Source organism: Silene latifolia, chromosome 2, assembly GCF_048544455.1.
Source record: "Silene latifolia isolate original U9 population chromosome 2, ASM4854445v1, whole genome shotgun sequence".
In the NCBI taxonomy this organism is placed as follows: Eukaryota; Viridiplantae; Streptophyta; class Magnoliopsida; order Caryophyllales; family Caryophyllaceae; genus Silene; species Silene latifolia.
Window position 1 is genome coordinate 187,320,908 of NC_133527.1, and position 56,845 is coordinate 187,377,752.

Sequence of the window (56,845 nt, forward strand, 5' to 3'; positions counted from 1 at the left end):
TAATTATTTAATTAATTGAGATCGGTGAAGCGGTCCTCATTTTCATTGAATTCTTTACGTTTGTTTTATACTTGTTTATCGATGTTCATTTCTTTTGTTCATATCTTTAGTTACATATTACAAAAAATTATAAAATTTGATATTCATATTGCCTGGCTCGGGTCCTAAAATGCCAGCCCTTGGCTCGCCATTTTAGCAAAAATAAATAAATAATTGGCAAGGCCTAGTCTGGCCCGAGTCTGACCAAGAGGGCATGGCCCGTCCCTGGCGAGCCTGGCCCATCCCTAGCCCGACCCGAGTACAGATCTATCGGCAATTACAAAAAATATAATGACACATGCATGGTATATATAGACTATTGTATAAATAAGATTAATTAAAAACAAAACTCAGTGAGGCAATCTAACTAGAGTTGAAAAGAGGAAGATGAAATTTAGGGTAATATCCTAACATTAATCATCTAACACTCCAAGAAATATACTATTAAAAACATTATGAAAGAATATCTTTATTGTTATTTAAAATGAAATAAAGTACATTGTTAAGAAACATTTCGTAGAATGACAATGTTCATCAACACAAACCATTAAGTTTACAAGACCAAAAATTGAATGTAACTTAGATTAGTTACACTTTCGTAATCTTTGGATAAAGCTTTCTAACCGTAATTAACTTGCGGTTTACTCGATTAAGAGAGTTTTGCGGCGGTGGGTTAACCGGTTTCCCCAAACATGCACTACCTTTACAAGGTGGGTGGTCGCCTTCTCCTATTGCACCATATGAAATACTTTTAGCTTCACTTACATTAACAAAGGTAAACACTAACATAATGGAAAAAATTATAGCAAGCAATTGTTTTGAAATGGCCATGGTTTAGGTTTTGTATATTATGTGATAAATGTAAAGAGATACAACCTAATATATTTATACAATAATTAGAGAAACTAACTAGGTTAAGGCTCCTAATATTCTTCCTAAAAAATAGATATATTATACTAATTACAAGTATATATTGTGGAGCTTAAAGAGGAAGATAATAAGAAAAGATTACAATGAATATAATTAGGTACACCCCCTGTAAGACGGACGGTTGGGATGAAAGACCGATCTTGAACATTAACATGGTGAACCGAGGCCTGGGAAGAGGTTTTGTGAGAGCGTCAACGAGTTGGTCATCATTAGCGATAGGAACCACACGCAAGAATCCGGATTGAACCTTTTTGTAACATCCCCTTCTTACCCGGCCAAGATAATTGGGAGATGTTAACATCTCGATTTTCCGAGACGATAAATCAGAGATACAATCAAGAAACGTTTATTATAAATAACAAGTTTAGTGCTTACAAAACATGAATGAATAAATAAAGGAATACAACTTATGACTACTATCTATGTTATCTATCAACAATTCAAGTACTCGACTCCAAGTCCAAGCGCGGCCCAAATCTCGATCACGTCAACAAGCAAAACATGTACTTAACCTGCTCCCCATATGATCGGAAATATCATATGGATCGACACATGCCACCCCGGAAATAGGTGACAATTATAAAGACACAACAAACTCCAGTTTCAATAAATAAAGTGTGACACGACTCGAGTGTGTGAACATGCAACATGACTATGATATGAATGACATGCTATCAAACAACCACCACCACGGTACCGGGATACGCCCAGACATATCGACAACCACACTGGTATTGGGGCACACCCAGACATACCAACAACCACAAACAGGTACCGGGACACGCCCAGACGTACTGTGTTCGGAAGCCAACCGGATCCTCTGCTAGACGTCGTGTCTCAACCACACGAGTCCCTCCGTAACTCAAGCCATTAATGTGCACATCCCACTTGAAGTGGGAAGCTCCAAGAGGCGACTTAAGCGTAAGACGGTCTCCCAACCCTCTTACGTCTCCTCAATAACCAAGTAACGCCACCAAACAATCACAATCGTCTTATTCTCCGATATACATGACAAATACAATAATGCAAGATACCATACAATATGCCAATTACCGACTCATCAATTCATCTTAACCAATATCATGTTATAATGCAATCCAACCAACATACTTATCTCTTTAATGATACTATTAACCACTAAACATGTTATAATGCAATTACTCTAATTATGTGACACTAATTACAACATTAACCACAACATAAGTAGTGACCACATTATTGAAACCGAGTAGGATTAACCTACCTTTTAGCATATTCCATAAGCAATCCGAAACCACCAAGCATCCATATCATAAAAATGTCTCATCCTACATAATTCTATAATAACTATCACAACACGTTCTGAAACAACTAATACTACTAATTAATCCTTCCTTATTACCCATTAATTACTCCTAATATTAATTAAAATACTAATTAACAGTACCCATGAAAATCCCCCAAATTCTAGGGGTTAGTCTTAAAATGAATTATCCAAATTAAAGGGGAAAAGCTAGTATAATACTCACCAACTAATAAGGAACAAGAATATGTGAATGAATCTTTCAAATTCTTCACCCATAGTTGTAGATATAGGATTTAGAGAAGGAGGGATTGTAGAGAGAGGTAGGAGGGTTTAGAGAGAAGGAATTAGTGCTTGGAAATGGGAAAAATCAGAAAATAGGGTATATATATGTCTAGGCCCGTCAATAGAAAAGCCCACACGAGAAAACTCAGCGGTTTCCGGAGCACTCGGTTGAGTGTTCGGTTCACTCAGTCGAGTAAGGCTCACCACTCAATCGAGTGAACCATCAGCTCGGTCGAGTGACACACATTCAGGAACTCTGGGTTGCTGCCTAGAGGGCACTCAGTCGAGTGAAGTGCTACTCGGTCGAGTGAAGTGCAAATCGGTCGAGTGCTAGTGGCACTCGGTCGAGTGCCAACTCCACTTGGTCGAGTGCCACCTTTATTTGGTGGAGTGTCGCTGCACTTCGTGTAGTGCCAGCTGCACTTGGTCTCCTGCCAATTGCACTTGATCTAGTGCCAGCTGCACTTGGTCTAGTGTACGGTCATACTTTACTTCCGAGTACACGTGGGTCCCCTCACGTGTCCCGGGGTCCTATGTGGGTCCCAAAATATATGGGTATTACACTTTTCCCGTATGAAGTGGTAGTTGAGGGCAACGTGCTTTATTCGAGAATGAAAAACAGGATTGGCATTAAGGTTGGTAGCACCAATATTGTCACAATAAACGGTTGGGGCAGCTGGAACTCTGGAAGCACAATACGAAGCTCATGAAGTAAATGACCAAGCTAAGTAAGCTCTTCACTAGCATTAGTAATGAACTTGAACTCAGCTTCAGTGGAGGAACGAGCAACAGTTTGTTGCTTCTTAGAGCTCCAGGAGATAGGAGTACAGCCAAGATAGACAATGTAAGCTCCACTTGAAGTGAGGTGATCTTGGTTACCGCCCCAATCGGAGTCGGAGTAGGCATGAAGCTGAGGTGGGAAGTCTCGAAATATTTCAATGCCATGAGACGTGGTGCCTGCTAGGTAGTGTAGAAGATGCTTTAAAGCAGCCCAGTGACATGTGGTTTGTTGATGCATGTATTGAGACTATTTGTTCACGGCATAGGCAATATCGGGGCGAGTCAATGATAAATACTAAAGGCCACCTACAATAGGATGAGACTCTGTAGGATTGTCATGGGGAGCACTATCACGAAGGCTCAATTTGGTGACAGAATCCATAGGAGTAGATGCGGCTTTGGCGTCAGCCATATTAGCCTGAGAAATCAGATCAGTGGTGTATCTCTGTTGGTTTAGGAAGAGACCAACTGAGCATGATTGCACTTTGACACCAAAGAAATACGATAGGTGACCCAAATCTTTCAGGGAAAAGCGGCTGGCGAGAGAGGAAATGAACGAGCTTACCTGATTTGCACAAGACCCTGTAACGATAATGTCATCAACATACACAAGAATAAATAAAGTGTAAGTGTCATGATAATTAAATAGCGAGGTATTAGAGACAGGGTTTGTGAAACCAGCATTGATGAGAAACGACTGAAGCTTACTATACCATGCTCGCGGGGCTTGCTTTAAGCCATAGATAGCCTTGCGGAGACGGCATACATGAGACGGTTTGGCCGAGTCAATGAAACCAGGGGTTGGGCCATGTAAACAGTATCAGTAAGTGTTCCTTGAAGGAATGCATCATTTTTGTCAAGTTGACGAATGGGGCCAGTTATTTGTGACGGCAAGACTAAGCAACAATCAGACTGTGGCAGGTTTGATTACAAGGCTGAATGTTTCATTGTAGTCAAGGCCGGGACGTTGGTGGAATCTCCTAGCAACAAGACGGGCTTTGTGTTTATGGATGGAGCCATCGAGGTTGTATTTGGTGGAGAAACCCATTTAAAACCCACAATATTTTTGGCATCAGTAGGAGAGACAAGCTCCCATATTCCATTTGCTTAAAGAGCTGTAAATTGTTCTTCCATAGTAGCTCTCCAAGTCGGATTAAAGAGAGCTTTCTTGGTGGTTTTGGACTCGGTGGGTTGGAGTTGGGCATGGAGATTTAGCTTGTCAATTAGTTTGTAAATGTTATGAGAGGCACGATCGCCATGGGTATGAGTGGGAGGGGGAGGCGGGAGAGGGGCTGGCAGGGGAGGTATTGTTTCGCGAAGGGGAGGAGAGAGGAGTGGTGTAGGGGGTAGTGGACAGTGTGGTTTCAGGCAAGGATTGGGGTGACGTAGGGAGTGGTTGGGCAGGTGTAATTAGGGGCAAAGAGAGTTGACACCATTCGTCAGACGAAAGTAGGGAGGATGACGGGTTGTGCAGCGGAGGTGTAGCAAAAGGATAAGTGGTGTCCACAAAGCGAAAATGTCGTGAACTGTAGACCCGATTGGTTGTGGGGTCGAGCCACAAGTAGGAATGTTGAGTCGAGGCATAGCCTATAAAAATGCAAGCGATGGACGAGGGATCCAACTTATGCTCTGTATAAGGTCGAAGCCAAGGAAAGCATAAGCTACCGAAATTATGAAATTTGGTATATTTGGTATATTTGGGTTGAGACGCTCCATTTTTATAAAAAAAAAAAAATTGTTCATTTAGTACTTATAAATGAATTGTCTTTTTTATATTAAGGGATCATCTCACACAAAAATTACTGTAGAAATTGTATTAAAAAATTCACTAAGTCTTGCTTGTGACGGGTCGGATCTTGCGACGGGTATTTTGTGAGTGGAAATGGGTAGAGGGGACAAGGTGGGCACCCACCCCATGTGCTCCTTCTCTCACCCCTTATGGGTTTTTTGTGAGACAATATGGTACCCGTCTCTTGTTTGTGACGGATACCCTCCGTCACAAATAAGAATTTGTGTAAAAAATTTACATAATTTTATGAATAAGTTTTTAAAAAGTAAAGTAAAGAATTGAATAGATTGGAGTAAGCACGCAGGTGTGAGTGCTGAGACTGGTGACTACTCCATCAGACTAAACTACTTGTAAAAATGCCTAATTCGTCATCTCGGTGATCGTCAACTAGAGCGTCCGCCATTAACACACCTCCAAAAAGCTTCAGCACTACCTTCTGGAATCTGGAAATTTGATTGCTTCTATATTTATTTCACACATTTGTATGCATTTCTTCTCTTCGTTCTTCTCTCTTATTATTATCTATTGTTTTTGATTATTTCTGCTCGATTATTCGTTAAATTATGAAGCTATCTCCAAATAGAATAAGGATTTTAGATTATCATTGCGGAATTATGAATTTATCATTGTTTTTTGTGCGAAATTCTGGATTTAGTAGGTCAATTTGCTTAGGGTTTAGCTGCCTGTGTTGTGTTATTGAATAATGGTGATTATAAGTTTTCATTATGATCTTAGTTTGTGAAATCAGTGAATGATTCATTCAAGTTATGTAGAAAGATACCTAATTTTGCCTAGTGTGTTAGGTTTGATTTTAAGTGTTGGCGAAATAGAGGAACTGTTTGAAATGATGGAAAATTGTTAGAAACACTTTGAATGTTTTGAAACCGCGATCACATTTTAAGGTGATCGCAGTGGCTGATCTCTGTGATTAAGTTGAGACAATTGATTCCGAGATCAAGTGTTGAAATTAGAATTAATAGCATGACTAAATCATCCAAAGTGAATAAATACTCTCTTTAAGGTATATTCAGCTTTTTGGATGGCTTAAATGGAATTTTCGTCATGTTTAGGAGAACTTAATATGTGGATGATCTGACAATGTCCGTGTACAAGTGTCAGAATCGGTTTTGCTTTAAAGAAAATTCCTTGTGTTTTCTGTCTTTAACATGAGTGTCCATCTGTCATACCCATGCTGACATGTCGAGTGTAGTATGTCGGACACTGGTACATTAAGTGATATTGAGAGTCGGAGATTCGCAGTAATATAGCTTTGAGGCCATGATCTGAGGATTGTAGACAGCAAACTCATTTAGTATAATAAGTGGAAATTTGTGGTGAATGTAGTATTCTTGGCACAGCTACATTACCTGCATGACTATAAACAGAATTGAGTCAGTAGTATTCTTGCATTTATCACATTAATGTGTACAAACTCCAAATTATTTTCTCAAATTTTAAGAAACTGCGGTCTGACCACAGAAGTTCTATCACTATAGGCACATGTGTTATGTGTAATGAGTGATGCAAAACACTTTATCAAGCCCTGATTACATTCCACTTTGGGTGTATAAAAAGGATCTTGACTCACCTTGTTAAACTTAATTTGAGGTGTATGAAACGAAATTTACAACTTTCACGCATGCAGACAGGAAAGCATTTGCACGTCCTTTATTTCCATCGTGCATCATACAGAGTAGATCTCCATTATTAGGCAATAAGTAGATACTGGATCACGTATGCTGATGATTTCCATATCTTAATGTAATTAGTTACATCTGAGGCTATTCTGCCCAGTTACTTCAAGCCTGATCACCTATTTTGTTTTTTCCATTTAGTTAATTATTATGTGGCCTTTAAATCAATCATCATCTCATTTTTCAGCCAAATGTCAGTAGCATCTTTGCTGGATCTAGGCTATGAGAAGAACTTTATGTCCCAGGAGGAGAGGCACATGTTGGTAATCTATGATTACCCATCAGATCAAAGATCGCAGTCCCCTGATGATACAAGCAGTGCTGATGAATCACCTCATGAGACTGGAGTATCATTAGAGCATACAAATGGTGATGCCCCATACATTGGGCAAAGATTTTCTACTCATGATGTTGCTTATGAATTTTATAGTGAGTTCGCTAAGAGATGCGGCTTCTCAATCAGACGTCACCGAACAGAAGGAAAGGACGGTGTTGGAAAAGGGCTGACAAGACGTTACTTTGTTTGCCATCGTGCTGGAAATACCCCAGTCAAAGTCGCGAATGAGAACAAGCCTCAAAGAAATCGAAAATCATCTCGATGTGGGTGCCAGGCATACTTGAGAATAAGCAAGGCAATTGATGGATGTCTATCTGAATGGCGTGTTACTGGTTTTGTGAATCACCACAACCATGAATTGTTGGAGCCTAACCAGGTTCGTTTCCTGCCCGCTTACCGGACTATATCGGATATCGACAAGAGCCGGATCTTCATGTATGCCAAGACAGGAATCTCAGTGCAGCAAATGATGAGGCTACTGGAACTAGAGAAATGTGTAGAACCCGGATACCTTCCATTCACGGAGAAGGATGTTAGGAACCTAATTCAGTCATTTAAAAAAGTAGATGCACATGAGGACACTATCGACCTCTTGAAAATGTGCAGGAACATAAAGGAGAAAGACCAGAACTTTAGATTCGAGTACACGTTGGACTCAGAGAATAAACTAGAGAACATTACATGGTCCTATGCTTCATCGATTCAAGCATATGAGATGTTTGGCGATGCTGTGGTGTTTGACACTACTCATCGCTTGACAGCTTTTGATATGCCTCTTGGAATTTGGGTAGGAATAAACAATTACGGCATGCCCTGCTTCTTTGGCTGTGTTCTTTTACGCGTGGAGAATTTTCAGTCACTGTCGTGGGCTTTGAAGGTAATGCCTATGCCATTTAGGTCTTGTACATTTCTTTCTAATGGCTTTCTTGTTTACATTTTCCTGTATGTATCTGATAGTGTTGCTTTTATGGTAAGAGTGAGATAAATTCAGGAAACTTCAGAATAATGCAGGCGTAGTTCATAACATAAATGTGTAGGTACCTGGTGACGGATGTCTTGATCATTATATATATTTGTGTGTTAAGATTATAAGAACACTTCATTACATTTGAACTTTGAACATGCAAAGAGAAGAAAGTATCTCCTTTCAACTTTAAACCCGCTCTCTTTCTTTAAAAAAGCAGTGATCTTGTGATACGAATATGGGCTCGAGTATTATTATTGGAAGACAAGTTAGCTCGTGTCCAAGTTCGTTAGTTTGCTCTCACATTTGGAGGAAGTCGGATCATTCTTTTCAAGTGTCTTTATTTCTCTTTTAATATTTAGACAAAGTTGTAAATGTAGAATAAGAGTCTAAGAGTTTAGCTTTTATTCCTCCTAAATAGGTGCTCTTATTAGAGACCTTTCGTTTGTACTCAGGATTGCTAGTCTCGGCTATTTAAGCTAGCAATTTGGTTGAATAAAATAGACATGAAAAAGAGAGATTTGAGATGAAAATAAAAAAGATCGATGAGTTCGATTAAAAAAAATGTTAGAGTTTGACGCGATCATGCTTTAGCCTGAGAAATATTCAATAGGTCTTGAGTATTCTCACCATTACTCGTGTTATAGGTCTAGCACCGAGTAAATATCCCATTGACTTGAATTCTACCCATGAATTCAAGGCAAATATCCCTTTTATTTTATTTTTATGTCTTATTCCGCTGCCATTTCGCATCATATGGTATCAGAGCTTCGGCTCTTGATTTCCCTAAATCTAGACGGTCCTAGGCGTATCAAAACCAAGTTGTTAGTTGAATTTCTGATTGCGATTGGAGTTCAAGGGTTAAACTCAAGCGGGTAGTTTGAGGGTTAATCGGTTTTGCATCTCAGGGGCAAGTTTCTAGTGACTTTAATTCCAAGCGGGACAAAAAAAAAAAAAAAAAAAAAAAAAAAAAATCACTGTTCACGGACGTGGTACTGTTCATCCGAAAAAAAAAAAAATTGTTCCCAAACGGTCTTTAAGGCGTGTCAAAGTCAAGATGTTGGTTGAATTTCCGATTGCGGTTGGAATTCAAAGGTTAAACTCGAGCGAGGTAGTTCGAGGGTTGATCGACTTTTGATAACCCATATCATAGGTCCAAGAATCGGGACGATTCTTTTTGAAGAAAGGGAGTATGATACGAATATGGGCTCGAGTATTATTATTGGAAGACAAGTTAGCTCGTGTCCAAGTTCGTTAGTTTGCTCTCACATTTGGAGGAAGTCGGATCATTCTTTTCAAGTGTCTTTATTTCTCTTTTAATATTTAGACAAAGTTGTAAATGTAGAATAAGAGTCTAAGAGTTTAGCTTTTATTCCTCCTAAATAGGTGCTCTTATTAGAGACCTTTCGTTTGTACTCAGGATTGCTAGTCTCGGCTATTTAAGCTAGCAATTTGGTTGAATAAAATAGACATGAAAAAGAGAGATTTGAGATGAAAATAAAAAAGATCGATGAGTTCGATTAAAAAAAATGTTAGAGTTTGACGCGATCATGCTTTAGCCTGAGAAATATTCAATAGGTCTTGAGTATTCTCACCATTACTCGTGTTATAGGTCTAGCACCGAGTAAATATCCCATTGACTTGAATTCTACCCATGAATTCAAGGCAAATATCCCTTTTATTTTATTTTTATGTCTTATTCCGCTGCCATTTCGCATCATCTTGGCAAAGGCCTCATAGTGGTAGTTTGAGATATCATCATGCTCTCACATGTATTAATCTCGCCAAGTGATATAATTACGTCATTACGTGCAAATGCTTTCCTGTTTCGCTTGAGCTGATCTAGTTATATCACAGTCATTTCTAGGTATTATGAATGGAAAGGCTCCACAAACAATATTGACTGATCAAAATATGTGCCTTAAAGAGGCAGTGACCATGGAATTGCCGACTACAAAACATGCATTGTGCATCTGGCTGATTGTGGCAAAGTTCCCTTCCTGGTTTAATGCTATTCTCGGAGACCAATATAATGAGTGGAAGGCTGAGTTCTATCGGCTTTATAATATGGAGTTCATTGATGAGTTTGAATTGGGTTGGAGAGATATGGTTCATTCATTTGGATTACATGCGAACAGGCATCTTGCCAATTTGTTTGCCTTGAGATCGCTTTGGGCATTATCATTCTTGAGAAGTCATTTCATGGCTGGACTGACTACTGCGGGGCAATCCAAGTCAGTTAATGCTTTCATTCAACGTTTTTTGAGTGCCCAAACCCGACTCGCACACTTTGTGGAGCAAGTAAGTTTCAGTTTTCTTGTATTGTGCTTTACCATTATACGTCTTTTGGTGCATTGAAACCCTTTTCTGCAACATCTCTTCCCCAAAATTTGTGAATGTCTCTACTTATAATCAAAGAGCCACGGTATTAGCATTAAATAATCAAAATTTGTGCTTACCTGTTAAAATCTTTTTTTTTTCAAACAGGTGCCTAACATAATTTTTTTTCAAACAACTGCCTAAGGTAATTTTCTAATCTTAATATCCCTTGTCAGGTTGCGGTGGCCGTTGATTTTAAGGATCAAACCGGAGAACATCGGACAATGCAACAAAACCTACAAAATATTTCCCTAAAAACAGGGGCCCCCATGGAATCTCATGCTGCCACCGTCCTTACACCATTTGCATTCTCCAAGCTACAAGATCAGCTTGTTTTGGCTGCCCATTATGCTTCCTTCCAATTGGAAGACGGGTTTCTCATAAGGCACCACACTAAACTTGAAGGTGGGCAGAAAGTATATTGGAACCCACGAGAAGGTGTCATTAGTTGCTCTTGCCAACAATTCGAGTTTTCAGGAATTTTATGCAGGCATGCTCTTAGAGTTCTTTCCAGCGGGAATTGCTTTCAGATCCCGGAGAGATACCTTCCTTTGAGATGGCGTCGGTTCAACTCTTTGGCCACAAAGATGCCGAGCTCTCCGAGTGACCAGGGAGAAAAGGTTCACCGATTGCAAAGCATGCTATCTACGCTGGTTACCGAGTCTTCGAAGTCGAAGGAACGCCTAGATTTGGCAACTGAGCAAGTATCTTTTCTTTTGTCGCGGATCAAGGAGCAGCCTGTTTCCTCTTCGCACGTTGCGAATAATGTGACTTATCATAGAAACTGAATGGACATGAAGCAAAAAAGCTGATGCCATTAGCAAGACCGGGCAGCTGAAAAAGATTGGATTGGACTGCTTATGCAAAATGATTTCGAGTTGTCGAGCCAGTAGTGTGACTTTCAACGGAGTCCAGACAGGATCATGAGTTTCAAATGGACTGGTTGGGTTCACCTGGGTTATTATCGGGTTCTTTTGGGCACAAATCAGTTATAGGCAACCGTTGATTTGGCTCATATGATTGTTTAGTCTTTGTTTATATATCTATGTAAATAAATTTAGTTTAGCTCAAGTTTGTCATTTTAGTTAATTTAAGCTCAAAACTCAAGCCGAAATCTTTTGGAATAGCGTATCTCAGATCAATCTATTTGGGTAAATTGCTGGTCATGGCGAGTTATTTTGGTTGAGTGAGTTTTACTTGGTCTAGATTCGACCATTGCCAGAGGAGCTTTGCAGTGGCCGTTCTCTTTTAAATATAAACGAGATTGAGAGAATCAGATGGGTTATGGCCTATGGGAGTAAGGATCCTCCCCATTTCTTAGTGATTGTTCTCCGTAACAACAGGACTGGCCCGCCATGTTGTCCACCTCTAACAACAGCTACCCATCTCATTAACTGGAACTCGAATTGGATTTTTTAGGGCACCCATTGTTTATTATAGGCAAAACAAGGGAAGGATTGTATATGGCTAAAAAAACCTGCTTTGAATTCTGGCGTGCCGTGAAATTGATATTCATCAAAATGAACTACGGAGTAATATATTTCATAATACAAATTAGAATATTTATGATTTATCAAACAAATTGACAAACAAAAGTTCTACAATCTTATCGCTATTATCAGAACAAGATTTAGAGATTGGGGACACAAACCCCGAATTATTCAATACCCAGAAATTTTCATCATCATCGTACAATTTTAAAAATGCTTACATTCTTGAATGATTGGATCAATACATTCATACGAGAGATACATACAAGTATACAAGACTAATAATAAAATACCATTAATCACAGCCATTCCGCGCAGGTCCCTGCTAAAATCTAAGATTAAATCTCAGGCTTCTAACTACGAGCTTACATATTCGTTAAGCGCGTTAACTAGGATGAATTATGTATGGCTTGTCATATCGGGGACAAAATCAATCTACATCACAACTTTACAGCACAACCGAACCTACTAGATGTTAAAGAGCAAAACAAGTTCAACCATGCATTGTTGATCCCAGAAGTCTCGAGGAACAAGTCTCGACATAACTCATTTATCATACAAGAATTCTTAGCTTCAGGCGAAATAGTTGAAAAACAATCATATTTCCAGCTTTCTAACTTGAACAAGTTGCAATCTAATAAATTTTCACTGATGCCTATGAAAAGATCCAAGGCATGCTCAAGGAAAAGAGAAAACCATTTAATCATTGCAGCAAGTACAAAGGCGCCTTCATTATACTCCGTCAATACCATTTAATTTGTTCCCATTTGTTTGGATTCATCCTATAATAAAAGGTACTCCATATTCTTTTACTATCCTAGCATTGAGGTAAAAATAGTGTGGTATTATTCATCACTGCATGTGAGCTCTTATGTCAATGCGGTAATAACTGTATTTCATCACTAAATTTTAACTATGGCTTATACTCAGATGCGGACAACAAAAATAGGTAAGAGGGAGTACTCTGACAGACCGACAACTTATTCGGATACACTTCTAGGAGGAAAGGGGAGCTGGAGGTTTCCTTTCCAAAACATTTCAACATATGCAAGTTTTTTAACTAATCTGGGAGGAATATAGAACCCGCCATTTTCATTTACAACCCAACTTTCTAACCAAATAATGGAACTACGACATCATTTTCGCCATCATCCTTTCTTTCCAAATTCCTCAACATAGCATAAAAGGAAGATATAGGTTGACAGAGATAAGGGAAAGGGACAAAGGGGTAATTTAGTTGTGGAGTTCAGCAAAGATAACTAAAACATACCAATCCTATTGAAAGTGCCTCCAAATATAAACTTCAAACTGTCGCAGTCTGCATTCATTAGTTGCTACAAATGTGACTGTACCACCTCAAATTCCAGTCGCGATAGCCATCATGACTCTCTCCACGCTTGCGATACAGTGATACGGGATTGCGGATCACTTGCTTTTTTAGCAAGTGCAAATGGCACTGAAACAAAAGAGGCCGGCGACCAGATGGATAACACATCTTGGTTAATAAGCATATAACCTGCATGAAAGCACATTGTAGATTAATATTTTTTTTTCACCAAATTCTATCTGATAAAGTGATGTATTAATGTGTCCCACTCGTGATTTTAACTTGAAATTGGAAGAGCTTCTCCAGACATAGAACAATTTTAACATAATCAAAATCTTGGTAATCCATAAAATTTTATGTCATACTGCAATGGTACAAGCAGCTACTGCAAATAGTATTAAATCTAGGTTTGGTAGTTGCGGTATCCGTTATCGCAGCCTAATCTCGCTAAAAGCAGTCAACACTCAACATCGCTCCAAAAAGCAGTAAAATTCAGTCACTGTAAACTCCAAAACCTTTATATCTCGGGCTCTCGGCCACGTATCGGTGTTGCAGCTGATACTAAAAACTGAGCCTGCAAGCATACCTAAACTCATCATATTTTCATATTCAACTTGTGGTATGTATGATAAGACGAAGCCAACTTCATCCGTCTTTTTTTTATAACTACTATATCTGTCTTAAAGTATCATAATTTTCTAAAATGACGCCTACTGTTTTTCAAACCATGAGGTACTTCTTTATGTACACCACCTGGGGCTGGGACCATGGAAAAAAAATGCTCATATTACGTATCAGTAACGGAATTCTAAGCCTAAGTAAGGCTCCATACAACATCGTCAATATTTCAGCAGTCACAACTCAAAATATCGCCACTACTTCACCGACATCTCAACGACTCTATCTACATTCTACACTAGCCGTTAATGTTTTTGAAAATATATCGGGAAACACGTGTATTATTCTATTGGTGATAAAAAGAGGTCATAAGAAGGGGAAAATGAGCAACAAATTCAAAAATCAGCTTCAATTTCTGATCTTAAGAAGTTAACGCTCTTTAAATTACGGTTGCATTTACAGTGAGACATCAAGTTACACCCGTGGCATCCCGATACAAGATTTCACAATTGTTGGCATTTTTCACCATGCCTGAGACATCCCCTTAAAGTTTATTCATAGATGTTTACCAATCCTCCATGTATGACATCCCGCAAAACCAACCCAAGAACAACTTCAGCTTCCCATTGCTACCTAGACACATAGGCAAGCCAAATATACGCAATAGAATCTAGTATTTCTAACTTATAGTACTCAATGTCGAACAGAATTCGGGTTTAGTCAGAAATTGTAGTATCTAGGTCAATAATGCAAGTCTAACCTCTCTGCCTTTCAAAAAGGGGATTTCCTGGAAATCTGACTCTTCACAGACCAACAGAGCATTGTCAAGGAAATGGTAGGGTCCATTTCTCTCGTACAAGCCAAGCCAAACCAAACCAAAATCCTTCCAATATAGGAAAAATTTGGAGGCAAAATACTTTGGTCAGTTCCCTGGCCAAAAAGAGCTGCAATTGCAGTCATAATCACAAATTGCATGAGGCTAAGCAGAGCTGCTAATAAAAAAGGAAACATACTCCCATCCAAAAATTGCAGATCAACAATACTCTGCGCAGCGAAGAACAAAGCAGGAAGGAGAAGAGGTAAGAAATTGAACCTATATCCGTTTTGGCACCCATACTCAGAATTTTACTCCCACCAAACTCTTAATCCTTGCTGCTACTTGTTGATCCTCTAGTCCTCCTCGCCACCAAATATGGGCGTGACTGCAATCAAATTGTCCAGGAGGCATATGGAGAAGATGTAGTCCTATCTCCGTGAGGATAAAATGAAGGTACAACTTAAATCTAACGGCGAGAAGATGTGTACAATCAGTTGGACGCATTACGCATAGGTTGGCTAATCAGCTGTTTGAGTGTTTGCCAATATGGCACAACCAAAATATCACAACGCCACAAACCGTCCCATTCAACAGAACAGAATGTATGGTTATTATATAGATCAATAGCAGCAAACTCAGTTCTCGCCACCAGACAGGAAGGGATAAAAGCATGTGAATCATTGATGCTAAATCTCGGTTTGAGACTTCATCTAAGAATCACTCATCGCAGCATGATCTTGATCTGTCATAAACGGTGCTGATATCTGTGCCCTGGAGTCAGGTAGGAACAGGCATACAAGAAACAAGATCGTATCAGGACTGCCAATTCTATGTTTATTTGCTTCTGTTAATCCAACGAAGCTAACAATAATCATGATCCACAGATCTTGCATGGATACTCAATTGAACAAAAACGAGCAAAAAATACTATCCCACTCAAAGACTACAGTGCGACCTAGTAATGTAGAGGAATATTGTGATTAGATTTGAAGAACTCACTAGGAAGCAGCGCCGTATTCTCATAATAAACATAAGCAACCAGACATGTGCCCTCCATCAAGCGACAAGGTGAGAATTAGAAGACTTTGTATCTATCTTCACACCTCTTCTTAACATGTCTTCCATCAATGAGTTAGCCTTAGTAAGGTCTCCTGTCAAGTGACAGCCAGCGATCAAAAGGTTATAAGCGACGGCATCAGGACAGATGCTCTCACTCAGCATAGAATCCCAAATTCTAAAGGCTTCCTGCATATGACCTCCTTTACAGTACTCCTGCATTATAGTCGAATAGCTAATGCAATCAGGTTTGATGCCATGTTGAGTCATTTCAAGAATAACCTCAGAGGCCTCCTGAAGCAGACCAAGTTTGCAAAACCCATTTATTAGAATATTGAATGTGACTGTATTTGCTAAAGACCCCTTCAACAACGATTTATGCAGTTGTACAGCAGTCTCCATATTACCTATGCTAGTGAAATAGCTAAGGAAGCACCCATAAGTAACTTGATTTGGGTCAATGTTAACTGTTAGCATTTTATCATGGATGGATTGTGCTTTGCTTACATAACCCAATCTACAAAAGCCATTAAGAAGGGCAGTATAAGTAGCAACATTCGGCTCACATCCTTCACTAATCATAATATCCCAAAGTTGTAAGGCCTTCTTAAGATTTCCTGCCTTAGTGTAAGCATCAATTATACTTGTATAAATCACCTTATCAGGCTTCAATCCATTCTTATTCATATCATTTAGGATCTGCAGTAGTTTTTCCCTGTCATTATTTTTAAGCGAGGTATCAACGAGTATTGCATAACAGACAAGATCCATCTTGATGTGTCTTTCCAACATCTCACCGCACACACGCATGGCTTCGTCTACTCTCCCCTCCTTGCAGTAACCACCCAAAAGGGCACTTACACACATCTCATTAAGCACGAAATGTTCCTTGTGAAGATCATCCACCAAGTGCTTTGCATTAGATACCCTGCCAGTAGAGCATAGTCCAGATATCAAGGAACGGTATGTATATGTGTCAGGAACAAGACCCTTTTCTAACATTTTGTCCAACAATTGAAAACCCCTTGCAGTATCACCTTGTTTGCAGTAGCCGTCAATTAGAACATTGTAGGTCACCTCATTAGGAACCACATTTTTCTCTACCATTTCATTAAACAAATTATTTGCATCATCCATCCTATTAGCACGGCAAAGACCACAGATTAAGGTAGTATACGTATAAGTGTTTGGCAAAATACCTTTGCCAGTCATCTCATGAAAAAGCCTAAACGCTCTATTCAGATCTCCACCTCTGGAGTATCCACTAATAAGCGATGTATAAGTAACAACACTTGGGGTAAGTTTCTTGCTGACCATTTCATTAAAAAGGCACTCAGCCGTATCCATCTTCCCGGACTTACAATGTCCATAAATTAAAGAATTGTAAGGATATTCCGTAATTTTCACTCCAACTTCCGACATTTTAGCAAGCAAGTGAAGAGCATCATTCAATCTCCCCTCCTTACCAAAAGCATCAATCATCGACCAAAAAGTAACCTCATTCGGCAAAAGTCCCCTCTCCTCCATACACCCAAACAACAACTCCGCCTCTTCCAATTTCCCCTCCTTACAAAGCGAATGTATCAACCCACTATAAACAACCAAATTCGGCACAACCCCAACCCTCGCCACCTCATTAACCAACTCAAACGCCTCCACCACCTTCCCGCTCTTCCTCAACCCTTCACAAACACTAGAAACCACTCCTTCACTCGGCACAAACCCTAATTCCAACATCTCCTTCATCATCCCCACACCCCTCCCATACTCCCCTTCTTGACACAACCCTAACACCAACGTACAATACGTCACCACATCCGCTCTCAACCCTAGCCTCCCCAACCTATCCTTCATCTCCACCCCTTCCGTCACTCTCCTACTCTTACACAACCCCCGTATCACCACATTATACACCACAACATTCAATTCACACACATTTCCCTCCTCTAATCCTCGCAACACCCCCAACGCCTTATCCACCTCCTTGAGCTCACACCAGCTCCTCACTACCGCCGTATACACATATATATCCGCGTTACGATCAGCATTATCAATTATATAAATTTCGTTGAATAAATCGAGAACGAGGCGAAAACGACGAATGTTAATCAAAGAATGAAATAACGCGCTAACAGTCCTCACCTCGGGGAGAATCCGATGACGTAACATGAGGCGGAGTATCTCGACGGCGGACATCGGGCGGCGGGACTGCACGTGACATTGCACGAGCAGATCAAAAGCGTAGGAAGACGGAAACACGTGAGAATGTTCGCAAAACGCGTCGTACAGGTGGTGGAAGAGCGCGGCATTAGAGCTAGAGTTAGGGTTAGGGTTTCTAGGGTTAGGGTTAAGGGTAAGGGTATGGAGGAGAGAGGAGGCGGGCCAGAAGAGGCGAGAGTTAGAGAGAGAGTGGATGAGAATGGCGAAAGAGGAGAGAGAAAGAGGGAAATGGAGATGAAGGCCGAGGAAATTGAAGAAACGGAGAGATAGTTGAGGGTGGTTTACGGTGGCGAGAAGGAGGTGGTTGATGTGGTGGTGGCGGAGGTGGTGGAGGAAGGGTGTGAAGGTGGTTGTGTAGGTGGTTGGTGGGGTTTTTATTAGGAGTGTGTGGATGTGGTTGATTAGGTTGGTGTCGGTCGTGGTGAGGATGGTGGTTGTGGTGGTGGAGGTAGATGTTAGGGTGGTGGTGACGGTGGTGATGCGGCGGTGATGGAGGATGTTGGAGAAAAGTTTCGTCATTATCTATCTGGTGGTAGTGGTGGTGATGAGTCTCGCGAGTCACATGCCAAGACCACTACTATGTCACTACTTACTAACGTCTTTTTTCTATAGCAAGCAAATTTGTTTCAAACATACCAGTATGGATCCCGAATTCGCGGTATTTTAGATAAAAACATTAAAGAAAATAATAATAATAAAATTGATATTTGACTCAATTTAAAATTTAATTGTAAATTTATTATAATTAATATTTTGTATTAATAAGTGGAAAATGGAGAGTTCAATATAATTCATATGTAAATATAGTATAATGAAAGTTTAATAACAGATATGATATATTAAAAGCTTAATTACACATATGATATACTCCCTACTATTAAGAGGGAGAATGCGGGGACACAAATTACTATAACCACAAATGATAGACAATGTGGATGATGTTAGAGAATAGGAGAGAGTAATAAAAAAAAACTCAATTATAGCGAAATTCATTTAGGCGGAAAAATTTTGGAGACCTCTTATTCTTTTAGTATATGGGGGATTATGAGCACAACAATTTGAGAGTGTGTGTCACTCACTCAATTATTAATAAAATTACATTTTTTTTTGAAATATAAAATAAAATAAAATTACATTCCCGTCTATGTTTATCAAGGATGTTAATGCTAAGACCTGTAAGCTGATATAAATATGTTATGTAGTTATGTCAATTCAAAAACATGAAAACGAGTGCATCAGCGTGATTCTACGTTGATATACTGTGTATTCCGCTTAGAATTCAACTACTTCTATACTTTCTTGTAAATTTATTATTATCGAAAGATGGACGCTTGCATGAGTTGTATATCAAAACTACAATTTTATCTACATTTTTTTACTCTTTTATCATGCCTTGGTTATAATTCCTACCCTATGTAAAGTTACCCATAACAAAACTCATTCACTCTAATTGCACTTTCATAAGTAGTTGATTTCAAAGTATAGACGGAGAAGATAACTCACATTAGTGTTCAAGCAAATGACATATTTCATAATTGATTTCATACATGTTTATTAGGGTTGTAAAATTCACTTACAACCAATCAACAAAAATATTAAGACTTGTAAGAATTTGTGGAACACGAAAACAAGTGCATCAGCGTGATTTCGCGTTTTTACCCTGAGTATTCTGCAAGTCAATGCCTTCTATGCATTAGATAATGAAATAAGATAAATCATTGTTGGTATCGTACCTTAAACCGAGTATTCTGCTTAGAAGTCAATGACTTATTCATAACTTACTCTTAAATTGAATATATAAATTTTCCATATACTTTCTTATAAAGTTGTGCGACATGAGTTATTATTAAATTATTATGTTAAGATCTCATCCGTTAAATGGGGAATTTTGCAATATTGCACTACCAATGATTAGACTTTTCTTCGTACCAAAAAAAAATGATTAGACTTTTCTAATAAGATCTCTTATTAAGATCAGTAAATTGGGTCATACTTTCTCCGACTCAGTCAATAATTTACACTTTTTTTATTTCCCTCTCACAAGATAAAACAAATGTAAATTATTTAATACGAGAGTCGAGAGAGGGAGTACATTGTTTCATTTTATGACTAATGAAGGAGTCAGGAAACAAAATTTGGAGGTGGGTAATGTAGAAGTGGTTGGTGATAAACCGATAGATAAAAACTGATGGGGCATATTCTGCACCGCTGACCAAGTCAACATATTGAGCAAGGTCAAAGATATCCACAGCAAGTCAACGACTTAGGCAGCCTAGCCGATGACGGACCCCCATCTACTGTCGGCTGGGTCTCGGCATGGCAACTTGCGGTAGGGGCACATACCCGCGTACTCACATCCAAGACCCTCGGCGGTGAGTCAACAGGGCCCGCCGGCCCGCCATAGGTCCCTCGGCCGAGGGGTAGATCGATCTTTCCACCGCTAGCCACTTGGCCACTTGGCACTACGTGACAAAAGGTGAAAGCCTATAAATACTCCTCAACCTTCATTGAGGAAAGGATCCCAAAGAATCCACAACTAAACCTAAATACACTATTCATCTGGTAATATCTTCCTTATCTCTCTACAATACACATTCAGCCAAGTAACAACTTATCTCTTAAGTTTACTGACTTGAGCGTCGGAGTGAGTACGCTTGGCACAAAGCCAAGCCCTCAGTTCGTTCATTGTAGCAGGAGAGGCCGTGAGGAACGATTAAGACCAAAGGAGAATCCAACTCAAGACATCATTCAACAAGCCACGGGTGGTAACTATACCTGCTCTGGAATTGCTCCCGGAACAATTGGCGCCGTCTGTGGGAATAGACACTAGAAGCTAGTCACATTCATTCCCAAACAACAAAAAAAAAAAAAACAACAAAAACCCACCCAAAAAGCTAAGATGTCAAAACAACAAGACGCAGTCATGACCGACGAAACCGCGTTCTACCACGACGATACTTTCAACAATTCTGGAGTCGTGCAGCCCTCCACCGGCGGAGTAATCCAACCGGAGTTCGGGATGCCGATAATGCCGGACACGTCGCTGCCAGTCAACCAGGTCACCATCATGGGACACGTGGTTGACATAGCAAAACTAAAAATGGTCCTGGACCTAATTAGTAATACGCCTGCTCACACTGTCACGCCGACAAGAGCGGCGGAAAACGCCCAGGGAGACCAGGGCCCAAAACGTAACTCCGAGAAATTTGAACGGAGCACTGGGAGAAGCTGACCCAGCCAAGTCGCCGGGGGAGCCCAAAGTGGGCGTGGTAGACCTAAGTCCTTCCCGCACTCATGGGAGGACAGTGTCCCCGCAACACGAACGAGGCTTACCCCAAAGGAACCAGAGGAGTCCGACTCAGCAGAGTTGGAGAAGAAGTCCGAGTCGAAGAAGAAGTCCTTCCCGCTACGAGGAGAGGAGCCGGATTAGGAATGCGAGGAGCCGATCGCCGCGTGTCGTTCGACACGTGGTCAGGCAACCCCTCAACGCCTACGTCCTAGAAGTCCAGGTGCCAACTAAGCTCAAGTTGCCACCCCTATCATACAAAGGAGATAGTGATCCAGCCGACCACGCTGAGGCTTTCGAGTCTTACATGTCGGTATGGGAGCAGCCCGATGAGGTCTGGTGCCGAGTTTTCCCAACAACTTTGCATGGGATGGCTCAAAGTTGGTACAAAGGGCTTCCCGACGGCTCAATATACTACTACGCCGACCTAAGGGACGCCTTTCTAGCCCAGTACTCTTGCAACAAGAGAAGGGCCGTGGAGACATCGGACCTCCTAACTATCAAACAGGAGGGGGGCGAGTCTCTACGAAGCTATGTGAAGAGGTTCGACGGGAAGGTCCAGCAGATTCGAGAAATTAATCCCGAATTGGCGGCCTTCGCGCTGATGAAAGGCCTCCCAAGGGGAGACTTGAAAAATGAGCTCATCAAGTGCGGAGGCCTGAACTTGGATGCCGCCAGGAGGATGGCCGACCAGGCCATCAAGGTAGAGGACTACCACAAGACCTGGGTAGGCCCGGCGAGGCCGAGCACTCAGAAAAGAAGAGCCACCGGGAGGACAACCCGGATGAGAGACGCCGTGACAACAACGGGTCACGGTCCGATGAAAGACGCCGTGAGAATAATAGGTCACGGTCGGACAAACCTGCCAGGAGACAGGACTCGACGGGCGCCGGGTGGAGTTCGGGAACGTACCACCAGAGGCGGTATAGTGATAAAACCCCTCTCGTCGCATCAGCCGCCGAGGTCTTTGCCTTGAGCAAAAGCGAGGGCCGAAGTGGGAGAGACCCCCAAGCCAAAAAGTGACGGTGACACGAGCCGATCGTGAGTACCACGGCCACACCGGCCATTTAACCAACGATCGCCGCATCCGAAGAATGCCATTGAAGAGCCGATCCGGAAGGGGAGCCTCGGCAAATACGTTGCCAAAGGCCAAAAGACCGACGCCAACGGCTCGGGTAAGAAATCCGTCTTGAACGAATAGGAGTGATCCATGTTGTCATCGGGGCAACGAGAACGGAGGGTCCGCCCATGGGCACAAACGGCACCTGAACGAGCTATATCAGGCCATCGACTTTGTGCCCAACACAGCGATCCCCGCTTCCAACATCCCCGATATAACCATCGGAAGGAAGGACTACGAAGGAGTCATCGCTCCTCACAGCGACCCACTTATAGTCAATTTGGACATATCCAACCACCTGGTCAAGAGGTGCCGATTGACACAGCGCGTACACGAACATCATGTTCGGGAGTGCTTCCTCGGCCTCGGCCTAAAAGTCAAGGACTTGAGCCCCGCACCAACCCACTATACTGACTTCTCCGGGGCCGGCCTGGTACCACCGGGATCAATCGGACTCCGGTGACGATCGGCGAAAAGAATGCGGCTAAACGCGTCCTAGCCGAGTTCGTGGTCATCGACGGCTCGTCCGCCTACAACGTTCTCATAGGCCGAGTCACCGAGCGAGGCGAGGCCGACGCAGTGATGTCCATCGGGCCCTAACACCGATGTATGTCTCGGACCGGGGGAAGCGCATAAGCTCGTCTCCAAAGACGAGAATGACGAGGTGGTCAACGTCCGATAGCCGCCGAGGATGCAACATGCAATCCCTCAAAGTGGCAAAGAAATCGGAGAAAGGGAAAGGTCTATCCTTACAACAGGAGGGCGACCTCATGGATGTAACTAGCGGCTGACTAGGACGTTGTGCCTTTGACAGGCCATTAGACGCCGGTAATCCCGGAATACTCTATGTAGCGGGTGTCCAAAACAGTTTGTGGGCACCCCGACGCATGTTTTTACCTAAATGAAAAATCATCCAAGTCTTCCATCAAAATGTTCGCTCTTCCCATAGTCACTAGGAAGGAAGGCAGACGCCGACGACCACACCTTGTCATACCGAGAACAAGAGCGGCAGTCTTTATCGATAGCGAGATGTCGGCTCACATGTCATACCGACAAGGGCGGCAGTCTCCCTCAAGAAAAAGGCGTCGTCGCGGTCACCCAAGTAGTAGACGCCACGGCAGATCACCCCAAGAGGTTGGACGCCGTCGCAGATCACTCCAAGTGGTAGACGCCACGGCGAGCCTCATGAAGAAATAGGCGCCGTCGCAGTCACCCCAAGTAGTAGACGCCACGGCGGTCACCCCAAGAGGTTTGACGCCGTCGCAGTCACTCCAAGTGGTAGACGCCACTAGCCTCATGAAGAAATAGGCGCCGTCGCAGTCACCCCAAGTAGTAGACGCCACGGCAGATCACCCCAAGAGGTTGGACGCCGTCGCAGTCACTCCAAGTGGTAGACGCCACGGCTAGCCTCATGAAGAAATAGGCGCGTCGTTAGTCACCCCAAGTAGTAGACGCCCGCGCAGTCACCCCAAGAGGTTGGACGCCGTCGCAGATCACTCCAAGTGGTAGACGCCACAGCAGACTCATGAAGAAGCGATCTTTGGCTCACACTTTGTCACACCGACAAGAGCGGCAATCACGACCATCGCAGTTGATACTCGCAAAGCAATCAAAATGCCTTAGGAGCGTTAACACGATTGAGATACGCGCTCTAGACTGCCTCGGCCAAGCCGAGGCGGAAACAAAAGAGACACTCAATTAATAACGTAAGGAGACAACCCAGACGAAGACAGAGACGCTAAAAGTACAGTTGAGGCTCAAATACTAGCGCAAGAAAAAGAGGTAAGGTAAAAACCTCGGCCAGGCCGGAGGCAGAAGAAACGAGCTCTTATTAAAAAATGTTCAACGAATTACAAGAAATTACAAGGACAAACCAAAAGACAAAAGGCTACGAATATCATCTCCCTATGTCTGCCGTTACTCGCCATCAGCAGCGGTAGCAGCACCTTCTTCAAGGGGCAACCCAGTAGCTCCCTTAGCGGCCTCGGCCAAAAGAGCCCGGCCTTAGCCTCGGCGGCCTCAATCGCCCTTGCCCAATCGGCTTCCGCCTTGGCCGCTTTAGCCTTCTCAGCGATAGCTGCCGCCTCCTCGGCCGCTTTTTGCTCTATCTTCACTCTCGCCGCCTCCTTGACCCTCTCCTCCACGGCTTTCTCCTTAGCTTCGAGCTTATCGTCAAACAACTCGTCATATCTGTCCCACGGAAAGGAACCTTCAAGAGGAAAAAGCTCCTCAATTACTTCCCCTGGGCAAATGCTTCGGCCGGATCCGAAGTCGGAACACGGGTCGGGGAGCATTTTGGTTTGGAGCATCTCAATGTCGTCCTCCTTTTGCCTGATGATGGCCTCCTTGCTCCGGATCACCTTCCCCGGATCGAAATTTGCCCCTAAATTCATTCCTTTTTTGGAGATAAAGGTCGGCATGCCTCCGAACAAGGTCACACTTCTCCAAAGAACTTTGCAACTTCGGGCCGCAGCAGCCTCGGCCTTGGCTCTCTCGGCAAGGACCTCCTTTTCAGCGTCCTCCCTAAGCTTTCTCTCGCCCAAGAGCGCTTTCTCGACATCTCCCTAAGCCTTTGCTCATTAAGGAGATCCGGCCTCGCCTTCGCGGCCACCTTCTTAGTGGCATCAAGCTCAAGAGCGGACCGAGCCACGACCTTCTCCTGCTCTATAATACGAGCACCGGCCAGCTCGTTCCACCTCGCCGCTCCTCGACCGGCCTCGCACCTCCCGCCACGAGCCGGGAGGGGGAAACCTTTCGGGATGAGGAGTCGGCGATGACGTTTCGATCGCTAGTCGCGGTCGGGAAAGGGAAACCTTCGGGATGAGGAAACAGTGGTGACATTTTGATCACCGGCCCAGTAGCCGGGAGAGGGAAGCCTTCGGGACAAAGGGTTCACGGTGACGTCTTGATCACCAAACCGCATTGAATTCCCCACCACTTGCCGCCCAACAAGAGCGGCGGACAAGCGGGCCGATCTACAAAATTTAAAGAAAGCATCGTATCAACATACATCGACATGCCGAAGAGCTCGTCATCGGCAGTACCGATGAACCGGCTAAATCTGAGCCACCGGATAGATCAATACCGTGCTTGGCCTTCTTGGCCGAAGGGCGCATCTCCTCGTCAGCAGCAGAAGCAACGGCAACGGTAAAAGTTGTCTGCTTTCTCTTACGGACAAGGGGAGACCCCTCCCCCTCGTCAGAGTCATCTCCATTAGAGATATAAACGATCTCCACCGTCTCCTTCTGAACAGGGGTGATGGATGGTGGAGCCGATGTCGACGCCATCACCGCCGGAGGCTTCGTTTTTCGAGTATGGCGCGGCTTGTTACTAACAACCTTCGCTTGGGCCTCCACCGCATTCAAGCTTTTCAGCCGCTGGTCCATAAGATCATTCGGCGACGTCCTACGGTCATGGGCCAGAGCCTTGGGGTGCAGGTTGGCAACGGTTTTGTCTTTGTGCAGCCCCATTCTCCGGAGGATATCCTCAGACAAGTCCCGTCGAAAGTGGTCTGCGAGAAAAATAAAAGCAAGAATTAAGTAGAAGAAATAAATCGAAGTTCGAAAAACAGGAACATTAAGAGCGGTGATGGGCCTCACACCGACCCCACTCACCCTGTGCTAGGGCCGGTATGAGGCCGACATGGCAGAGCGGCTCATCCTGAAGAATGATCTGCGTTGGGGGAATCCATTTCTTCGACACCTCACCCTTGTCCGCCTCAAAAAGTCTCATCGCCAGCTTCTCATCCTCTGAAAGAAGGACCTTGCTGGCATCCATCTTAAGCTTCTTCCGGCTGACCCATCTGTCATGCTCCGCCTTAGTCTCACACCGCAAATTCACTTGGTGCTGAAAGGAGAGGGGCAGCGGATAGTCATCCGGCACCTTAACATACACCCACCGGTTTCTCCAGTCTTTGCAAGAAGTAAGTTTGTCAACAGAGACATAACCTTTCTCCGTGTGCACACTGTACCAACCGACGCGGCCAGAGATTGACGGTTGGAGATAATGAAGCCGGCGGAATAAATTTACCGTCGGGGCCTCCCCCTTGAAGAGACAAAGCCACACAAAGCCGACTATCGTCCTCATGGCCAACGGATGCAGTTGGGCCACAGCGACATTCATAGCTTTAATGATGGCAACGACGTACTCATTCAGCGGAAACCGGAGCCCGTACTCCAAATGTCGCATGTATACGCCGGTATGGCCCGGCGGAGGGCAACAGACTGCCTGGCCCTCCTCCGGGATAACAATCTTGTATCCCCTGCCAAAGAAGAAGTGACCCTCGAAAAATTTCTCACCAGAACAACTGGCAAACTTATGTGTCCAAGCTCGGTCAACGCGTAACTTGCAGACCTCGCCGTGATCCATAACGTACCGCCTCACCTCTTTGGGACGAGCCTCTTCAAAGATCATCGCCAAAATCGTCGCGTCATCATCGACATCAGAGTCATCCTCCCATTCCTCCAAAATTCGAGGATCGACTTCAAGAGAAGGAGACCTGGGGCCCCCAGGCCTTATCAGGAGGGCGTCCAACTTCTCCCCCTCATCGAGACGCGACGGGGAACCCCCCGGCGCCGGCCTACTAGGACCGGCATCAGCAGAAGACATGTTTACCATAAAGACTTACAAAATTAAGAAGTGGGAAAGTTTGTTTGTTTACCTTAAAGAAAACACTCGCCGGAGTAACAACTCTGAGAATTAGAAGACAAAGAAAACCCTTGAAAGTTTAGAGGAAAATTTTGGAGAATGAAATTGGTGGCCAATTTCACGGGATAACTGCCCTATTTATAGGGAAAAGCCCATGAAGAAGGACCAATCAGAGAACAGCCCATGAAGCGTCAACCAATCAGCGTACAGACACGTGTCGGACATGCAACCACGGGATGTCAATCGTTGCAACAGTTAGACGTCAATCAATGCAACAGTGACCAAGCGTCTTCAACACGCCTATTCACATCTCTCCGCCTATTCACTTTCCTCAACAAATTCCCAAGCATCTGTTCTCCGCCGGCCACATGGTCAACCAAGCTAAGTAGCGCCGGCCGGGGGCAATCAAAAACAACCAAGCACACTCAATCCCGGTCTCGGCGGCGTCACTTTCTTTTCCACATCGGATGCCCTTTACACATCCATGTGGAGGGGGGATATGGTACGGCCTAAGAAAGACCAGGCCGAGGTAAAAGAAGCCGCCGCAGAAGAAGCCGATGCAGAAATTTTCAGCAAATTACTTACGCAGAATATACGCTCAAACGTACATCGGAGCCCATACCACGGCATAGACTACGCTGGGGGCAAATTGATGGGGCATATTCGCACCGCCGACCAAGTCAACATATTGAGCAAGGTCAAAGATATCCACAAACAAGTCAACGACTTAGGCGGCCTAGCCGTGCAGCCCATCTACTGTCACTGGGTCTCGGCATGGCAACTTGCCGGCGGTGGGCACATACCCGCGTACTCACATCCAAGACCCCTCGGCGGTGAGTCAACAGGGCCCGCCGGCCTGCCATAGGTCCCTCGGCCGAGGGGTAGATCAGTCTTTCCACCTGCTAGCCACTTGGCCACTTGGCCACTACGTGACAAAAGGTGAAAGCCTATAAATACTCCTCAACCTTCATTGAGGAAAGGATCCCAAAGAATCCACAACTAAACCTAAATACACTATTCATCTGGTAATATCTTCCTTATCTCTCTACAATACACATTCAGCCAAGTAACAACTTATCTCTTAAGTTTACTGACTTGAGCGTCGGAGTGAGTACGCTTGGCACAAAGCCAAGCCCTCAGTTCGTTCATTGTTGCAGGAGAGGCCGTGAGGAACGATTAAGACCAAAGGAGAATCCAACTCAAGACATCATTCAACAAGCCACGGATGGTAACTATACCTGCTCTGGAATTGCACCCGGAACAAAAACAATTAAACTGAATGTCGGTCGGATTATGTAACGCTCACACTCTAGTTTGAGCTGTTATTTGCAATTTAAGCAGATCTACAATAATGAATCAAGAGACAATGCAAATGGGGAATTTATTATACCAATTTCAAGTTTCAAGTCATGTCTTGGACACGCCAATGTTCCTATAATAAGCAAATCCGATTGCAAACAAAAAGTTGCTCAAATCACGCTCTAATTACTTTTGGTACATACTCAATTACTGATTAGTGTAATGGTTTGTGGGTGATACAAGTAATCTATCACCTTATTCTTCACTCTCTCATCTATTGCAAAAAAAAAATTATAAACCTTCGATCAATTGGAAAATATAATTTACTAAACTAGGTGGTTGTAACTATAAGAGTATTTTTTATTGTTTATAGGAGAATTTCGTCTCGCGATTTCACAAATTAAAGAACTTTTTATCAATAAAATAAGTCGATAGGTAGAGATTAACGGCGGATATTTTTTATATGTTTTCTTTTTAGTGTCAATTGTCAAATGAGTTATAAGGACATGATCACATATGGGGATTGGGGAGTGAGAATTTAAACTCGGTTTCTCAGGTTAACCACCGAATTAAGACATTTTCGATTATATAGTTCTGAAGCTCATGTTGGGGTATTGTATACATCCCCGGACATATTGGGTTTGTAATTAATTGTATAATTACGCTAAGTTGACAAATACGGAAATCAAAATAAACCTAATGATTTTTTGGTTAATATTTGAGTAGATTCCCTAGACACCTCACAATTTGTGAGACCATTTTACAACTAAAGTAAACACGACACCAAAATAATTACTTATAATATAAATTAGTTTAGTTCTAACAACGATAAAATGATTACACAGTTTTACAAAAGGACACTCTCAAATCTCAACAAATTAATGAGATATCCTTGTGCCGGTTTTTCATTAGGTCTTGTATGCAATGAAGAAAAATTGACAATATTTTAATAATAAAAATCGGTCACTTTTTTTCGTAAAATTATCGCTTTTTCTACGGTCACACCAAGCTACATTCGTATAAGTGATTTTGCGTCTCTCTAATAAGTGGGTTGTGAATTTCAATAGTCGTTGTTAATTGAATTGGGGTTAGTAATTAGTGCGTAATTAATTTTGCAAAACTTTAGCCCCTAATAAAAGGAGAAACAGAACCTCTCTGTTTTCCTCCCTCTCTACTTCACTCTCCTAAAACCTCTTTAGGAGCAGCGAAGCCAAAACTCCAACAAATTCATTCAAACCCAAAACCGAAGTATCCCAAAAAAATGCAGAACATTCCCAAAAATGTATTTACATTCACAATTCCATTCATTATATTCACTCTCATCTCCACCACCTACGCCGCCGTCAACTCCACCACCTACGCCACCGCGCTCTCCAAGAGCCTCCTTTACTTCGAAGCCCAACGTTCCGGCCGCCTCCCTTATAATCAACGTGTCACTTGGCGTGATCACTCTGCCCTCACCGACGGTCTTGAACAAGGGGTTTGACTACTTTTTGAGACTGCTCTATTTTACTAACCTCGTCCCGGTCATTTGTTTACCTATAAATAAAAAATGTCCAACAAATAACTGGGACGAGGACAATAATAACTGTCTTTTGTTACCAAATACTGACCTCGTCCCAGTCATTTGTTACCTTCAATAAAAAATGTCAAACAAATGACTAGGACGGGTCAGTAACAACTACATATTGGCCCGTCCTAGTCATTTTTTTACCTAGAAATAAAAAATGTCCAACAAATCACTGGAACGGGGACAATAATAATTGTCTTTTGTTACTGAATATTGACCCCGTCCCAGTCATTTGTTAGGGGTCAGTAACAACTGCCTTATGTTATTGAATACTGGCCCGTCTCAGTCATTTGTTTACTGACAATTTAAAAAAATTGTTACAGTGACTGGGACGGACCTGTATATTAATGGGTCGGTCTGATGATAATCTTATTATCGTAATTTTGACTGCAGGTGGATTTAGTAGGAGGATATTACGACGCAGGAGACCACGTAAAATTCGGATTACCAATGGCATTTACCGTAACAATGTTATCATGGGGAGTAATTGAAAATGGTGACGCTATTAAAAAAGCGGGCGAATTCGAGCACGCTTTGGAGGCTATTAAATGGGGAACAGATTATTTCATCAAAGCTCATACTAGTCCCCATGTCCTTTGGGCTGAGGTTATTTTGAATTTTTGATTTTCGATTTTTTGAAAATTTACCGTAATTTACGTACATTTGTATTTTGGTACTGATTTGATTTTTGTGTATTGAATAGGTCGGTGACGGTGACACGGACCATTATTGCTGGCAGCGGCCCGAGGACATGACAACGTCTCGTCGAGCACATAAGGTTGACGAGGCGAATCCTGGGTCGGATGTGGTTGGAGAGACGGCCGCTGCCATGGCTGCTGCTTCCATTGTTTTTAGAAAGATTAACCCACATTACTCTCATTTATTGTTGCACCATGCTAAAGAGGTAAATGATTTAATTTTGTTGAACAATTGTCGAGTAATATCAGGTCTACCACGTTATCGTACATAGTAGAATTTTCAAAATGTGACTTATTATTGTTGGTATAAAAAAATATTCTTCTTTTTTTAACGTATTTAGAGATTTTGTTTGCATTACATATGTTGGTTGTTCCTTGTTTTGGTTGCATTAGTGATTAGTTACAAGAATTAGATATTCAAGAATGATGGTTTCATAAAGTTTATGGTATGAGTAGATTACTAACTCAATTGAATCTAAAGCATGATGAAAGTGGAGTAAAGGGCCTAATTGCAAATTATGAAGTACTCACTCCGTCTCATTTATTTGTTTAGTTTTATACTTTTATTAAACTACCTCTTACAAATTACAAATTCTCATTATAAACAGGAGATATCCGTCTATACTCTATAGTTATAGACGGCTAAATATCCACTCACTTTAACCACAAGACAAACAACAAGCTGAATGATGGACCCAAAAATATCACTATTTTAAGCATATTTGACCTGTTTTTACTTTAGACGGATATATCCATCTATATATAGTAAGACTAATTAATTGCTCACAAATAATAAAAAAACTTAAATAAATACTCCCTCCATTCAACTCCAAATGGTAGTTGATGGGGCATATTCTGCACCGCTGACCAAGTCAACACACTGAGCAAGGTCAAAGATGTCCACAACAAGTCAACGACTTATACAGCCTAGCCGATGCATCCCATCGGCCCGTTAGCCGGGTCTCGGCGTGACAACCCGCCAAAGGGACACATACCGCGTACTCATATCCAAGACCCCTCGGCGGTGAGTCAACATCGTCCGCCGGCCGCCATAGGTCCCGGCCGAGGGGTAGATCGATCTTTCCACCGCTAGCCACTTGGCCACTTGGCCACTACGTGACAAAAGGTGAAAGCCTATAAATACTCCTCAACCTTCATTGAGGAAAGGATCCCACAACAAAAACCTAAATACACTATTCATCTGGTAATATCTCCCTTATCTCTCTATCCCTTATCTCTCTACAATACATATCTAGCCAAGTAACACAGCTTAATCCTTTAAGTTTACTGACTTGAGCGTCGGAGTGAGTACGCTTGGCACCCAGCCAAGCCCTCAGTTCGTTCATTGTTGCAGGAGAGGTCGAGAGAGACGATAGAAGCAAGAAGGGTTCAACTCAAGACATTATTCTACAAGCCACGGGTGGTAACTAATAACTGCTCTGGAATTACACCCGGAACAATTGGCGCCGTCTGTGGGGAATAGACACTAGAAGCTAGTCACATTCATTCCCAAACAAAAAAAAAAAAAAACAACAAATCAACAAAAACCCACCCAAAAAGCTAAGAAAATGTCGAAACAACAAGAGGTATTCGTAACGGACGAAACCGAATTTTACCACGATGATGTCGTCCACAAACTGAGTCGAGCAACCCTCCACCGGCGGAGTAATTCAACCGAAGTCGGGATGCCAATAATACCCGACACACCGGTGCCACCAACCAGGTCACCATCATGGGACGGGTAGTTGACGTAGCAAAGTCAAGATGCTCCCCGGACCTAATCGCATACGCCCGCTCACACCGTCACGCCGCAAGAAGAGCGGCAAATGTCCGGGAGGCTAGGGCCCAAAATGTGACTCCGAGAAATTTGAACGGGGCACTAGGAGAAGCCGACCCAGCCAAGACGCCGGGGGAGCCCAAAGTGGGCGCGGTAGACCTAAGTCCTTCCCACACTCGGGGGAGGACAACGTCCCCGCCGCACGAACGAGGCTCACCCCGAAGGAGCCAGAGAAGTCCGACTCAGCAGAGTTGGAGAAGAAGTCCAAGTCGAAGAAGGAGCCCCTCCCGCTACGGGGGGAGGAGCCAGGCTAGGGATGCAAGGAGCCGGTCGCCGCGTGTCGTTCGACACGTGGTTAGGCAGCCCCTCAACGCCTACGTCTTGGAAGTCCCGGTGCCGCATAAGCTCAAGTTGCCACCTTTGTCATACAAGGGAGATAGTGATCCAGCCGACCACGCTGAGGCTTTCGAGTCTTACATGTCGGTATGGGAGCAGCCCGATGAGGTCTGGTGCCGAATTTTCCCAACAACTTTGCATGGGATGGCTCAGAGCTGGTACAAAGGGCTTCCCGACGGCTCGGTATACTATTACGCCGATCTAAAGGATGCTTTCCTAGCCCAGTACTCTTGTAACAAGAGAAGAGCCGTAGAGACATCTGACCTCCTGACTATCAGACAGGAGGGGGGCGAGTCTCTCCGGAGCTATGTGAAGAGGTTTGATGGAAAGGTCCAGCAGATTCGAGAAATTAATCCCGAGTTGGCGGCTTTCGCGCTGATGAAAGGCCTCCCAAGGGGAGCCTTAAAAAACGAGCTCATCAAGAGCGGAGGCACGGGCTTGAACGCCGCGAAAGTTGGCCGACCAAGCCATCAAGGTAGAAGACTATCACAAGACACGGGTAGATCTAGCGAGGCCGAACACTCGAAAAAGAAGAGTCACAGCGGGGACAATCGGGACGAGGGACGCCGCGACGACAACGGTTCGCGGTCCGATGGAAGACGCCGTGAGAATAATAGATCACGGTCGGACAGATCCGACCGGAAACAGACTCGGCGGGCCGGATGGAACTCGAGAACGTACCATCGAGGCGGTATAGTGAAAAGACCCCTCTCGTCGTATCGCCCGCCGAGGTCTTCGCCCGAGCAAAAACGAGGGCCGAAGTGGGAGAGACCCCCAAGCCAAAAAGTGACGGTGACACGAGCCAAGATCTTTGTGAGTACCACGGCCACACCGGCCATTTAACCAACGACTGCCGCCATCTGAAGAATGCCATAGAGGAACTGATCCGAAAGGGAAGCCTCGGCAAGTACGTTGCAAAAGGTCAAAAGACTAACGCCGGCAGTTCAGATAAGAAGTCCGTCTTCGAGCGGATAGGAGTGATTCATGTTGTCATCGGTGGCAACGAGAACGGAGGGTCCACTCATGGGCACAAACGACACCTAAACGAGCTGTACTGGCCATCAACTTTGTGCCCAACTCGGGGATCCCCCGCAAACATCCCCGACATGACTATCGGAAGAAAGGACTACGAAGGGGTCATCGCCCCTCACAGCGACCCGCTTGTAGTCAATTTGGACATATCCAACCACCTGGTCAAGAGGTGCCTGATTGACACAGGCGCATATACGAACATCATGTTTAGAGAGTGCTTTCTCGGCCTCGGCCTGAAGATCAAGGACTTGAGCCCCCGCACCAACCCCTATACTGACTTCTTTGGAGAGCTGGTGCCGCCGGGATCAATCGACTCCGGTGACGTTCGGCGAAAAGAACGCGGCTAAAAACGTCCTATCTGAGTTCGTGGTCATTGACGGCTCGTCCGCCTACAACGTTCTCATAGGCCGAGTCACCCTGAGCGAGGCCGACGCGGTGATGTCCATCGGGCCCTAACACCGCCGTACGTCTCGGACCGGGGGAAGCGCATAAGCTCGTCTCCAAAGACGAGAAGGATGAGGTGATCAACATCCAGATAGCTGCCCGAGGATGCAACATGCAATCCCTCAAAGAGGCAAGGAAGTCCGAAAAAGGAAAAAGCCCGTCCTTACAGCAGGAAGGCGACCTCATGGATGCAACTAGTGGCTGACTGGGGAGGGGTACCTATGATGAGCCATTAGGGCATTGGCAATCCCGTAGGAATTTATGTAGTCATGAGGTGCCCAAAATAGTCGTGGACACCCCAACGCATGTTTTTACCTAATGAAAAACCAGCCAAGCCTTCCATCAAAGCAAAGTTTTCACATCGCTTATCTATCAAGAAATGACGCCGCTCACATCGTCATACCGACAAGAGCGGCGATCGTTATGAAGAACTACAGCGCGTCGCATCACCCCAAGTAGTAGACGCCACTAGCTAGATCACCCCAAGAGGAAGACGCCGTCGCAGATCACTCCAAGTGGTAGACGCCACGTAACACGCTATCAAGAAACAGACGCGCTCACATCGTCATACCGACAAGAGCGGCAATCGTTATGAAGAACTCTGCCGCCGTCGCAGTCACCCCAAGTAGTAGACGCCACGGCAGATCACCCCAAGAGGTAGACGCCGTCGTCGCAATCACTCCAAGTGGTAAACGCCACGTAACACGTTATCAAGAAACAGACGCCGGCTCACACTGTCATACCGACAAGAGCGGCAGTCGTTATGAAGAACTACAACGCTGCCGCAGTCACCCCAAGTAGTAGACGCCACTAGCCACCCCAAGAGGAAGACGCCGTCGCAGCTCACCCAAGTGGTAGACGCCACGTAACACGCTATCAAGAAACAGACGTACTGCTCACACTGTCATACCGACAAGAGCGGCAATCGTTATGAAGAACTACAGCATTGCGTCGCAGTCACCCTTAGTAGTAGACGCCACGGCAGCAGTCACCCCAAGAGGTAGACGCCGTCGCGATCACCCAAGTGGTCGACGCCACGTAACACGCGATCAAGAAATGTACGCCGCTCACACTGTCATACCGACAAGAGCGGCAGTCTCCGTCAAGAAACCAACGCCGGCTCCCCCGGTCAATCCGACAAGAGCCATCGCACATTACACTCGCAAAAGCATTCGAAGTGTCTTGGAAGCATTGAAACACAGTTGAGATGCGCACTCTAAAATGGCCCCGGCCAAGCCGAGGCGAAAACAAAAAGGGCGCTCAATTAGGAATACAGGAAGATAACTCTGACAAAGATAAGATAAAGACCTCGGCCAGGCCGAAGGCGAAAGAAACGAACTATTATTAGAAGATAAGTTACAAGATTACAAGTGAAAAGAATACAGACGACGGCCGTCCCCACAGGGATAAGCCGAAGCACAACCTACCAAAGTTGTACAAAAAGAAAAAGCTACAACTATGTTCATACACCAAGAGATCGTGGGGAGGAGAGGCTGAATAATTGGCCCTCGGACAGCTGAAGCAGATCTGCTGTAAACTTGTTCTCATCAAGCAGCACATGGTAGTGAGGAGCTGAAACAGATCTGCTGTAAACTTGCTCTCCTAAGCCTGTCGCTGCCTGCCACCAGTATCGGCAGCCGCATCTTCCCAAAGAGGGCAACCCCAGACTTTTCTAGCGGCCCTCGGCCTTGGCCTCGGCATCCTCACCGCCCTCATCCTTTCGACTTCTTCCTTGGCCACCCTAGCCTTCTCAGCAAGAGCTGCTTTCTCCGCGGCCGCCTCCCTCTCCATCTTCGCCTTCGCCGCCTCCTTGGCCTTCTCCACCGCGGCTTTCTCTTTAGCCTCGAGCTTGTCATCAAGCAAAGACGTCGAACCCGCCCACGGGAAGGAACCATCAAGAGGGAAAAGCTCCCCGATAACTTCCCTAGCAGCATCTTCGGCCAAGTCCCGGAACTCGGCGCACAGTTTGGGGAGCATGACGGTTTGGAGCATATTGATGTCCACCTCCTTTTGCTTGATGATGGCCTCTTTGCCCCGAATCACCTCCGCCTGGGCCTTAAACACACCCCTGTATTCATCCCTCTGCTGAAGACAGAGGTCAGCACGCCCTTGCGCAAGGTTATATTTCTCCAGCAGCTTCGCAGCTTCGGCCGTCGCAGCCTCGGCCTTGGCTCTCTCAGCAAGGACCTTCTTTTCAGCGTCCTCCCGGAGTTTTCTCTCAGCCGAGAGCGCCTTCTCAGCATCTTCCCTAAGCCTCTGCTCATTAAGGAGATCCAGCTTTGCCGACGCAGCCACCTGTTTAGTGGCATTACGCTCGGAAACAGCTCGAGCAATGACCCTCTCCTGCTCCATGAGGCGAGCCCCGGTGACCACGTTCCACCTCGCCAACTCCTTAATCAGTTTCGTGCCTTCCTCTATAAGCTGGGAGACAGAGGCCTTCTGGGGGGGAGGAACGGTGGGAGTACTTTGGCCACCAACCTGCGGCCGGGAGAAGGAAACCTTCTGGGATGAAGAATTGACGGCGACGCGCTGATCACCAACCTACGCGGAGAAACCCACCGCCTGCTGCCCAGCGTGAGCGATAGCCGACTGCGGCTGGTCTGCAAAAAATTCAATTAAAACATCAGTATCAACATTGACCTATCAGGAACACCTAATGGCACGGCCAAATTCAAGCCACCGGACAGACAGATACCATGTTTGGCCTTCTTGGCCGGAGAAGGCACTTCCTTGCCAGCGGTAGAAGCCGTCCTTTTCCTCCTACAGATAAGGGGAGATCCCTCTGCATCAGAGTCCCCCTCATCGGGAATATCAACAATCTCCACCTTCTTAGGGGAAAGGACGGGAGTTGGAACTGGTGTCGACGCCGTTTTCCGCGTCCGACGCACTACGCCGCTAACAACCCTCGCTCGCGCCTCCTCCTCGCTCAAGGCCTTCACCATTGTTCCATAAGGTCATTCGGCGACGCCCGCGATCATGGGCTAGAGCCTTGGGATGCAAGTTAGCAACGGTTTTATCTTTGTGCAACCCCATTCTCCGAAGAAGGTCCTCGATAGGTCCGGTCCAAAGTGGTCTCGCAAAAGAAACGAAGCAAGAGTCAAGTAGAGGAAATAAATCGAGGTCCGAGAAAACAGGAACATTGAGAGCGGTGATGGGCCTCACACCGACCCCACTCACCCCGCGCTAGGGCCGGTATGAGGCCAACATGGCAAAGCGGCTCATCCCGAAGAATGATCTCGCGTCGGGGGATCCATCTTTTCGGCATCCCACTCTTGTCCACCTCGAAGAGCCTCATCGCGACCTCTCGTCCTCCTTCGGATGGACCTGCTGGCATCCATTTTCGATGTTTCGGGTGACCCATCTGTCATGCTCCGCCCTAGTCTCACACCGCAAATTAACCTGGTCTTTGGAAGGAGCAGGGCGCGGATAGTCGTCCAAGCACCTTAACGTACACCCACCGACCCTGCCAATCCTTGCAAGAAGAGAGTTTGTCGACAGAGACATAGCCCTGCTCCGTTTGCACACTATACCATCCGACGCGGCCAGAGATTGATGGTTTAAGATGATGAAGTCGGCGGAACAAATTCACCGTCGGAGCCTCTCCCTTAAAGAGGCAAAGCCAGACGAAGCCAATTATGGTTCTCATGGCCAACGGGTGCAGTTGGGCAACGGCAACGTTCATAGCCCTAATTATGGCCATAACATACCCGTTCAACGGAAACCGGAGCCCGTACTCCAAATGTCGCATGTACACGCCGGTGTGGCCCGGTGGAGGACAACAGACGGACTGACCCTCCCCAGGGATAACAATCTCATACCCCCTACCAAAGAAAAAATGGCCCTCGAAAAGTTTCTCGCCGGAACAACTGGCAAACTTATGGGACCAAACACGGTCAAGACAGATCTTACAGACATAGCCGTGATCCATGACGTACTGTCTCCCCTCACTAGGACGAGATGTTTCCTCCTCCTCACCGAAATCATCGCCAAAATCACCACACGAATCTTCATCCTCCCATTCCTCAAGAATTCGAGGATCAACTTCAGGGGAAGGAGATCTATGGCCCTCCGACACAAGTTTACTGGGTCCCGGCATCAGCAGCAGACATGTTTACAACAAATTACTAGCAAGGAAAATAAAAAGTTTGCTTGTTTACCTTAAAGAAAAAACACTCGCCGGATCAAAGATTCTGAAGATTGGAAGAAAAGGAAGCCCTTGAAAGTTTAGAAAGATGAAGATTTCAGGAAAAATTTGAGAAAATAAAATTAGTAACCAAAATCACGGAAAAATTGCCCTATTTATAGGGAAAAAGCCCATAAAGAAGGGCCAATCAGAGCACAGCCCATGAAGCAACAGCCAATCAGCGAGCAGACACGTGTCGAGCATGCAACCACGGAATGTCAATCGTCGCAACAGTTAAACGTCAATCAATGCAACAGTGACCAAGCGTCTTCAACACGCCCATTCACATCTCTTCGACTATTCATCTTCCTCAACAATTTCCTAGGTATCTGGTCACCGCCGGCCACCTGATCAACCAAGCCAGGAAGCACCGGCCGGGGGCAATCAAAATCAACCTAAGACTCTCAAAGATTGGTCTCGGCCAGCGTCATGTTCTTTTCCACATCGGATGCCCTTTACGCATCCATGTGGAGGGGGGATATGGTATACGGTACGGCCTAACAAGAGCCACGCCGATGCAGAAGAAGAAGCCGATACAGAAAAATTTCCTGAAAATACTTATGCAGAATATATGCTCAACGTACATCGGAGCCCATACCACGGCATAGACTACGCTGGGGGCAAATTGATGGGGCATATTCTGCACCGCTGACCAAGTCAACACACTGAGCAAGGTCAAAGATGTCCACAACAAGTCAACGACTTATACAGCCTAGCCGATGCATCCCATCGGCCCGTTAGCCTGGGTCTCGGCGTGACAACCGCCAAGGGACACATACCCGCGTACTCATATCCAAGACCCCTCGGCGGTGAGTCAACATCGTCCGCCGGCCTGCCATAGGTCCCTCGGCCGAGGGGTAGATCAGTCTTTCCACCTGCTAGCCACTTGGCCACTTGGCCACTACGTGACAAAAGGTGAAAGCCTATAAATACTCCTCAACCTTCATTGAGGAAAGGATCCCACAACAAAAACCTAAATACACTATTCATCTGGTAATATCTCCCTTATCTCTCTACAATACATATCTAGCCAAGTAACACAGCTTAATCCTTTAAGTTTACTGACTTGAGCGTCGGAGTGAGTACGCTTGGCACCCACCAAGCCCTCGGTTCGTTCATTGTTGCGGGGAGAGGTCGAGAGAGACGATAGAAGCAAGAAGGGTTCAACTCAAGACATTATTCTACAAGCCACGGGTGGTAACTAATAACTGCTCTGGAATTACACCCGGAACAATTGGCGCCGTCTGTGGGGAATAGACACTAGAAGCTAGTCACATTCATTCCCAAACAAAAAAAAAAAAAAACAACAAATCAACAAAAACCCACCCAAAAAGCTAAGAAAATGTCGAAACAACAAGAGGAATCTTCTCATTTCCTCCCAATATATAAGATAAAATTACACCCGGAACAGTAGTTATTTTTTTTGTATACTATTCACAAGTAAGAAGAATCTTCTCATTTCCTCCCAATATATAAGATAAAATATATTCATGTGAGATCTTCTTTTATTCGTCTTTAGGAGTACATTTAAAATATCAAACTTTTATAATTTTTACAAATGTGTAACTTAAGATATTTACAAAGTAAAACTCGCGTTGACAAACGTGAAAAAGTGATAAGTATCATTTGGAGTTGAATGAAGGGAGTAATTGAGACTGCGAGCATATTAATTTAGTTTTTAATGTACCATGAGGTACCATGGGAATTGGCATGAGGTTATAATTTGATTTTGTAAAGGAGACACAATATAAAAGAACAAAGCATCTTGCTTGTGACGGACAATATCCGTCACAAGTTGAAGACCTCTCACAATAAAGCAAGTGGGTTGGCAAGTGGGAGGGAAAATGGAGCACCCATACATATTGCCACTGCATCTTTGAGAGAGAAGACTATCCGTCTTCGATGATTTGATGACGGATAGTCTGCGTCTTCAATGAGATTTTGTGATAAAAGAAAAAGTGTAACTTTTATTCCCTAGATGTTGAATTGTTGAAAGCAACATTGTAATTAAATACTTTGCTTTTTTTTTGTGACGTGCCCTTGTACTTCCCATTCATGGACTATACAACCAGTTGTATATGTTGTACGGTGTAGAATCTGAGCTTTGTGATAAAGTATCCGAGCTTTATGTTAAAGAATATGAGCTTTATTAGAAAATATTGAACTCATTCATTTACATATTAAAAACATGAATTTTGAATTAGCTCAGAAAGAATACATATAAGCTCGAATTCTTATACCTTGGTTGTACAATGCTTATGGTACAACTGGATGTATAATCCTATTTGTGTTGTACTTCCTATTAATGATTTATGTTTGATTGATTCAATAAATTTTTGTTTAATTTTAAATTTTAAATTTTTTGCAAATGTCTAGAATGATCAAACTTTGTCGAGTATCAAACGCAAAATTTATCGGAATAATGAGATAACGTCATTGAATGGTACTGAATTTCGGTATCACCTTCCTACGCACACCATTTCTCACCTTTATATAGGGCTGCATTATGTATATGAGAAGGTGATATTGAAACTCAGTATCATCCGATAATACCTTATTATTGTCTAATAAACACATGTTACTCAAGCCACATGACAATGTCTCTTTCGTTACCCGACATTCTACGATCAAACATCAGTACTCCGTATGTTTTTAACAAAATAGTCGAGTCTGCCACTTATACAATTATACATTGGTAATTTGGTATCGATAACTCATATTTCGGACCGAGTGGTTGATTAATTACGAGAATGTTAACTAAATTTTGTAATTTTGTATAATGTAGTTGTTTGAGTTTGGGGACAAGTATAGAGGAAAATATGATGAAAGCTTAGAAGTGGTAAAGAGCTACTATGCATCAGTAAGTGGGTACAAAGATGAGTTGTTATGGGCAGCTTTGTGGTTATACAAAGCCACCGACAATGTAGATTATTTGCAATACACAATTGACAATGCTCTTAACTTTGGTGGAATTGGCTGGGCAATTTCTGAATTCAGCTGGGATGTTAAATTTGCTGGGGTCCAAATCCTTGCTACCCAGGTTCTTTTCTATTTCCAATTCTTTATTTCCGTCTTATATTGTAAGACCGTCATTTTATTAATTAAGCACTCGTTTTTTACTATTAATAGATGAATGCATCATTATTGATTCTAATATAATTATTTTAGAAATGCTAGAAATGTAGTGTGTGCCCATAATTTATTGGTCATTGTCTTTAATTAGATCGGACATAGGATGTCTTTCTGGCCTAACAAAATTTATTGCAATTTATTATGCACATGATTTGAATCTTAGAGAATAATATAGAAAATCAAACTTGCTTTTTAATTATTCTTACAGGGCGGTGAATCCTCCAATTATTAAAAGAATAGGCGAATCTAGAAATTTTCCCGCTCAAATTTTTTTACCTATATATTGGGCCTTAACATGTTTAATAGCTATCTGGTATTGGGCTTAACATTTTTGCTCATTCTATAATCTATACAAATGTTGGCCTACCTTATATATAATTTTTATCTGTGAATATTTATACAAAAAATATATTCTACCAAAGTATTTTACACTGTGTCATATTATATCTCAAAAATTTCGTGCTTTAGCACGGGATCTACACTAGTTATAGTATTATATATTTAGTTAATGAATATCGAAGTTTCTATATATGAATAAGGGAAATTGAAATTCTTACGACAATAATAGTAAAGACGTGTAATAGGAGTATCAAGTAATTCAATTCACCAAAGCAACACAAATTCTTGTTTAAGACAAAATTGTATATTTAGCTTAAAAAATTCATGAAAAGGATGCATTAGTTTCGGGTCGCTGTTATTAGTCACTTAATATACCCTTTGTCTGCATAAATGGTGTATTTATTTATCAATTAACCTATTTTGGGTGGAGAGGTTGGACCCATGTCTAAAGAAAGGAAGCACAAAATAGGGAAGTAATCGTAATTTGTTGTCCGTGATTTGCAGCTAAAAATGTTGACACAAACACAAATTAGCCGCAATTGATGTTTTGAATAATTGAATTACAATGTAATTAAGGACTTATGACTTAGAAAGTAAGGTATAGTAAGTGAAAATACGTATTGAGTATTATATAAGACGATTTTACCGTATCTAATATTCGTAAATCTAATCGATCTGAATATTAATCCATACACAAAGTTTGTGTAGTAAAAAGACAGAATTACGTAGAAGATGGAGTTACTACGTAGTACGTACTACATACACTGTGAGGTCTGCCGACTAATTTAGGTGACGTGCAACTCACGTGATACTATGCATGGGATCACGTGTTATGTATTTGCCTATAAGGGGTCTTTTTCAACACACAAACTTGAAAAGGAAATAAAGGGGACATGAGACTGTGGTCTATGATAGGCAATTGCCTTGAAGGATTGAATTCTAGCTAGTAAACCTCTTTACCATCTCTTTCCTTTCCTTAGCTTAATTAATGATGAAAAGGAATACCTTATTAATGTTCGATACAACTCCGTAAGTAGAGATGAAGCTAAGCATAGACTGATCTAGGTAAATTTTTCGAAAAAATACATACACAATTACCTCTTTTTGAAGAAAAAAAACTATGGTTAGATATATAGATATATAGTATGATAGATGTTTCAGTCCGGCTAAAATTTGGGATTAGCTTTGTCCCTGTCGGTAAGTCTAATTAAGTGACGTACATTTTACTTCTTAACTCCACCGTATGGAAATAGAAAAACATAAAGCGTTCAGGTAACAAAGATAAAACCCAAAATATAAAATGAAGTAGGATTAAAACAACAACTGCTCTTACTTGTGACGAAAAGTGACTTGTAATATCTCAAAACAAGTTTCCTTTTTAATATTAGTTTAATCGTTGTGAGACGACGTCACAAGCCTATAACGCGTTACAAGTGAGAATCTGTTGAATAGATGTTTGAGATTTTAGGGGTCGAGTTGACAATAAAATACTCTAGCCCCTTTTGTTACCCTACTAATAGGCAATGGTGATGCGTTTAACGTGTGTAAAGTTGAGATTTTGTAGCATCAGAAAGATGTGGAGTAGATATAATAACGTGGTAAATGAAAGCTTTTTCAGGTAGAAATTCAAAGATGAAATCATGTGAGTATATGGAGTTGGAGTTTTACTTTAAGAAAAGAGTGTAGTGTAGACCTGTAGACCTGTAGTACGTACTGTTGTAGTCGAAGTGTGGAATGTGTAGTAACTAGTAACCAGGAAGCCCCAATCAACGGGGGCCAGACATGTGCAGTGTAGTTGATTCTTACACTTGTCTTTTCAATCTATATTTATCACTCTACCTTCCCTACGCATTTATTTGTTAATTAGACTCACTATCCGTCTAAAGTAAAAGACAGTTTAAATATGCTTAAAGTGGTGATATTTTTGCGCTCCACCATATAACTTGTTGTTTATTTTATACTTAAAGTGAATGGATATTTGACCCGTCTAAATTATAGACGAATATTTCCCGTTTATAAAGAAAATTTGTGTTTATTTGTCTTTCTAGTTCTGAATGCTGTCATTTTAGTGATAGTAGTTCAGGCCCTATATTTTTAGACAATTACTCTCATTCTAGGAGTAATTAGACCGACCGAGCAATGTGAGAGGAAGATATCGAGATTTGGGTCAATGATGGGGCGACAACATCTCACCTTTGTTCGTGCTGATAGTAACATACTGAAATGATAACATTAAATTGAGATTTGTGACACATCTCAAAATTGATGTCTCCTCTACGGTTTGATTCCATAGTTGAGACTTAGAGAGAGTAAACACAATGCATTATACTAACATGATTAGCATTGACCTAAATTAGTTGTTAAAAATCATAAAATGTGTTACTTATAATCTAGGTTTAAACTCTGTCTAATTTAAAATAGCACTAAAAAATGAAAAATTAATGGTGTTAACCATGTTGAGGGAGAGGTCATCTTGAGGGAAGTGATAATTCCTCAATCTCTGGTGTTTAATTCATGAAGCTTGATATTCCTAACATGAATTACGGACGTATGATGACAAAACTTTTTTTTTTTTTTTTTTTTTTTTTGGCAACATATGATGACAAAACTGATTAGCATGTCTCACAATTTATGGTGGGTCTAGGCTTTATCCTCCACCCTCCACATAATTACACCATTTTGTGTTGTTCTAGTCCTCTAATACAAATATTCAAAAGTGATATAATACTCCGTAATACCTAGCTCGAAGATGTAATCATATATTGTTACTGTGTGGGTAGACTATTATTTCTATAATAATATGTTGAATTCAACTGAACTGAACGTAACTTTATTTAATGGAACTGAACTGAATTAAACTGAATTTATAAGAATTGAAATTAAGTCTAAAAAGTGTGGCCTAAATATTAATTAGACCTATATATATATCGGTTTAGGGTTTTGATTGAGACAGTCTCATTAACAGAATCAACGTTAATTTAAAATGAAAATACCATTAAGCACATGCTAGGGAACTACCAAAATAAAGACCGAAAAGAAGCGTGATAATAAACGAGCGAGGAAGAACGGGCCCAGTGAATGAGCCTGGGATCTGTCTTTCGATGGTTCTCTTCTCTTCTTGGATTTGCAAATCTGCAATCCATTAGATATCATATCGTAAGACATTGGTCTTGATCATTGACTAAAAATTAATTAGGGAATTAAATAAAATATTAGTATTGGGCATTAGTCATTCTTCATTAGGGACCAAAGCTACCAATTGTTGGTTGACGCAATGGTAGTATGGGGCTGCGCTTGGTAGAAAGGTCTGCGGATCGATCCCCCACAACTGCAATTGGGAAGTGTTTAAATACCGTAATCCTTAGACACGCCCGAAATCCGGATTAGTCGGCCCAATGTGGTTCGGATTATTAGGGACCAAAGCTCCGCATTTCTTGGAGCTGATTACACACACCTCCCTTTTTTGCTTAATTTATTGGACCACCTTTGACCAAGTCAGACTGCTCACTTGTTGACTATAGTCTATAGTTGTGTTACTTTTACAATTGGTCTTCCTTGTGACGGGTTATCATTTGTGACGGATATTTTGTGAGATAAAATGGTAACAAAATGGGTTAGTGGAGAAAGTGGACCACATGAATAGTGTTGCAGAGAGAGAAAAAATGGGTACTTTGTGAGGTAAAATGGTATCCGTCACTCAAGAGTGATATGTGCCGTCACAAACAAGAATTTGTGGTACTTTTATACCTTCTCCGATTTCAAGAACCGTCTTATTTCATTAAAATAATTTTCGACTATGTTATGTAGTAAACCCCCCTGTGTTTTTAAATTTTCTACATGGCAAGTTTTTAACAAAAACGCTTCTGACTCGCCATAACTCACGATCAAAAGTTCTGAAAGCAACGATTTTTTTTTCCCCAAATTGACCGGCTTTCCGAGATCTTTGATCTTAAAAAAAAATCAGTTTCTAAACTCGTGGCAACAATTACGGTGAGTCAAACTTTAAACTTTGACTGACCGTACCTCTTTGTAGTGTGTACTGAATGCGACAATTTTTTTCTTCAAATTGACTGTGTTTATGATATCTTTGATTTAAAAAAAAACGTCGCTTTTGGAGCTTATGATTGTGAATTATGTGGTCAGTCAGAAGATTTTTGGTAAAAATGAGGTTAACATGTAGAAAATAAAAAAACACGGAATTACTACGTTGAATATCCCTGTATAGTACTATCAAACTACCCATAATTCATTCGATGTAGTTATTGAAACATTTTTCATCTCGGGTCGTTCAGAATTACTAACACAACGATAAGGCTCTATATATCCGATATATGACGATCCTTGTAAATGGGCCATTAAGGTATTAGGGTAATGTTTACATTTATACAATTTGCTTGACGTTATTCCAACCTCTTTATTTTGCAGTTATTAATGAGGGAAAACAACAAAGAGCACAAAAAAACACTTGAAGAGTATCATTCAAAGGCAAAACATTACATATGCTCATGCCTAAACAAGAACAACAACGGAACCAACGTCGACCGTACACCAGGAGGTCTCTTATACGTAAGACAATGGAACAACATGCAATACGTATCTTCAGCAACATTTCTACTCTCTTTATACTCAGATTTCCTTAAATCCACTAATCAACTTCTACATTGCCCTAAACAATCCTCCATAACCCATGAACAAATCCTAGGGTTTGCGAAATCACAAGTTGATTATATCCTGGGAGCCAATCCCATGAATATGAGTTATCTGGTCGGGTATGGGTCGAGTTATCCTAAACGAGTGCACCACAGAAGTGCCTCGATTGTGCCATTTAGGGATAATAAGGCGTTCATCGGGTGTACTCAAGGGTATGATAATTGGTATGGGAAGGTTGATCCAAACCCTAATGTTTTAGTTGGGGCGCTCGTCGGAGGACCGGATTTTGAGGATGGTTTTAGTGATGATAGAGGGAATTATGTGCAAACTGAAGCATGTACTTATAATACAGCTCCTTTGGTAGGAGTTTTTGCTAAGTTAAATGAACTAGAAGGGATTGAAGAAGGTCCTAAAGATTACTCATTTTCAATTGCATCCTCTAAGTAAGAAAATTCATATATTAAGAATGCTTTAAGAAGTGATGTTCATATTTATGCTTTTGAGTTTTAGGATGTGAAAGCATATATATTATATATAGAGCTTTATATCTTTATATAGTGGTGTAATCCCTATTTAATGTTAGGGAAATTTGTGCATCATCACATTTCATATTTTTTTTTTTTTTTTTTAACTTTGTAATAAGTGTTGTCTTGTGAATATATTTCCTAAGTTAATACTATGAAATTATGAAAACCAATTGATATCATCACAAGAAAAAGTAACAAGAATTGTGTATTATGAAATAGTGTTGAGTATAAAATTATGTCAGGTCTCGAACCAGCAGTTTAAGTAGGTTTCTTGATATGTTATCAGTGTGATCAAAAGATCTCACGGTTTAAGTCTCACCCTTCCTTCCCAAAGTGGAATACTAGTCCATTCTAAATATTAGACAATAATGTCTAACAAGTTCAAGACAAATCAGTTTGTATTTCCGGTGACAAATTATTCATGTTTTAAAATAAACGAACTAATTTTAGATAACATGCGATATATGACGTATTAATAATATCATCTTATGAGGCATGTATTACTTGTTCACCCAAATTTTAGGCTACAAAGTTGCATCACCACAATTAACCTCATACATACTATAATTATCCATAGTACATAAAATATAAATAGCCAACTTTGTTTAAATTCCAAAATAAGCATTTTGAATAATAACACAAACAAATAAAGAAGAAAATAATAAAATTCTCTCTTCAATCTCATCATCACCCAACTATGGCCATTTCAAAACAATTGCTTGCTATAATATTATCCATGATGTTAGTGTTTACCTTTGTTAATGTAAATGAAGCTAAAGATGTTTCATATGGTGCAATAGGAGGCGGCGACCACCCATCCTGTAAAGGTAGTGCATGTTTGGGTAAACCGGTTAACCCGCCACCAGAGCGTATATATCATTTAGATGTTGGTTGTGGTACCAAGTGTGGCCAACGACGACCGGCTAACCCTACGCCCAAATACAGAGTTGCGTCAGCTACCCCCCCAGAGCGTATATATCATTTAGCTGTTGGTAGCCCAGAGCACAAATCCAAAATTGCAAACCGTAAGATAATTACTAATTAAGGGCGATAACAATGGTAACATATAAGAAGTTTCATATCATATTGCGAATGATTAGGGAAGTTGTACTCGATTTAAGATAAACTCAATGTTTAGTCTTGTATAATGTTGGGTTGATAATGATTGTAATTTTACAAAATGCTTCCTTATGTATTTATTTCATTTAATAAATGTGACTCTTAATCAATTACTTTTAATGTTACACTTGTGGAACATTTATCTTTCGTTATTATTTTTTTTGGTGACGAAGAAACCCGCAGCCGCTATATATAGCTTTGTTATTATTTTTGTAGTGTTTTTCCCGAAGGGTTGGTGAATAATTTATGAAACAGGAAAAAGTTGTGGATAAAATGAAAAGTAGGAATAATACTAAACTTATGTTATGTCGTTGCAATACAACTTTTTATTAATCAAGGTTACCACAGACGTATATAAAGGGGTGTTGGAATGGAATGGAACTAGGTTTAAATCTGTGAAGATTCACGGGATTGCTTTAAAAATTTAATATTAACAATTACATGGAAAACTTACTCCTTGCTTAATAACTCATTTTATATAATTATAACACTTTGTTAATAATAATGATAATGCATGTCAATACGTAATTTCATTGAGTTGAATTGCATAGATTACAAAGAGTACAAGACTTTGTTTATATACTAATTACAATTAAAAGGCAATCTACCCTAACAACTTAAAGTAGCCGTAATGCATAACTTATGGTACAAGCATGAGATCAACTAAGAATATTTACATGATATTGTAGGATAATTTTGACCTAAAGAATATTCACAAATATGGTTAGAAATATTTACGATATTATTCTCAATATTCCCCCGCAAGATGGACGTTGGTACGAAAAGTCCAATCTTGGAGAGAGGATGGTGGTGCGCCGGTAGAAACGAGACGGTGGATAGGTGGCCTACTAACGGTGGAGGCCAGGGCAGTTTTTAAGGATGATGAGGTGGTTCGATCCCAACACTGGGACGGGGTGATGCAATATAATGTTGATCTTTGGTGATGGGTCGGGAGTGTCATGGGTTGTTTCGGCGTCGCAACGAGGTGTCCGGAGATGATGGGTGACGATGTTGGAATACGTAAGTTGAAAAAGAAGGGTGGGTTGGCCAGCAACAGAGTTTGGTTGAAGAATTTTTTTTTTTTTTTTAATATATTAAATAAACATGTGTTTGGTGAGAGGTTTCATGACAATTTAGGTTGTTGCCATGTTAGAGCGATTGAGGATAGTGAAAATTAAAGGCCAAGGAGGTAAGGCTCCATAAGATTCCCAGACGGCGAGTTGGCCGGTGTGCTAAGGTTAGTGGTTTCAATAGACGATGAATTTTTATTTTTTTTGACACTCCCTTGGCTAGCAGCACCTCGTCTTAGCCAAATTTCATCGTCGGTTGAAACACAGTAAGAATTTGTAGGATACAAAAGTGATGAGTTTGTGTTTAATTTGGATGAATATGAACCACCACCATAATAAGCGTTTGGTAGTGGGGTATTATGGTTTGCAATGGATAGACATAATAGGTGTAAGGTTGTTCTATCAACTGAACATCGTACAAAAACAAGAAAATAGTATGGGTTTGGCCGGCAAAGTAAGCTTTAAAAACGGGTATTTTTGATTGTGATGAGGGTTTGTACCAAGAAGGTGGTTGTTAAGTGGTGATGGCTGGGATGGTGCATGGTGCCATAATATTGGATTCGATACCATGGAATAGCAGAGTTTGGGTTTGCCATAATGCCAAGATGGATGGGAGACAGGGAGTTTGATACGGTTATAATAATATCAATATTAATAATAATCTTTGTGGTTGGTTGTTGCGGAATTTGGTGGGTGGTAATATGCAATTTTTTGTGATGGCCGAGAAGGTGTTGGCCGAGTCTTATTCGTGTGGGTTTGCTGCGATTCCGGGTGTTGGCAGCGGAAACGAGGTTGTAGATATAGGTTGACCAAGGTAGGTGGTTCGGATTCGATGTCAGTAAGACATTGAGAGTAGTTTATATGGTATATACTTGTGTACGTAAAAAAAATTAAACAATGTAAGAAGGTTGGCTATGTGAAGCAGTTGGTTGGTATTCACTTTATTTGCAAGAAACTGGTTTTGGCATGACAGGGTTCAGTGTTGGCCGAATAATAGTGATGGCCAAGGGTAAACAAATTTGAATGGTGGGTTGGATGCAATAGGTAAAGCTTCATACGGGTATTTTTGGTTGTGGTAATGACAATAGATGGTGGATGTAAGGTGGGGCCCGGGTTTGCGTGGCCGTGAGCATGGTTGTTATTTTAACCGTGATGAAAAAGGTTGTGGCCATAGTTTTTGGACTGGTGGCTGAAAGGGTGGTAGCGAAAATATAGATGTGGGGTTTGATGCAATTCTATGGTTGGTGGGAGCGGAAGAGCGGTTATAGGTATAGGCCGAGTGATCAAAATCGGGTTTTGGGTGGGTTAACTTCCGGCCTAAGGATCTACTCCGAGGTGTTAGCCTCTATCAAGAGCACGAGGCTCTGATACCATGATAGAATTATGAAAGATTGAATTTCATTGAGTTGAATTGCATAGATTACAAAGAGTACAAGACTTTGTTTATATACTAATTACAATTAAAAGGCAATCTACCCTAACAACTTAAAGTAGCCGTAATGCATAACTTATGTTACAAGCATGAGATCAACTAAGAATATTTACATGATATTGTAGGATAATTTTGACCTAAAGAATATTCACAAATATGGTTAGAAATATTTACGATATTATTCTCAATACATAGTTATATATGTTCGGAAATGAAAGAAAAAATTAGATTTTATTATTTTTTTATTGTTAAGCATATTAAAATAATAACTATATTTTTTAAAAATTGGGAGTGACTGTAGTAGCTAATATTTAATAAAATTATAGCATATTCAAATTTACCAATCTTTTTCATGCACTGATCTTTTTAATAATATTGACTATGGTTACTATAGTATGCTGTATGCATAAAATTTTCCAACATTTTGGGAAAACATTTTACCCATTTTATGTGAAAAATATTTTAATTTATTTCCTAAAAAATGGCCAATATATATTTTTGAATTTAGCGAATCACTAATAAAATCCTTATTTTAGTTGTTTTAGCAGTGTGAACATTTAAATTTGACTTTTCGAAATAAAATAGGGAATAGCATTGAAATTCTATTTTATAATAGGTAACTTTTAACTACTCTCTAAATTTATTTTTCGGAAAATTCACGTGGTACCCTCAAACTTTGCTATTTTTCACGTGGTACCCAACTTTTTAAGTTTGTGCACATGATATCCTTGAAATTTGATTTTCAAGCACAACAAGTCCTTTTTATCGTTTTTAAAATTTTTAATTGAGCTTAAGTTATAGACCAGAAATCGGAATTGACTAATTTTTTTTTCCAAATTGATTAACTCTTCGAGATCTATAAATTGATAAAACGAAATTGGTAATTCGGAAATTTATGATCGAAGATATGTTTGATTTGAGGTTTTCGTTAAAAAAAAACCCTATAAAATGTCAGTCAGCAATTTTTTTTTCTCAAATCGTAGATTATGACGAGATAATCATTTAACGAAAAAAATTGGCCGATTCTGAATTCCGATCGAGGAGTTATACGCAATTGAGTTTTTTTACAGCGACAAAAATGATATATTGTGCATGAAAATCAAACATGGAGGGTATAATGTACACAAACTTAAAAAGTTGGGTACCATGTGCAAAATGACAAAGTTCAAGGGTACCGCGTGAATTTTCCGTTTATTTTTTTCCCTTATATAACTGTTTTCTCAATAAGTGACATGTCAACTTTTGATGAAAATTTATGCTGCCACATCAGCAACTTGGCTATTGCATTAAAGAAATATATGATGATTGATTTGAGCGATTCTAGTCTTTGGTTGAGGCATTTTGGAATGGAGTTAGAATCCTGATGGATTCTAATTCCACCCCAACCTCTTAGAATCTCATACCCACCTTCTCACTCAGGTTTCTAACTCTATTCCTCCTCCATACAATTTTAGAGTGAACCATGGTATCTCATTCCATTCCAATCTATTCCGACCTTTTAAACCAAATAGCCCCTAAATTCATTAAAATTAGAAAACATACGCAAAAGGTAACGTTTAATAAACCATCATGCCGTCCCACAAAAGACACCGCACACGTAACAATCAAACTATTTACCTATTATACACTACTACAAATCCAGGCAACTACAACGCCCCATTAACAACGAGTATTCACGAAAATCACAATAGACGTTGTAGAATGTATGGCGCGAATTTTACTAAAATGAATTACAACGGGTATGGTTATAAAAACCGTTGTTATTAGTTTTAACAACGGGTTACACATACACAACCGTTGTTACTAATGTGGCGCAAAATTGACGCAAAGTTAGTGAAAAGTAATCACAACGGTTGCTTTTGGAACCCGTTGTTAAAACTTCTTTGACAACGGTTGTTAATTTACAACCGTTGTTAAAACTTATTTGACAACGGTTGTTGTTTAATAACCGTTGTCAATACCTTCCATACTATAAACCACACAAACACAAGTCTGCTGCAGCCACAAAACACAAACCTTAATACACAAACACAAACCCAAAGCAGTGACCAAACACAAATACAAAACACACACTTTCTCATCGTCTCTTTCTCTCTTTCTCATCGTCGCTTTATCTTCTCGCCGTCACTGTTGATTTCATCGTCTCTTTACGTACGTTCTGTAATTATCAGGTTTGTTTCATTGTCATTATTTTATTTTTCTAATTATTTCATTTCCATGTATGTGTTTTTATCGACCATTAGGTTCCGTTCAGCATCTGCTATATCGTCATATAGTCGCATTGCTTCTTTGCTCCGATCAAGCCATCTTCTTTGGCGTCCTTCAGTACGGATCGAGCATAGTAAGAGTCTTAAGAATGATATCATTCATTTTGTTGGAGTTTGGAGTTTGTTTTGAAAGATTAAGGAAAGGGTTAATTTATTTGGAGTTTGTTTTAGCAGTTAGGGTTTGGAGAATATATTGAGATAATGGAAATGCATGTTAATTGAGATAATGCAATGTATTTATACTAAGCAATGTGTGGGTTGAGTTGTTTTTTAATTAATATATATGTTAGGAAGTTTGCCATAATCATCATCATATCTCTCAATGCTGCTTCAAATCTTATTACTAACCCTTCTCATTCCATATTGTCCGTTCATATGCACAGTGATGATGGCGTGTAATAACTGGATCTTGATGATGACTGATCTATGAAGTTCAAAAAATGGAAGCAAATCAAACAAGCATAACTCAACACTTTCAAAATGATCATTTCATTTAATTTTAAACCAGATACATTACAGCAATTATCAGAAATCAAAAGATGTATAATAAGCCGGAACAACCCCGGTTAAGCGTAAAAAAGCGCTTCTCAACCTGCCACCAATCACGCCACTCTGGTATACCGCTAACTTCCGGGTCATTGGCTTCATATTTTGCAATAACAGATTGAATATATGCAATGATACGACTTGCATGTAGAGATAAGGTTGGAAGAGTACAACTCAACATATCTCTGGCTGCAGCCAAGTTGCGAGTAACAGGCCGACGAGGGTATGAAGATGATGATGATGATGATGATGATGAGGCTTTGTTGGCAAGCCGGACTGCTTCACGCCTCTTAATCCAATAATTCCGTTGATGTTCAAGGGATGCTTTGATTAATGGGTGTTGATCGGCGGGAAGCCCGGCGAGAACCTTCCCATCATCTTCAATCGTTTGTGTAAGTCATTCTTCGTTGTTGATAAAATTAGGGTTCATTGCCATGTTGTTTCAATTAATGAATGTTAGTAAAGGATGCTTTAATATGTATAGTCACATTTATAAGTTTTTTCAAAACCGTTGGTAATTAATTTAAGGGATATTCTGCATGCATCGGAATTATAACGGCCCGTAATTATGCATGCATCTAGTAATATTTAATTTAATTTTTTTTTAGTTTTTAAGATCAAACAACAACGGTTATTTATTAAAAAACCGTTGTCTTTAGTTATAACAACGGTTTTGTATATTACAACCGTTGTTATAACTTTCCCTCCAAAATTGAGTCACACTTTCCACAACGGGTTTTTATACTTAAAATCGTTGTTAATATTTTTAACAACGGTTTCCTTAAGAAAACCAACCGTTGTTAAAACCTTTTACAATGGACGCTTTAACAACGTCCGCTTTTTTATATAACAACGGTTTTCAACCGTTGTTATAGCCTGTATCTGTAGTAGTGATAAGTCTATGTCATCGTCTTTACTAAAAGGTTTCGACCATTTATATCAATGGCCAAAACCCCATTTTGATTGTTCTAAAGTCGTTGAATGATTGTTCACTAAATCACTAGTATCACGTGACGATTTATCGTCTTACATATCTTTCATACCGAAATATAATATATTGTATGTATGTATCGGTAATGTCTAAAACGCCAAATAACTTGATAACCTTTACAAAAATTAAATCAAATTTCGTCACCCCAATTTAACTCGTTTTACTGATCTGGAATGAGTGAATGCCTAATCCAAATTGATCCCATATAATACAATTCTTTGATCTAACATAATTAGCTTGAAGGTGTATCGTGTACATGATTATTTCCCTCATCTTAATCATTTGCTTATATTTCAATTAAAACACTCCTCATAAATAATAAAAAGCTAACGCATAGGATGGAGGGAGTATATCCAAGAAACGACGATCCAATGATCACTTAGAGGTGCTTCAATTGACCTTTACGGGGTGTACACAAAAGTAAAATGATTAATTATTAAGGCTTAAGTGGTTATGAACCTTAAGTCGCGTTACCTTTTTATTGTTACAACTTATAACAAATAGTATAAAATTATGTCAGTTTATGTTATTTTACCAGACATTAGCTACATTTTTCATGTAATTTATCATACAGTTTCGTTAAGAAAAATAATATAGCTTTATTAGGAATAGTGGCGGCATATGAGAAAACAGTTTTATACTTTTATGGGACAATTATATTACTTGTTTGCCTTAATTTTAGGCTAAAAATTTGCATCATCACAATTTCTTCTTATACATGCTATAATTAACCATATTATGTAAGCATAAATAATCCACTTTATTAAAATTTTTAAATTAAGCATTTTGTGTATCACAAGAATTGGGTGAAAGAATACAATTTCCTTGTATTCTTTCAACTACTTCTTGTTATCATCAGTATTTATTCAATCTCATCACCTTACCATGGCCATTTCAAAACAATTGCTTGCAATTATCTTTTCCATCATGTTAGTGTTTACCTTTGTTAATGTCGGTGAAGCTAAAGAAATTTCATATGGTGCAATCGGATATGGCGACCGCGCATTCTGTAAAGGTAGTGCATGTTTGGGTAAACCGGCTAACCCCATTTCTGGCAACCGTGCATTATGTATAGGTAGTGCATGTTTGGGTAAACCGGTTAACCCGTTGGCTAACTCTCTTAAAGGAGTAAACCGCAAGTTAATTAATGTTTGAAAGTTGTGTGTCCAGTGATTACGGAATACTCCCTTCCACTCAACTAATTGTTTACTTATTATTTTCTTTTGTGACGAGTATTTTAACGCAACCTAAACAACTAGTTGAATAGCAGGGAGTATATATATATGTACTTAATCTAAGCTACACTCAATTTGTGGCCTTGTAAACTAAATTCATTGCTTTGGGTTGATGATGATTATCATTTTATGAAATGCTTCTTAATATATACTTATTTCATTCCAAATAATAACGTGAGTGATAATGTTTTGGTTGGAATTATTTTTTTTCCCCAAGAGTGTAAAGTGAATGGTGATAAATGTCATTAACCTTAATCTAATTGTCTTCCTCTCATTTTGTCAAGAGGTGAATATAGCATTAAATTTACTTTATGTCGTTCTGACGATATTTTATTTATGAGTAGGTCTCCGAGAGACGGTCTCTTAATAAGTTTTATTGAGAGTTTATTTTACAATTTTAGAAAACAGTGGTACTAAAGGTAATAAAATAGGTACAAATCATGATTAATAATAAAATAGGTACATTTATTATGTAAATAGATACGAAATTACTATGTCACGATCAATAATAAAAAGGGTACGAAATACAAATAACACTACAAAAAAAACGTCTCGATGCGACGGACACGCTGCGACGGAATAATAATCCGTAGCAAATTTAAACTGCGACGACTGACTGCGCGGGCCTTATAACTGCTGACGGACTTGCGACGGACTTTCCGTTGCAGCCTATTTTCCCATACCGCCAAATTTTCTGACATGGCGGGAAGGTCTGCGACGGAATTTCCGTCGCTATATTAAAATAATATTAAAATCTGCGACGGAAATTCCGTCGCTGCATTAAAATAATATTTTTCCTGCGACGGAATTTCCGTCGCAGACTTTCTAAAGTGTCCAGCTGTACACGTCTAAATAGGCTGGAAAAAAAAATATTTTTTTATTCCTGCGACGGAATTTCCGTCGCAGAATTTAATATTATTTTAATTTTGCGACGGAAATTCCGTCGCAGGAATTCTTTATACGGCCGCAATGAAATCCTCCTTCTTCATTATCACTCTTCAATTATTCGTCTCCCTCAAAAAATCCGTCTCCCTCAAAAACTCCCACCACCACTCCCACCACCACCACTCCTACCACC

The 56,845-nt window shown here is 41.5% G+C and overlaps 3 protein-coding genes and 1 long non-coding RNA gene across 6 annotated transcripts; 3 read left to right on the forward strand and 1 right to left on the reverse strand.

The window, feature by feature from the left end:
* The first annotated feature begins 5,375 nt into the window (after positions 1 to 5,375).
* LOC141643838 (protein FAR1-RELATED SEQUENCE 11) lies at positions 5,376 to 11,700 on the forward strand. Its single transcript, XM_074453159.1, has 4 exons — positions 5,376 to 5,587; positions 6,987 to 8,013; positions 9,958 to 10,401; positions 10,656 to 11,700. Exons 2-4 carry the CDS (start codon positions 6,991 to 6,993, stop codon positions 11,265 to 11,267), a joined length of 2,079 nt encoding a protein of 692 aa, XP_074309260.1. The 5' UTR covers positions 5,376 to 5,587; positions 6,987 to 6,990; the 3' UTR covers positions 11,268 to 11,700.
* Positions 11,701 to 12,108: 408 nt separating this feature from the next.
* On the forward strand, positions 12,109 to 18,606 carry LOC141643840 (uncharacterized). The gene is made up of 2 exons (XR_012543783.1): positions 12,109 to 14,749; positions 14,823 to 18,606. It is a non-coding gene; the product is annotated as an uncharacterized LOC141643840 (long non-coding RNA).
* Positions 12,109 to 18,609, reverse strand: LOC141643839 (uncharacterized). Of its 3 annotated transcripts, XM_074453161.1 has the most exons (3): positions 15,731 to 18,609; positions 15,008 to 15,502; positions 12,109 to 13,485 (listed from the first exon to the last, which is right to left on the reverse strand). In XM_074453161.1, exon 1 carries the CDS (start codon positions 18,524 to 18,526, stop codon positions 15,788 to 15,790), a length of 2,739 nt encoding a protein of 912 aa, XP_074309262.1. In that variant the 5' UTR covers positions 18,527 to 18,609; the 3' UTR covers positions 12,109 to 13,485; positions 15,008 to 15,502; positions 15,731 to 15,787. The 3 variants fall into 3 exon arrangements, with proteins under 3 accessions (XP_074309262.1, XP_074309261.1, XP_074309263.1); XM_074453160.1 differs by having other exon boundaries at positions 15,008 to 18,609; XM_074453162.1 differs by having other exon boundaries at positions 13,156 to 13,485; positions 14,675 to 18,526.
* Positions 18,610 to 29,527: 10,918 nt separating this feature from the next.
* LOC141643841 (endoglucanase 11-like) lies at positions 29,528 to 47,298 on the forward strand. The gene is made up of 5 exons (XM_074453163.1): positions 29,528 to 29,839; positions 30,323 to 30,535; positions 30,633 to 30,833; positions 41,245 to 41,499; positions 46,356 to 47,298. The coding sequence occupies exons 1-5, from the start codon at positions 29,621 to 29,623 to the stop codon at positions 47,025 to 47,027; spliced, it is 1,560 nt and encodes a 519-aa protein (XP_074309264.1). The 5' UTR covers positions 29,528 to 29,620; the 3' UTR covers positions 47,028 to 47,298.
* Positions 47,299 to 56,845: the final 9,547 nt, after the last annotated feature.

What these genes read in the sequence shown, in the direction of transcription:
- LOC141643839 (XM_074453161.1), bottom strand. Translation starts at nt 18,526, where the DNA reads ATGACGAAACTTTTCTCCAACATCCTCCATCACCGCCGCATCACCACC.
- LOC141643841 (XM_074453163.1), top strand. Translation starts at nt 29,621, where the DNA reads ATGCAGAACATTCCCAAAAATGTATTTACATTCACAATTCCATTCATT. An exon ending in TGTTGCACCATGCTAAAGAG is followed by an intron (nt 30,834 to 41,244) that starts GTAAATGATTTA and finishes TGTATAATGTAG; the next exon opens with TTGTTTGAGTTTGGGGACAA. An exon ending in TCCAAATCCTTGCTACCCAG is followed by an intron (nt 41,500 to 46,355) that starts GTTCTTTTCTAT and finishes TTTATTTTGCAG; the next exon opens with TTATTAATGAGGGAAAACAA.
- LOC141643838 (XM_074453159.1), top strand. Translation starts at nt 6,991, where the DNA reads ATGTCAGTAGCATCTTTGCTGGATCTAGGCTATGAGAAGAACTTTATG. An exon ending in CACTGTCGTGGGCTTTGAAG is followed by an intron (nt 8,014 to 9,957) that starts GTAATGCCTATG and finishes GTTATATCACAG; the next exon opens with TCATTTCTAGGTATTATGAA. An exon ending in TCGCACACTTTGTGGAGCAA is followed by an intron (nt 10,402 to 10,655) that starts GTAAGTTTCAGT and finishes ATCCCTTGTCAG; the next exon opens with GTTGCGGTGGCCGTTGATTT.